The sequence below is a fragment of the Passer domesticus genome, chromosome 1 (assembly GCF_036417665.1).
Source record: "Passer domesticus isolate bPasDom1 chromosome 1, bPasDom1.hap1, whole genome shotgun sequence".
In the NCBI taxonomy this organism is placed as follows: domain Eukaryota; kingdom Metazoa; phylum Chordata; class Aves; order Passeriformes; family Passeridae; genus Passer; species Passer domesticus.
In genome coordinates this window covers 99,058,466-99,130,554 of record NC_087474.1, presented here as the reverse complement: position 1 = coordinate 99,130,554, position 72,089 = coordinate 99,058,466, and the positions used below count along the sequence as shown (strand labels likewise).

General features: G+C 36.4%; 1 long non-coding RNA gene across 2 annotated transcripts; it reads left to right on the top strand.

The window, feature by feature from the left end:
* Positions 1 to 34,114: 34,114 nt before the first annotated feature.
* LOC135306617 (uncharacterized) lies at positions 34,115 to 51,850 on the top strand. Of its 2 annotated transcripts, none has more exons than XR_010367413.1 (3): positions 34,115 to 34,381; positions 46,063 to 46,193; positions 50,802 to 51,850. It is a non-coding gene; the product is annotated as an uncharacterized LOC135306617 (long non-coding RNA). The 2 variants fall into 2 exon arrangements; XR_010367406.1 differs by having other exon boundaries at positions 34,116 to 34,381; positions 46,063 to 46,142.
* The last annotated feature ends 20,239 nt before the right edge of the window (positions 51,851 to 72,089 follow it).

Genomic DNA, 72,089 nt, shown 5'->3' with positions numbered 1-72,089 from the left:
AAAAAAAACAGCATGGAGGACATGGCTCAGAAAAAGTATTCTGTCTGTAAAGGAACAACATTTTATTCACAGACATATTTACAGTTCCACAAGTTGTAAGATATGTGACTTTTGTTTTATATATAACAGTTGGCTAAGCAGCCGTGTCTTACCTGAACGCATCACCATGCCTGGTGTCCCTTATCCCTGTCTTACTAGGGTGAGACATGTCAACACACAGCTCCTCTGTTGAAATGTCTTGAGCTATTCTGCATGCCACATGTAGGAAGGGGTGGGATGTATCCATTTGTTGTGGCTGGCTTTTGGTAGTGGAAATGGGCTACAGGAGTGGCCTCTGTGAGAAGCATATATTTTATGTGTCTAAATAGTAATGAGAAAACAAATTTAAAGTTTTGAGCCATCTGAATCTGCTTTCCTGTGCGGGTTATCCAGTTATAACTTTCTCTGGGAACTGCAGAATTAGTCAAATGCCATACAGCGTGTACCAAAGAATGAGGCCAATTTTTGTAAACAGATTTTTAATTATTTTTAATTGGGTGATGTCTTAGATTTTATTGGAATTTAATAAAGCTTGTCAAATACTTGAAAAGGGTTTTTCTCAAATAAATTATTCAGCAAATATTGCTATTATACATTAATTAATTTATTCAATGAATAATATTTAGCCAGCTGCCCAATTGGTCAAATGCTGCTAAAGGCTGTTTGCCAAAGAACAGTTCTGATGAGTAACAGCAGTACTCTTTGAATAACACATATGGCAAAGACTACCTGCCCAGATCTATTTTTATTAAAGACTTTGAAGACTTTCAGCTGACTGGCCATGGAATCTCTAGTTACACAAGACCAGTTTAAAACCCAGTTATTTAATATGTCTTGATAATACATTGAATTCAGGAATGCTGAATATTTTGCAGTGGTTCACATAATATTAATATTTTCTGAAAGTTGAGTTTGCAGGACAGCCAAATCCATAGATAATTGGTTGTTTTGGCTATTTAGTTTAATGCTTAGTAGACATTTTGTTCTCTAATCTTTTTTCTGTGATAACCTGGCTATATCCTTCAGGAGATTGAGGACTTCTGTCATCTATCCAGCAGCCCCAAGAAGACAGTGGAAGTTGCATTCTTAATGACTTTTGAAAACCAAGGGCAGCTCTAGTTGTTCAGATCCACACTAATCATGGGACTAACTTCAAGCTCTTAAAAAAACAGTGTTATGGTTGTGGAAGAGTTAGATCATGCTGCAAAAAAAAAGTGAGAAAGGAAGTATCACGAGATTTAGAGGGACTGAAATTGTGTGAATGAGCAGGTTTAGCACTGGCCTTGTTGAGTGGCCTTGTTTGAGCTTCATTCATTCTAAAACATCAGGGCATTAGGTAAATTAGTACTTGCAGAGCAGCACCAGTTTTAGTTAATCCAAACCAGCTCAGATTGTGATTGCTTGACTTTTCAGTCCTGTGCTTTTATTCAATTCAGAAGTCCAGGGCTTGTTTTACTTCCTACTCTGGACATTCATCCTGCCCAATACTTGACTGACTGCATGTGATGTGTCCAAGCAACCCTGCACAGTCCATTTGAGCTACAGTCAGAGATTATGAACGTGACTGAGGAAACTAGATCTAAACTATAACATAAAATAAACATAATAAAACACATTTGGAAAGTAGGGTACTTGGGCATGCATCTGTGCATTGCTGGGCTCCATTAGCCCCGGCTGTCCTGTTGTTATGTACAACATTCTATTGCTTTAACCTTATGAAACTATACAGTGAAGCTGAAGCATGTCAGTATGATCCGTTCTCAGAAGTTGGGCCTACAGGCACAGCATCACAGGCTATGTCAATATTAAGAAGTAAATCAGTCCAGCATAACAACAACATCCTTCTAGGGCTAGAGGATCTGACATCCCTACTGTATCTGTTTCCATGGGGTTTAATTTTGGCTGGTTCTAGTATGATTCTGTGGTCTGAATGCCCAATTTCGTCTGGTATGCATTAGGTGTGCTGCTGGGGAGCGAGCACTTTCTAGTTTAATTTCACCCAAATAGAGTCTCTGAGACTGCTGCACAACACAAATGGAAACACAGTTACTTGGGTGCATACCTCAGTGGAACAAAACACTAACAGACATGCTTCTTAGTGCTCATGGTTTTAGGTTTGCAGTGTGTTCGATTTTAGATAATTATGGAACCAAATTGGAGTTTTATTATGCTTTCTCATTAAAAAGGGCAGGGAGAAAAGCAGTCACATTTTACTGAATTATACCCTTCAGATTTCTTTAAATGAGCTTGCACTGGTGAGTGGGTTGAGCAGAGAAATGAAGTGAGGTGTTGAGGATTTGAAAAATATATTTATTTCACAAATTAATTAAGTTTGGAATTACAAATGTGTTAGTGTTTGTCAAAGCCCCACAGCATTGCATAAAGTGTTAACCATGAAAATGTTACAAATCAGTGTCTCTTCTGAGCTGCAAAACAATATTGTTAGGCTCAGTTATGATGCCAAAATGAATATATAATTTAAATCCTCATTCCTACAAGTTTTGATCTCTGTTTTTTTATTAACTGAGAAAATACCAAATGGTATGACAAGCAAAGACCTTTAAATCTGCATGCCCTCTGGACTATAATAGTTTTACCATCTGCATCCATGAGTTTAGAAATATTATGGGTCAAAGGCAGGCCTAGGAGGCCTTAAAGACTGACCTAATTATCTACAATACCCTTCCACTTTTCTGTATCTGGAGGCCAATTAGTTTTCACACTATGTACAGTGGAGCATATTTTTGTGTCTCTTGTAGTCACTTGAGCCTTAAGAATACTGTAATAATTCAATATAATAATGGAACATAATTGAGATCTGTGATTTAGTATTAGAATAAAGAGCTCAGCATCAGAGATAACTACTATATGAACCACACCAGAAACATACAACTACATGCCTAACATTTTAGACAGAATTTGGGGTGAGGAATAATAAGGGCCAAGCCTTTTCATCTCAAATCTACTTTTCTCCACTTTGGATGTGTTCTATGGTCATACTGCAGTGGTATGGTCATGACAATGGTCATACTGCAGTGTACTATCATTATACCCAATGACTCAATCTAACAATCTAATCTAAATGCCTTAGAAAACCATTAACTGCTCTTTTTTGTTGTTGTTTGGTGGGTTTTTTTGTGGTGTTTTTTTTTTTTTTTTTTTTTTTTTTTTTTTTTTTTTTTTTGTTATTATGCTGTGTAAATTGGAGTAATTGAAACCTTATTTCCTGGTGATGACGTTCAGTTCTGATTTTGCACTTCTTTGACATAACATTATGGATTATTTCAATGTAGAAGAGCTAAAACTTCCTAGTAAATTATCCTAGGTTTTGCTCTCTGTATTAAAAATATGAATCCTTCTAAGTAAGTGCATCCTCCTCTAATATGAAGCTGTTTCCTCTCCTTTGTAGAGAGAGTTAAGAGGGCATGAACAGTACTACTGCTCACCAGGAATGGGCAGCACCTCTTCTGTGTTTGGGGCATGTGAGAGCTGAGAGCCAGAAAAAATGTGGTACCCAGAAAGCGGTGGAGATATTAAAAAAGTCCCCCAAACCAAAACAAAATCCCCACCTCACCAAAAACAAAAAAAAACCAAACCAAACCCAAAGCCACAACCAAACAACAAAAACACAAGAAAGAAGAGGACAACAATAAATTAAGTTGTGAACCAGGGCAACCACATTAAAAGAAACAGCTGAAAAAATATGATGACACACAAATAAAGGATAGAAGGTGGAATTTCTAAAGCACTGCATATTGGACTGATGCTATTCCATCAATGGCTACTTCCCAAAGCCCCATGTAAAATTCATTCAAGTGTACTTTATATTAGCTGTTGTCTGCTTTGTCCACTGGGGTGACCTAATGCTCTCCAAAGTATAACACAAGAGTGTCTTAATGTTCATCCCACAAAGGTTGTCTGTCTGTACACACACTTTGACCTGGAATCACACTTGCTCAGCATTATTTTAGAATTCAGCAAAGAACAGTGTGATGAACGGTTGAAATATTTCTTTTGCTCACTGAATACACACCATGTGCTCTGTTCTGTTAACACGCCTGTGGCTGAGCAGCCCATTCTGTTCAGGATCAGGCAAACTCTCCAGACAGAGGAGAGGTTGTGTATTTCCTTGTGAACAATCTCGTTGTGCAGCTGGGAGAGGCATCTGGGCTATGGGGTGACACACATCGGGATGGCTGGAGGTGAGGTGCATTTTAGTAATGTGGGATTTGTGTGAAAAGAAATGCAGCTGAGCTTCAGGTAATGGAGATGAAAAGACATTGCTGTAGAATTTCAGAGGGTACTGTGAGGTTGGTGCATGTTAGGAGTTCAGGATTAAAGGGAAGGGCATCCCTGCAAGGAATGGTAGATAATGGTCTCCACACTTCTAGTTTCAATCTGCTTTATTCAGCAGTCCTGAGTGTTATCTTACAGCTTTTGCTGTATTAACGCTACATTCAGAATGTGGGTTCCTTAGTTCTGCATCCTTGCTCTGGGAAGGAGGATTGTCTTCTGAGTGCTGCATTGGGTCCTGGTATAGGTGGGTCTAATTCTGTGTCTGGTTCTTGTGGTGACATTGTGAGATCTTTTTTAGTAGGGGACAACTTCCTTATTTTAATGCTGACTAGGCTAGGCTTTTTACTTCTCTTAAATAAAACTGCTATTGATTCCTTTACCATAGCTATTTCTGTTTACTGTATACTTGCTATTGATTCCTTTACCATAGCTATTTCTGTTTACTGTATACTTGCTGAAAGAAACAAAATAGTGAGTGAATGTTATTGGGTAAGTGCTCTGATTAATTTCTTCATCCTAGCTCTGTAGATACCAATATTATAGAGAGGGATTTTAATGTTTCTTTTTCCTTTCAACTTCTGAGTGCCCATCAGAATAGTCATTGGTAAAGAATTAAAACTAAACAAGTGAGCATATAGAAAATTACACTTTTTTTTCTATAGGAGAAAAAAGAATGGAGTATTAGTGGCAAAAGCCCCAAAGGAGATGGCTGCTGAGCTGAGGCAAGCACTGCCTAGAAAGTAGGAGACTAGAAACATGTAGGTGACAGACCTTCACCTAGCAAGCTTTATTTCAGTTGTTCAAATCTAGTGAAAAAGAACAATAAAATTGGTGACAGATGAGAAAATAGTGACCAATGTTGTGCTGTCAGAGATTTGGTGAAATATAGGTAATACTAAGGACCTGGGGACTGAATAAGAACTTCGTGATGCCTAAAGCAGTGTATCAGCACTGCTGGTGAGTTTGAGGTGCTGCATTCCAGGGATGATGACTTCACCACTTTCCTGGGCAGCCTATTCCAGTGCTTCCAAATCACCCTTTCTGTAATGAATTTTTGCCTCATATACAACCAAAACCTCCATGGGTGCAACTTTAGGCTGTTTTCTCTTGTTCTGATAAATGCAAGCTTCTAGTCAGGCCAGAGCATATCTGAGTAAAATGTAATACTTTATGTTAGACTGACCCTTTTTCTGGTTCTTTCTGATTTTAATATATGTAGATTCTGATATTTTTAACTGTACCAGGTGCAGGTGCCCAGATGCTACAGGAGCCTCTCTGAGGAGTGGCTGGACACGGCCCATTCCAGGTAGTCCCAATGGCTCCACCATAGGGTATGACTGGGCCCTTCAGCCAAGGTGGTGGCACCTTGGGCAAAACCCAGATAAGAAAAAATGCCATGCAGGCAGGTTCCTGAAGGACTGCAGTCCATGATGGGAGCAGGGGAACAGTGTGAGGGGGAAGCAGGGGCAAAGAGGAACTGCTGTGTACTGAATGCACACTTCTCCCATTCCCTCTGCTGCTGCTCCAGGGGACTCAGTAGAGGAGTCTGGAGTGCTGGACTTTATGCAATGCAGGGGAAAAGGGGGAGGATGTGTGAAGTCTTTGTTTCTTGCTATCTGAATCTATTTCTAACTTTCTTTATGCAGTGTGTATTTGTATCTCTTCCAAAGAGAGGTATATTTTCAGGAAAATTTCTGATTCTATTTTCTTATGTTTCCCAACTGAGCAGGTGTGTGTTGGCTGTTGGGCATATCAGACCCACACATTGACATTCAGAAGTGAAAGTCTGAGTATGCTACATCAATCTAGACTATACTTGTGTCTCATAATATTTTATGGGGTTTGATGCAAAAACAATATGCATATGTTTCCTTTGGTCAGATTTGAAACACTCATATATCGCATATTGAATTAAATAGGATAGAATATGATGTTGGAATCTTAGGTTCAAGGAGAAATAATGTTGATAGAGATCCTAATAGAGGACCTGCATAATTCTGAAGCTAGCCCAAAACAGGAAAAGTTCTCTATAAGATTATGCCAGAAAAAATATTTTACTATAATAAAAGTGGCTGGAGAACACAGTACTGCAGGTCAGTGCATGTCTATTTCCATATAGGTAGATGAGTATAACTAGAATCTATAAAAAAGGTGGATGAATTTGTTTGAGAAATTGGAATGAAAACTGAGAAACTGTCCTACCTCCATGATGTGGAGACAATGACTTAAATTTGAGCATGTGTGGGTTTGGTCTCTCCACTGTCTCTTTGGAAGAGGTATAAATACACATTGCTATTGTGTTTTATCCAAGTAGTACCAAAACAGTAATGCACCATGGGCAATTCAGATAAGGAAACCTAATCAGAATGCAGTCTAATTGGTAAAGTAGTGATCTTACAGACACTCGAAGGAAAACCAGCCCAAAACACTGAGAAATATTTGAATGGGGTTTTAGTTGGTTAAATTTAAGGTTAAAATTTGTTGGTTAAGTCTATATGGCTTTCCTGATAAGTGGCTACAAAAGTGTTTGTGACATGATGTGTTCTGCACTCTGTCCACCTCCTGGGCATTGCAAGCAGCTGAGGAAAACCTTGCCTGGGTATGCCTGGCAGCATATTAACCATACAAAGCTTTCCAGAGTCCTTAGGGAAATAGGCTTCTGCATGTTTTAGAGCGTGGCCTTCTGCTTCGCCTAGGGCTTCATGTCTGGGGTTGCTACCTAGATAGATGGTGACTGTGGAATTGAGCAGAGAGCTTCTTTCAAATGACAGATTGCATGTACTTGTGGGCACTAGATTTTCATCTGGCCGGACTAGACCTGGGAAGTTTGCAGTAGTTTTGAATAATAAGCAGTGCTGGGCATATGACACTGAAAGTTCTGGACCTAAGATAGAGCATATTTTGTTGCAGTCACAGCCATTTATTTTACTTTTAACACATGAGGCCATGTAAGGTGTATTTTGTGCTCAGTGGCTACTCTAAAGTTACTTTGAGTTCCTCCCCTTAAAAGATAACAGTAATATGTTGGCCATCTGATATGCATATGCTGTAGGAGCTGTAGCAAAAGACATTAATGGATATTGGAAAAGGCAGGGAAAATGGAAGGTGGGTTCCAGGTGCTGGAAACAATATTAAATATAAAAATATAATTATTGTGGACTCGTGGCAATTTTGTCACCAGAGATGCATCTATATGGTATGCTTCTAGAGCATATACTCAGTCTCCAACTTTCATGAGTCCTAAAATCCAGCAAATTTTTGATATTATCTCTGTCAGACCTCAGTAGTCTTTGAGGAAGAAAATTCTTTTTAGCATTGTAGCTGTTAGAAAAGGGATAAAGAAGAAATGTTCAAACACCTTTAAGTACCTGTCTCAAGAGGGTTGAGCTTAAACCATCATTTAATCTCTTCTATGCTGAGACTAGAGGTCTGAGGAAGAATTTTTGTTTAAAGCAAAATCAGTGAATTTGGACTTCTGTTTTCTGTGAGCACAAAATCCTACAACAGACTTGTGTTTCCAATGACATTGTGGAAAATAACTTGCATATTTTGAGAGAAAAAAAAATTCAGGATGGTTGAAAATACAAAATTTAGTTGAAATAAAACCAATCTGTTCTTGTAACTATAAAAGGAATAATTTAAAAGGCAATATCTCAGGATTCAGGCACAAATGCAGTCTTCGTGACCCTTGTCTTTGTTAACAAAGATTTTCTCTTCCCTTCTCCTTCAAATATTATAGCTTTGTGTCTTACCACTTTCTTTTTTTTTTATATAAGTGACTTTCAGTATAGTTGGACCCTGGAGTCAGGTATCATTGAACTAACCTGAGTCACAGGAAGGTGGATTTTATCTGCCATACTAACCAGAACCCAGCTTCCTAGGGACAACTTTTCTGTTGCAACTTCTCTCTTTTTTTTTTTTTTTTTTTTTTTTTTTTTTTTTTTTTTTTTTTTCCCCTTGAGGAATTTTTCCAGCTTTCATAAAGTAAAGGAGTTTAGCCATTATTAAAACTCCTTCATATAGGCACTGCATCAGTATTAGTGTGCTGAACCTCTTTGATAATAATGGTAACAGATATGTAGATTTCCTGATCTGTACCTAAAGACCACAGACTGTGCAAATCTCTCGTACTTTGTGGCAGAGAGCTGCTTGGGTGTGTTCTTTAATTACTCCAAGAGAGGAGCAGTACCAGATAATGTCATACAGCGAAGCAATTGTCAGGTACTGAATGGCAATAGTGGCACAATTGTGGTTGGTGCTTGGGAAGCTTTACAGCCCTTGTCTGATGGATGGCTCCTGGCTCACTGTAAACCTGGCTGGCAGAAGTTCACATGTGAGAAGGCAGCCAGCTCGCAGTGTGGCAGCAGCCCAAAGGTGGCTCCACTGTCAGTGTAGGTAGGACTAGGAAACATGAGTGTGTATCACAGATGAGATGATTGTCAACAGCAGAATATGAAAGGGGCTAAAGATTAAAAGATAGAGGGGGCTGAGAGACTGGCAAGTCAGCAAGACATACACTTGCTGAAGTGCCCCAAATCGCAATTTCCTCCCTAACCATCTCTATAGCCAGGTCTCGTATTTATGGCAGATAATTTGGGGAAGTGCATTTAAGTTGTCTCATTTCTTCTGCCTATTTTGTGGGCATCAACTTCTAAAAACACGGTTGTGGCTAAACAGACTTTAAATCCATCTGGTAGCAGTGACAGCCTGTCTGCCACAGAGGAGGCTTTTTAAAGCTCTGTTCACACTGCACGCATTGCAGGCATGCTGGAGTACAGAACATCGTGCTTTGTGACCCCTTTAGTCTCTGTGAGAACACGGATGCAGAACTGTGTGGTGCAGAATTGCCACAACATAGTTGAACCAGATGGACTGTCCTTGTACTCCTCAGGCTCCTTTCTTCCTAACCTGCTTTTAATTTGAAGCTCTTGATGGCTCATTCACCCTCAGTGACCCTCAGTGACCAAGTATGGGAGTTGTCACAAAACCAGATCCTCCTCTGTAGGATTTTTAGAGCTCTGCAGAGCCTCTGCAGTGTGTTTGTGCTAGTGTGTGGACACAGCCGCCCGTGCTGGCATGCAATGTGCTAGTCAATTAACATGTGTTTTAACAAAAAGTGAGAAAATGTGGTTTACTCTTAAGTGTAGCAGCCTCTGAATTGTGAAAACGATTTCTTCTAAAATTAGTATTTAAATGCTCTGCTTCTATTTGAAAGAGAATATAAGTAAGGCACATACTAGGAAATTCTAATTGTTAGTGGTTATTATTGAACTCTTTTTAACTGAAATATTGAGAACATATTTGAGAGGACTATTTCAGCAAATTTTAGTTAAGTAAAGCTTAATATTTTAGCTTTCTTTCTTTCTTTCTTTCTTTCTTTCTTTCTTTCTTTCTTTCTTTCTTTCTTTCTTTCTTTCTTTCTTTCTGAAAGCTTTTCAGGCTTTCCTAGTGTATTCTTTTCTTTGATCTTCTTTTGTAATAACATTATAGTCTCACATTTCAATAGAAAAACTGGAACTAAAGTATACATGAAAAAGTCCATAACAGCTCTCTTGCTGTTTATTTCAACAATCTTAATTAAAGAAAAACCTAATCCTACAACAGACTTGTGATTTGCCTTTTCTTTGAAGCACAATTAGTTTTCATTCATATCCCTTGATGTCAGTGAGGAAAAACTATTGGTGGCACATCAGTGCTGATGGGGTTCAATTAATTTTTTTTTTTTTGCCTGAAACGTATCTCACAATAAAACCATGCACACAACACACATGAACACACACACATAGGAAAGTAACCTCTGTATTCATGCTGCCTGCAAAGCCATGTCTAAGTCTCTTTTGGCTGCTAGCCAAAGTCTCTAAAAACCCATTAAGGCTATTACAGAAATTATTTCTCTTCCTTTGTGAGCTGGGTAAATTTCACAGTTATCATTGCAGAAGGAAATGAATTGGGAATATATCTGTCTGGGGATGCTTGTCCCTTCAGTGGGAATTAAGCCAACTCAATGTAGAACAGCAGCTGTGTGTCAGTGCATGTACTTGCAGGAGAGAGTCAGTGGATGGCACTGTAATATAACTATTGTGCCAGAAATATCCAAAAATTTTAAGTGCTGTCTGGTATTTGTGAATAAATTTATATCTTTGCAATTACAGTCTTTATTGGAAATCAGCTTTTGCTTTAAAATTATATGTAAACCAATATTTCCCGTGAGGTGTGCTTTCCAGATGCAGGAGAAGTAAGCAATTCATTCCCAAAATGGTGCAGCAGCATCACGTATGGCATTCAATGGTGACCTTGTCGGATCATGCTAACAATGTAAGAACAAACAATACAAATTCAGGAGATTTAAAAAGATGGAAGGATTTGGCCTGTGTATTCTCTTATACTTCACAATATTTGCAGTTGGAATTACCAGTTCAGGGAAGGTTTTTGATCGGCATGGAAGTTGGAAGCAGCAAAATTTCCTTTTGATTTGTGAGCTTAGGTAAGTACAACTTATACAGTCTGCCATTTCAAAGTGTGCAGAGAATATAACTGTTTTTTCTTTTTTTATTAAAAAAAGTCCACTTTTCCAATACTGTGAAACTTCAAGTTTCCAGAACCCACGAATAAAATATATGTTGGAACAAGTACAGTAATAGAAGATAAACCTTTAACTTTGCACTTAGTCACACAAAACATTTTTATTTATTTACTGAAACAAGTGAGGTATATTTCCCAATTTCTTGCTAGTATTTTTATTAGTAATTTTACAAAGGAACCATATTTCCTTCTCCACATCATATACTCTTTCAGAAAGGCTTTTTCTATTTACCTTCTTTTAACTCCTTGAAGTCATGGTTTACTTTCCTCATCAGTTTTTCTCCCCAGTTGCCAGCAACTAGCAGTGGTCCATACAGAAGTTTTTTGCTACTTCTTGTAGGTGCCACAGGAAACAAAATTATGCTGACCATCTCAAATTATATCCTGCTGATCCTCTGAGTTTTTCAAATCTTAGGTATGACAATTTCTTAGAGGGACTTGCATGTTCTTCAAGCTTCTCTCACAGACCCTCAACTACACAGGACTCAAAGGAATAGAACATTGGAACTGAGCACAAGTGAAACCCTCACAATTTACATTTTAAAACATGATACCCATGCGTTTTTTTCAAAGAGTGGATAGTGGTATGTGGAGTGGAGGCTGGTATGAAACCTCTTTTCTTCCAAAGGATAGATATAATAGCTGGAGGAAATAAAATGATATGTTTAAGGCACTTAAAAAAAAGCGAAAGTAGCCATAGGTATGACTTTTGCAATTGCCAAGGTAATCCTTAGTATGATATTTGCCCTGACTATCTTGTCCTTTTTGCCCTGTCTCTATTTTGTCTGAGCTTTTACTCTTTGTGTTTAGAGCTCACTGTTGAAGTAATTAAAAAAAAGTCTCTTATACAATTCATGTATCCTTTAGAACAGAATATCTGATTATTTACACTTATTTTCTCTTAGTGTTTCATTGATTTGTTAAAGTGGAGGCTGTTTTTTGAACCTATAGTTTTAAGTTGTAGTAAACCGGTAAAATTTTCCAAATAAGTGACCATGTCCAAATGGTATATGTCCAAGAGTTTTCAAGGTGTTTTAAGTATGACTCAGCTGAATTTCTAGGAAAACCAAGTTGCTTAAACTGGGCTCACTGATCAGATGATGACAAGGTAGAAATTCTGACCATATCTTTTAGAAAAGTTCCAGAGGAGCTCTGTGGGACTATTTGCTGATAAATCTCAGCTGGAGTAACTCTGGGATAGAAAGAAGAGTTGCAAGGTAATAATCCATAGCTAATCAAAGCAAATTTTGTCTGGCTACTGTCTTACAATTCTTTGTGAATGCTAGCAAATGAATAGAGGGAATGTTAAGTGCATCTTTCACAAGATGTCTGATAGGGTGTCAGAAGAGATACTGTTCAGCATTTCTAGCTCTTGAGGGTTTTTACGAAGGTCCATATTACCTGATTTTGTTTCTTTAAAATTCTTCATTACAGTAGTCAAGAAATGGGATGAGAAATTTTTGTTAAAAAGAAATTTTCTAGAAGTTTGGGAGTTAAAGTTCATGATCATGAATCAGTTTAGCTCAGAAATCGGACACTGATAGAAACAAAATTGTTATTATGTCTCAATATGTCATGATTTGTAAACTATCATGTGATTTTGAGGCTAGTCATGCATGGGTTTTTGAAGGCTGTGCATTGATAGTATCTCCTCTAAAAGAAACCAAGTAGCCGTGAGGCAATGTAATATTGTGGATCAAAAAGTAGCTGAGAGGCAGGAGACAAAGCAGGAGCAAAAGGTCCATTTTCATCACAGCAAAAGGTTAATAGCCACAAGTTTCTGTACTAGGTCTGCTGTTGTGTAATGTATTTATTACTTATCTGGAAAGAGGAAGGAGAAATGAGGCAGCAACACCACGTTAGTGGTAGATAACCTCTTTGTGAGTTACTTGTTAATCAAGTCCAGGGGAGCCTTAAGGAATTTCATGGACTCAGGCTTGGTAACTGTGAGGTACATTCCTTTTGAAGAAATAAAATTAAAGTTATCACATACAAAGTCATTGTATCAGCCAAGAGTGTGGTGTTCTATAAAATTTATTGGGTATTAGAAAGTCCATCCAGGAAAAAGTATTGCAGAATTGGATAGGCCCAGATAAAAGCAGAGAATAAAGCCAGTGACATAAATGTATCTGACGTGACTGTTTACCTGAGGACTCAGATGAGAGTGGAAATGATAAAGTATGTGGTTGAAAGAGAAAAAAAGAAAAAACAGAGGCAAAGAAGAAAGATCATGAGACTACAGTTTCTCCCATCTCTTAAGAATAAAGAAACACTTCCCAAAAGGTTCCTATATAAACTGTAGAACTCATTTACTCTGGATGAAGATGAAATCAAGAATTTTGTAAGCATCAAAGAGGGAAAGGGCATTTGTATGGATAACAAGAATATCCAGAGTTATGTTAGTAATGCTAAAAAAGAGTATTTGAAGGGATAAAAAACCTCATGCATCAGGATTTAAGGGAATCTATAACTAAAGGGATTAGGATGAGACCTTCAAGGGAGACAGATTATCCTGAATCTGTGGGAATCTTGTATCTTTCACCAAAGCATCTGGTGCTGGCTGCTGCTAGAGACACTGTGTTAGGCCCAGTGGGTGTCAAGTTTGAGGCAGAATGGCAAGTCCTTTGGTCAGATCTGGATTTATCATTCATTGCTTCTGTCTGGGTCTTATTTCCACTACAGTTGGTTGTGTCTTCTGTTTATTTGCCTCCTGACTTTGTACTAGGTCAGGCTTATGTTTCTGATGGTGCAATGCATGTTTGAAATCATTGCAATGAAGAAGTTGTGTGAGATAATGGGCACCACTCAGCTTGTGAGAAACCACTAATGTGGGATCCAAACAGAGAGGAGTTCCTCAGTCTTTTCCTCTATTTCTCCAGCTGTAAAATGGAAAACTTTGTTATCTAAGTAGTGTCTGTGTCCAGCCTAGGCACTTAGAAGAATTTAGCTTTGAGTATTTTCCAGTTTTTCAATTTCTTCTCAGTATCTTAGAGGCAGACAAGTACAACTTCAAAACCCAGTATCAAGAGAGTGGTCTAAAAAATTTCCCATCTATCTTTATATTGGATTAATTTGGTTGTTCTAACTATAGAATATATCTGTCAGAATTTTTTGTCTATGGCCCTAATTCTATCATAAAATTAATTTAATTTTTATTGCTAACTCGTTTGCCAGCAGTCGTTTACTTCTGTGTCTTCTCTTTTAAAGAGTATTTTGCAGTAATTCCTGATTAGTTTTTTTTTTTTTAACTGACCTTTAAGTTCAGTGTTTATTCCCAAATATTAGGACTCCTTTATTTCAAGGGCCTGAGTTGGCCCACGTGTCAGTAAGACTGGAGCATGATTTTGGCTGCAGAATCACAAGAAATTTTTGAAATTCCACTGAAGAGTTAAGCAATGGTGCAACCATTGTTTTGCATCACATTTTTTGTTCAACCATACAGCAAAATAAGTTACTATTGACCAGGTAAGTTTTATGTTTCCTGGAATTCATAAGACTTTGGAGTGTTGACATCCGCTGCATGATGTGAATTAATTGTAAAGGTATCACACCTAGTGCAGAAGATAATTGTGCTAATTAGGCTTTTCATGAAGGGCAGATAACAACACATCACTATCACATAAGATCCTCAGATACTGTAACATTCTGTGTATTCTGAAGCAGGTGTATATATCTAAACTGTCTGAGTCTTCAGTCTGCTTTTTTAGTCTCGTCTGCTTTAAGATTTTATGGCTCAGAAACTCAGCATTAACCATTGTTAACAATTAGTCCTATTTTATTTTTAATTTGTTTCTTCCCAAAGCCACAGTGATTCTAATTTAAGCATAAATATGATGTCTTCTTTTAATTTTAATCAAACTGATTAATGTACATAATGTATTTTTATCAATTTGCCTAAGTGCTTTTACAGATGCTATTTGTGAATGAATTTGTATATTGACAAGGCTTGTCTATTTTAGAGTGGAAGAATTAGTAAAATTTCAGTTAGTTTCACTTTTAAATCCATTTCAGCTCAGTGGTAAATTCAGGCATTGCAGCTTGCCTGGCAGAAATTTCTGTCGGTTCCCAGTTTCACTGGGGTATATGACCTTATGCACTATTATAACTGAGTAGAATACTCAGTTAGTAGGTGATGGTAAAATTTTAGGATTATGCAGACTGACTTTCAGCCTCTTCTGCTATGTCTTAAATAGTAAGTATTGTATTGTTGATATAAATAGTGTTTGGAAATATTTCATGGCTTTTGAGAAAGCCTGTTCAAACTTGTCTTCTCTTCCTAAGTCTTTCAGCTATTTGATGAAGCCAGATAACCTCTCAGTAGATTTTGTTGAAAACTGGCAGAATAATTTTACAAAAATAGAAGCAACTTCACAATTTTTTCCTTTAACTTGATATATGGCAGAGCAACATTTACCTGATTTTTTTTTTTTTCCATTTGTGGAAAGCACTGTATATTGATGAAATAGCCATGTCAAAATGATGTGGGCCTAACATGCTTTTTTCTCATCCATATATTTCTCTATGCATTGAAACTGATAATACCTGTGGTTCCTTTTATTAATCTGCAATTTCAGAACCTCTTGCAGTTTTAGGAAGTTGAAGAATAACAGTTAAGAAAATGAGTAAAACTACACAATTTTCTTTGGTTTTTTTTTTTTTTTTAATTTATTTTGAATAGGACAAAAAATGAGTGTGGTAGAAGAATGCCAAACTTTTTTTTAACTCCTGTCTGTGACATAATTTCAATTTGAAGCTTTGTTAACAGCTTGCTTAATTTACTGTTTGAAAAGTTGAGACATTTATTGCATTTGTCAGAGTAATAATAACAAAAATATTAAACACTACTTCTGCAGAGAAGTTTTGGAGCCATCCCAACAGTGGGCTTCATTGGATGACAGATGTTGTGCAATAGATATAGGTATTCCATATTTCCCTTGAAAACTCTCAGTGCTATGTGAATTCTCTCTTGTATCCTCTGTATGGCAGAGAGTAAATCTCTCATGTAATTCCTGTAAAAATTTCTCCCCTTGCTGTGAAGTCATAATCATCTCAAAGAGTAGTTCTTTGACTGCTAGTCAACACTGCTGTAGTTGAAGTGAAGTTGATTTTAACCCCTTCTCTGGAAGCAAAATAAAATAACTTTTTTGCAACATCTTTTCTTAATTATTTTTATACATCATTGGACTAATACCTAAACTGATATCTCTGAGAACCAAAGGGAAAATAATATGGAACCACTTCCTGAAAACCAAAGGTTAGATAAGGATTGACAGCTCTTTTGAACTTAAAATATGTAGGAGGATGGGGATGTAGAAAGTGACATATGGTGTGTAGAAGTTAAAATGTGTGTCTGACAGTAAACAGCAGCTAGCTACTGTTTAATGCTACTCATACCCTGGTTTGTAAAGATAGTGTTTGAAGGGGCCTAGAGTACCTTGCTATCATTGTCTTTGCTGGGACCATGTTGTGGCTCATGGAGCAACCTTGTGATAACAGGGACTGGCTTATTTTAATAAGATGTGCGTCTCTGTCTTCCCTCAGAGAGGCCAGCTCACCTGTCGGCCACAAAAACATCAGCTTCACTACACAACAGCTTTGAGCATACTCCAACAGCTTGGAAAAAGCACAGCTACTTGGGAAAATGCAGGTCAGAAATGCCCCCCAGGATGCCAATATAATAGCACTTCTTTTGGCAAACACTTGTTTTGAATATAACCTTCCAACAGCTCTGTGATCCTGGCCCTTGTGTAGTCCAGGAGCTCTGGGCATCCTGAAAGAACAGGGAGTCCTTTAACCTCACTTCATTGTTCACACTGCTGTTCTCATGCCTGGTTTGCCCATGCTGACAGATGATGGTTTTTGGCACATACGGTAATCCTAACTACTGTTCTACACTTCAGTCCTGTCCTTATTGCTCCTGATGTAAGTGCCAGATTGTCTGTGCACCACTTTGCTGTTTCTACCTCAAGTTTCCCGTCCCTTATTTTTCTCAAAGTGGTAGGAAAAATTCCTGTATTTCCACTTTCTTCTTCCTTGGGATACTATATAATCTTCTCTGTGACTAATGAAAAGACTAATGACATTTTCTGTGTGTTCTTTTAATCAGCCTTGTGTGTTTAGGTGGACAATAGTCTAGTCTTTTTCCCATTTTAAAATAGCATTAATGACTCACAATAGAAAGAACAAACACACACTTCTGCTTCAGATATTACTAAAAACTAAAACATGTTATTCAGAACAAACCCAAGCTTTTTCTGTATGGGATGAGTATAACTTTCTCAGCTGAGGGGCCCTGTTCATATTTCCTTGCAGCAAGAAGACAAACTGGCTACATCCCACTAGTGAAAGCCAACAAATATAGAGCTCTCCAAAGTCAACACAAAGATCTAACCTTTGTGAAAATGCTCAAGCTAAGGGAAACTCTATTTTAAATCTGGAGCAATGTTTGCTGTGATGAGCACGCTTAAATCATGTCATGGGGCATGGCATGGATTACCCATGGCTGGTGTCAAATGAGTTGGCTGCAGACAACCCTGTCAGTAGGACAAAACAGCTTGCACAGTGAGGCATGCTAATTCTTCTCATATGTTTATGGAGCAGTGCTTCCTTTTATTGCACCAGATACAAAGAAATTTGGAGCTTGCTCAATGCTCTCTATCATGTTCCCAGTTGTGCTGTGTGGTCATGCTTTTTATCACCCTAGAAATGTGAACCTTTTTGAACATGTCCTTTTTTCTATATAAATGTCTTTTCTGTTACTGCCTATTGCCCCTTCTGCTATATGCAGAATTTCTCTGGTTTTCCTGTGAAGTGGAAAAGAACCTGTGACTTTTCTTGAGGGGTGGCGCTTCAATTATAAAATCATAAAATAAATGAGAGCCTTAATTATAATGGAAAACAGATTAGAATATTGTCATCTGCCTTGCTGGGGAGCCAAGGGGAGATTAAAAAGCCAATGGCCTAAATTTATGTTATTTGTATTTCTGTGAGTCAAACCTCAATCGTGTAAAACAGCCAGTAGGCCTTTATTAATGGAAGAGGCCAAGAGAACTGAATCTCAAAGGGCTGGTGCCCTTAGGACATGGTACATTATGATAATGTGATGAAGAATAATTACCAAATGTGAAATATATATTGTCAAACATGAGAGCAAGCTATTCCTAACTGAAAATGAGGATGTGAGAAGGATAGTGAATGCCAAGCAGCCGGGGCTTGGTTTCTAAAGCCACCTCCACTAAATATGGCTGTTGAGGCATTGAATTGTCCTTCAGTTCCTGCAGGCTGAGGTAGATCAGTGGGATGGAGTAAGCTTGTCTGGTTTGCATTGAAGCCAGACCTTAACATGTACTGCAGAAATCATGCTGATGACCATTGTTATGATAAAGCCTACTGAATGACAGTGATTGCAAAAGTGTAAGACTTCACTAAATGATATTAAAACATGATGTGAAATTGGAATGGAAGAATTTATATATGTATGAGCTATTTATTGGTTATTTCTGACAAAATACATCAGTGCTTCCTTTCTCTTCTTTCTAAGTGTGGCAGGATTTTTTTCAACAGCTCTCTTTGTGGCTGTTGTGCATGATGTTTTCTTCATTAATATTGTGTTTGTCACATGGAGGGTGCAACACAGAACATCAGCAGTCCTTTGGCTGTTTCTCATTTTGTATTTGTGTGGAGCCAGGCAGCAGTGTAGTATCCATGCCCTCCTTTCCCTGCCGTTTTTCTTCAGGCAAACCATGCTGTGTGTCCTGAAAGATTTGTTCTTGGCTCTTCAGTCATTAGAGTAACTTCTCCATGATGTGGTGTAAATTCATGGCAGCACAGGATAACTTTGCAAATTTGTGACTTTGTTTGACAGGCCATAGGTGCCCACATGGGTGTAACCATAATTACCTGGCCAGCTGGACTGAATTCAGTGACATTATTTTCATGTTTCAAGTTATGCATGAATTAAATGTTTTGCTGGACCAAACTTTTATTAGATATTTTTACAAATTCTGAGTGAAATCTGTCCATAAAAAACTCAGGTAAGAGTATAACTCAAAATAGAAACATCTCCAGCTAATGAGGCAAAATGAATTTTTAATGAATTTTCTGTCCCTGGAGAGAAGACTGATTTAGCAACTGGATATAATCAACTATAGACCAGAACTCTTAGCAAATTTGTAACATGTGTTTTACTTCTTTTTTTCCAAATAGAATACTTATGAAATAAGTCTTCCTCTTGAGATACTATCTGGTTTAGGTATTATATTTTTGGTAATTTCATAAGGCTGCTAGCTGTGTGTCTCATTTTATATAATATCATACCTACACACTACTAGTGCTTTGTAGGATGGAATTGTTGGCCCATTGTACAGATGGGGAGATGGTGTTCAGGATAGCTCAGTCCAGATCAAGTAGGAATTTCTGAAGACTCCTGACTCTGCTTCAGAATACCACTCAAAACACTGCTGTTTTTACTTCATTGCCTATCAGGGTAATAAACATCAATAAATCACTGGAAAGAGCTTCTTTCTGTTATTAAACTGTATAGCTTCCAATTGCTCCTTATGCAAATTTGCCATCTTAAAAGTGGTTTCACAAGTCACTGAAGGAAGAATTTTAATAGTTTGGGAATTTTACACCTAAAGAAAAATACACCAATACATATCAGTATTTGGTGATCACTAATCTTGGGTTGCCCAAATGTATGGATCACAGGCTAGACATGTAAAATAATGGCACAGTCAAAGTAAATGGGCACTTCTGAAAAATACTGCCTTTTTAAAAGCAAGAAACAGAAATGTTTAGGGTAAAGAAATACAAATAAGGCTTAAATTTGCACATCATATTCTGTATACTATAGGCAAACACAATAAACAAATAAACAAATGAGATTTTTCAAGACTGTATCAGGTATATCTCTTTTGTCTCCACCCATTTTATGTATTTCATTTATAAATCATAACTGTGTGACTTGCAGCTAAAAGGTTAAACAGTAAACATTAAAAGGTTTTTCCTCTGTTTCTCTTTAATTTTGTAATGGTTTAAAGATGAGGGAGGGGTAAATAATTGCCTGGATCTAGTCTTCACTAACTTCTGGGATATAGATCAGTTCCTAGAGTTGTGTTTTAGAGATGGTATTAGTTTTGTTTTTCCTGAGGTGGATGGAAATACAGATTTTCTGTTTCTAAGTCTTACAAACGTTACCATACAAATGAGAGAGGTAGATGTTGAATAAACACATCACGACTCATGAAATTCTGTCCACAAACCTCTGTAAGGAAGTGTGCTAAAGCAACAGTTGTAGTATATGCTTTGGTCTGAAACCATCTCCCTCACTCAGTTTGCCCTTAGGCCAATGTTAATTGCTGAAAAGCCAAATGGTATGAACAGGTTTTCAGAGTACAGAACTGCTGAAAAATAAATGTAATAAGAAAACAAGATAAATACCCAGTGCTAAGAAATGATGATTCTCTAGATTTCCTCAGTCAAGCAATATTTATCAGGTGCATTGATTTAACTAGCGGCTATTGGCAGTTACAAATGGATGATGACAGGAAACAAAAAACCACCTTCATTTGCCATAAGGGGGCTTTTCATTTTAATGTAATGCCTCTTGGAATTACCAGTGTCCTGACTACATTTCAAAGATTAATGAACATCATCCTGTCAGGTTTAATATATCATACTTCTGTAGTATGCTTGGACAGGAGACTGTTCTCATAGATTCCCAGAGTTCTCAATGACACTTAGGAGATTTTTTTTTTTAAACATAAGTTCTGAAAGGAACTAAATGTTTAGGGTTTAAAAAGAGATCTTTCATTCCAGTCTGGATACACAGTAAATACTGATAAATTAATTAATGTCTGTGGAAAACAAAAGTAACTTAAAACGTTGTGGGATCATGCAGAAAGTTGCATATAGCTATGTCCTATTATCATGTAAGTAGTACTATATCTTGTAAATGTAAGGAAGCAAAAAAAATTGCTCTTAGACATCAGGAATCATGCAATAACCTCATGTAGTCTCATGGGTCTCTTCCAAAAGTGGGACTGAAACAGGAAAATGTGTTCTTCATTTTTTGTAATTTGAATACAGTACAATGGATTAAAAAATTGATAGTAAAGATGACATCAATAAACAAATCAAGTTGAAACATTAGTAATTCAAAATTATAATGATTTAGGCTTAAATTTATTTTGTTTCAATGAGTTTACTTCATTAAGCTCAGAAAATACACAACCACAATTTTTGTATAAACCACACTATGCTGTTATGATGAAATAACATCATAGAAAAAAAAAATAATAATTTTCTTTTTCTTGAAAAAAGCTTTGAATTGTAGTCTAGATGCCATTAACCATTACTTATTTTTTGACACACATGAATAATATTCCAAAATTAGAAAAACAAAATAATTTTATTTATCATATATTTGGTCCATTATTCAGTATATATTATACTCCATGAGCAAACTTTCTTCTTTTACACTAGGGAAAATTTTAATTTCTGAGGTAAATGAGATTTTCCTGACTTGTTATGTATAATGGGTTTCATTCATAAATTGTTTTACCAGTGGAGCACCTCACAGTGTAATTTGATCTTAGAAAAACATTTTCCAGTGGATGGATAGCTTTCCATAATTATTGTAATAAATATAAAATTGATTGTGTTATATATGTGTTAATTTAATTCATCTGTGATTTATCTATTTCATATAGAATGTTCCATTATCTTCCTGTAACCCATAAACAAAATAACCTATGGAAAAGAGGAAATGCATATGCTACTTGACATTAAAATTAGTCTTCATCTCAATGTTAAGATTTTGTTTCAGGGTGCATTTTCATGTCAAAGATGTACAGAGCACCTTTGATGCTGTCTTCTTTTGATTTGTATCAATATATTCCTACTGGTCTTTTAAAATTCTTAGACAAAATTGTAACAAATTCCAAAAGGTAGGACAGTGCATAGGGCAAGGACAGCAATGGAAACTACATACATAATTTTAAGTAAAATGGTATACCAACAAATACAAGTAACTGTGGTGGAATATTCATTATTTGTTTCTTAGATTAAGGTCAGATATATTATTATTACTACAAGTTACCAGTCTTGCCTCAGAAATTATTCTGTGACATTGTACAGCTTCTCTTATACAAGAAGTTGAAATACAGGATCATTGTGACTCCTGATTTTAAATCTCTGAGCAATTCCTTTACTCTGATCGACAGAATATAAATGTCCAGATGTACTAACAGTTTTAACTAGCCTTTCTAGTTTTCTTATGGTAGTCTTGGGACAGCTGAAAAATAGTGACATACTTGGGCTGATTTTTTAATTTTGACATCTAAAATTTTTGTGCAAAATAAATTGGAAAACCTCTTTATGGGTCTTCTGTGACCAGAACATCTAATGCAGCTGAAACAAAATAGTCTGCTGTGTTTCACTTCAAACTCTTGAAATTGCAACTTTGCTCTAGACTTCTGAAATTGCTAAGGAAATGCTACAGTTAACAAAAATGCCTGACAAAGAATTCTCAACCTGAACAAAGTGTTTTGTGAGCTGTATGAGAAATAAACTTTGTGAATTTTGGCTGCAACATCTTGCCTTAAATAAGCAGCAATGCAAAGTGAAGTAAGACTGAACAGAGCTGTGCAGTGTGGGAAGCACACAGCACTACTCAGCTTTTTGGGTGGAAAACTACTTGGTCATTATTCCTTTTTACATGCACTGATTTTTAAGAAGACTCCTTAGAATTTTCACATTAGCTGTTGGAAATGTAATGGGTTAAATGGATGAGAAAAGGAATCTAGTAGTGACTACTCATAAATCTGATTTCTTTAGATTAGGAAAAATCCTAATACATTAAAATGGATTATCATTTTTGCAGTCAATTTTGAAAAACAGCCTATATCTTTGTAGAAGCACAGCTTTTAGTCAGACATATTGTGATGTCTGGAATAATTTTGGGGTGTCTCAGAACCTTCATAAATTCCTGGAAATAGCTCTTAAGTGTCATTTATTGCTTCTGCTGTGTAAGGCTTGCTTTGCTGGGTGGAAATATCAATTATTTATTCCATTCCATAGTTGTCCAGGAGATTTCCCCCAGTCACCTCAGGCCTTCATCCTTAGCCATACCTCATTCACCTCTAGTCTGCACATGTAGTGTTATTAGCTGTGATATCAGCGAGGAGCCCCTTTCTGACACTGCGATGCTGTGGCGTTTCTCGGGCTTGCATTACTTATCATCCCAGCTGCAGGAATCTCTGCATGCTGTGACTGGGTAACATTGCCTCCGGGAGGTTTAAGTCCTGCTCTCAGTCCTTCCTTAGTTTTCCTTCATTTGCCACAGGCAAATCTTGATCTGATCCCTCTGAGGTGTAAAAAAGGGGTTAAACTTTAGATGTCTGTCAACTCATAAACAAAATGAAGCAGAGGACACAATTGAGTCTTAGACTCGTTCCACCATTTCCTTCTCTCTTGCTAGAAAGTATTTGTTCCTTTTACCCAGAAAACTGAGTTTATCTGCTCACATGTCTCAACTAAATTGTAAAAAATGTTTTATGGAGGTGACTGTTTCTAAATTTTATGCCTCGATCTAGTGTAAATTCTTCTAGTGTCTTATTGAGCCCATTACAGCTTTAGTCATTATTTGCAACCCTCTCAGTGGTGTGCTGAGATGCTGAAGAACTAATTTTGTCAAACTAATTTATCAGACTTTATTAAGTCTTATTTAAGAAAAAAATATTTAAAAAATATTAGGCTACATCTGTGGTTTTTTTCCTGGACCGATTTTGAAGCTGTCATTCTCTTCTGCAGAGCTCTTTGAGATTTCAAATTTGGCCTACAGTAACACCTTCATAGTTTTATGTTTGGCTTTTTAAAGCTGAGAGATTTTTTTGAATGCTGGTAGAACCAATAGAGTGGCCCAGAGGAGGCCCATTTTCAATTTTTTTTCTTGATATTGCCATACTTAGCTGTGGTAATAAAAATTACCTGTTTGAGTTGTGTGTTTGTTAGAACAGTTGCACTGTGTCTATGCCATTAAACAGTGTTTAGAACAAGGACTTTCATTGGATGATCAATGGTGGGAAGACAAGAGGCAACAAGCCTAAGCTGAAACATGAGAGAGTCCAAGCATGTGTAAGGGCAATCTTTTTCCCCTTAGTTCAGTCAAATATTGGAACAAGTTGCTTAGGGAGGGTGGACAAACTATCCTTTGCATTTCCAAAATTCAGCTGTATAATGTCCTGAGTAACCTGTTCTGACCTTAGAGCTGACCCTGCTTTGAGCAGAAGATTGAGCTATAGACCTCCTTAAGTTCCTTTTGAATATTGGATAAGCAGTTTTTCAGTCCATTTATACATACATTTCTTACAGAAGCAGGAAGTGTTAACAGTTCTCTAAGTTTTCACTCTAAGGTGTCGTCATCTGTTTGCTAATTCAAACATTTAAATTCCTCACTCAGAATTTCTACAGAGTTTTGAAAAAATACTAATCAAAATGCCTTTTCCTTTGAACCCTTTTATGCAGAAAGTTGTATTAAAAACCAAACCAGAACTACACATATCAGGAAATACTTTGTTTGGGGTCCTGGCCCCTATAAGCCAAACAAAATGTTCCCAGATTTAGCTTGGAATAGACAAGAATATTTTTATGCAATCTCAGACACTGCAGTATATAATCTGTGTTGAAGAGTTAAATATATAAATTGCTTTTATCTATGCTGTGTACATTGCTGTGAGCCTGATATTAATAGTGATTGGAGTGAATACGCATGTGTATATGTAAGTACCCCAAATTAGTTTAGAATATGTGTCTGTATCACTGCAGTAAGGTGGTGCATTTGGCTGCTGTATGATTGTTCAGTGAGCAGCCTCATTTGCTCATGGAATTGACATTGTAGCATTTTGCTTTCAAATGCATTATCCATCCTGAGCAGAACACAAACAACATAAAAAGCTAAGAAAATGATTCTTCCCTGAAAGATAATGCCACATAATTGAGTGTCTGTATAGGTTGTTTGGAGACAGTAAGAAAGAAATGTAAAACAGGATCCCTGAAACTGGTACAGCTTGTAAAATCTTGTTAAGCCATGTTAAAAAAAAATACATTAATGCCCCCATTAGAAGCTGCAGTTTATTTATTGCATCCTATTCTTTAGCTCTGGTAGACATAGGCTCTTTTTTTAATCTTCAATCCGTCCTTCCCCCTCCCTTTTGAAAGTGCACTCATTGAACTCTTGGCAATTAGTGTAATTGAAATTTATTGACAATGTGGCCGTCTGCTGAAGCTTCATTGTTCCGAGTGCTTAGTGCACAGTGCTATTGAGCAATGCCATGGCAGTGTCAGACAGCTCATACCTTGCTCAATTATATCAATGGACCAGTGACTGCCAAAGGTTCCTTTGGGGGTACGAATGTTACTTAGTGATAAGAGCCTTTCGAAACAGAATCCCTGGGCCCCATCTCTAGTGGGAGATAGAAATGAAATATGTATTTCTCTGCTGTGGAAAATTAATGTAATTGGCTCCCTTAAAAAGCTTTGACAAGTTGACCTGTTTGAAATCTGAGGAGGGCTTATACTGCAGTATCATATTATCTCCAACATAAAACCCCTCCTTTGGTGGCAGTGACAGTGGGATAAAATGGAATTTGGATAGTAATATTAAACTTCAGCTCTATTGAAGATGTTCATATGTTTTTCCATTTATAGCTGCAAAACGGGGTCTTATAGAAATCCTACCTTTTTTTTGTATTACCATCTAATATTTTGTTTTGATTTGATTTATAATAGTGCTGGAGAGAAAACAGTGTGTGAGTAAGATCACTATACTTAGGTTTATTTCTAAAACATCTATTGATGGAAATTTAAATATGTCAAAAGAGAATATTTGATTCAGGCTAATTCTGAAATAATATTTAAGCTAACAGAAAAAAATTTGATATATTCTTTTCATGCATAAAATTTTATACACAAAAAATAAATTACAGGTTTGCACAGGAGTCAAAGAAAAAAAATGGAATATCCAAATATGCATTTTATCTTGTGTTTGAATATAGATGCATACAACAGTTTTGTCTTATTGGAATTAAATTATTGTGATGGAACAGGAGACATTTTCAATGGACCGTACTCTGCTCAGGCTTAAGCATCATGCATTTCTACTAAATTCACTGTAAAAATGTGTTTAAAAATTAGTCAAAGTTCAAATAATGGGGTTTTAATTTTTTTTTCCTGAATATTTTGATATCCGGATATTTTCTGGATATTATTGATATTTTATTTAAAAGAATATTATAAAAGACATTTGAAACAGAAATCTCTATATATAAGTACAAAATTTTATTAAATAATTATTTATTTTCCTTCTTTTCAAAACCAAAGCAAATTCTATTTTTACTAAGAGATGAGGGAGTAATTATTCACATTGTAAATTTTTTCATTATAGTTGTCTTTACCCTTCAGCACACGATGAAAATCTCTTATTCATGAGAGCTCAGGGAATACAGAATTTTGGTTCTCATATATGGGGGTTTTGGGCTGTAAAATCCTCTTTTGTCACCTATAAAGATTCTCCAGAAATGAGAAGAAGCATTTCTGGAAGACTCAGGCACCTGAAGTCTTGGGTGACAGAAATGTAAGACAGAAGGAAAGCAGGAATTTAATTGAGATAAAGAAAAATTGCAGCAGAGATAATGTGGTAAATAATTTGGTTCTGCTCTTTTAAAAAAAGAAGAAAAAACACCCCAACAAGGAAAAGTCAGATTAAAAATAAAAAAGATTGAACAAGTCACCTTTGATTCTTGAGGAGACAGAACTTGGTGCTTACCTTGTGATTTGAAATGTTTCACCTGACTATATGCCTGCGTCTTTGCTAGTCATTGCTTCCCCCATTGGAAAAGCACCTTTCCTGGTTTCAGTGTGGATGCTGTCAAAATTTCTTCAGGGTATCTTTCAAGATGTAGAATACTGTTAAATCAGGAATAAAACCTCTAGCCAGGATTTGGTCTCAGACCTACGATAATTCTACTTTTCTTCCAAAATTACTACTTCTCGGATTGTGGCTCTTCAGAACCTAGTAACAGTTGAACTCCTTGAAATGTTTCTTCTAGTGTTAAAAATGTTAGAAAGAATTCTAGAGCTAAGTAACGTAAAATTTATCCCACCAGATATAAAATATTTCAATACTGCAACAGTGCCCCTAGTCAGACAACACTTTAGTCAGCCCAATAATTCAAAAATGTCCAGAGTCAATTATCCCTCATTTCTGGAAAAAAAATTATGGGGAAGGAATGCAAGTGTTTAAGAATTAATGTATCAATATTTGAATGCGTATACTTTAAGTGAATTTGTTTAAATAAGGAAACAATTACTTTAATGTTTTCAAATTATTATTGTTTAGTACTACCAGTATTATTAGGATTTAGTATTATCACAAAATACTTTTGTATTTACTTAAATGGATGTCTACTTTGATAAACTAGAGTTTTGTATGGAATGTATCTTACATGGAGTGACTTCTTTGTATAATTATGACCCCTTGATTGCTGGATTACTAGTTTGTAAAAGACTAATCCTTTACATCTCAGACAAAGATGACACAATCAAAGCTCAATCATCAAATCCATCCTATAGATCTTCCAACCATGATCAGCTTTCTTATATTTCTCTAGAACAGAATTGTGCAGAAGATAAATATATATAACACTGGATTATTTATATAACTTTAAATAATTTCTTTTAATTGCATTAAACTTCAGTGAATGTTGTACATGTGATGAATTTAAAGCTTTCATCCTAACTTCATAAAAGTTCCTTCTGAGCCTGTACTAGAGAACGATCATTCTGAATTGCTACTAACTAATGAAGGCATGCAATTATTTTAAATGTTCCTCCAAGGGATTCTCTTGGTAAAGTATTTTAAATTCATATATAAAAAATTAATGACAATGTGATTTTAACTTGCTCTGCATCTGGGCTGACTGCAGTCATTACATAGAGAAAATTATTCAGATATCTTTATTAAAAGTATAGTATTGAGCTGCACCCTTCTTTGTACATCATTAATTTCTCCTCTGGACTTCATAATATTGCCATACAGTGAAATACACATTACCTAATAGTTGTTTAAATAGTCTGTATTTAGTTTTAGGAACATAAATTACTGCTTTCTTTTCATGCATTCTGCATACTGGTAGATGTTAAGGTATGCAATTTGCTAGAACCTTTAGGGGATAACTATGGTCTGAAACAATATACAGTAGGCCTGAAAGTACTTTAAAGTACTATTATTTTTTTTAAGTCCCTCACTGCTGAAGACATATTAAATTATTTTAGGCATTTTGTGGATTAATTAAAATGTCTGTGGCATTATTAGCTCAATAAATGGATAGGTGGTAGGGGGGGCAGGGGGGAGAGGGGGTAAAGGAGAGAGAAAGATGAAACTAAATATGAAACTCTTGTACATGAGTACATGTACATCTGGAGGAAGAAAAGGATCCCCATAGCTCTAAACCTGGTTACATCTGTTCTAAAACCTCATAAATTTCTGCTTAGCCATCCAGCTGGGCAGAATCTTAAAAGAACATCAAATAGATACTCATCTTGATAAAACAATTATGTTGTCAGCTCCCTTGATCAGCACAAGCTTGACAAAGCATGCTCCAAACTTGTAATTTTAGCCTAGAGCTCACAAAACTTGAAGAGGTGATCTATGGAAAGGAATGAATTATCTGAAGATATGGGTTTTTATGAACAGTTCCTTAAGCACCAAATCTTGGCCTGCAGTTATTTGAAAGCTGGGCAGTACCAGCCCTGGGGTGGAGAGGGAGAATAATATTTAGGCAGTGAATGTATTTTTGCTCCAGCTGACAGCTCCATACCATAACTGTCAGCCGTGACATCTATCTTAAGAGCGTAGCACTTTTCAAGTTCTTTTGTGTCTGTCATTCAGCTGTGGACATGCTGTGTGAAATCGTGGCCTGGCAGACAAAACTCTTGCTGACTGCCCGGATTTCATGCCCTCCATGTGGAGTGGGGGAGAGGCTCTTTCTACTGTGTGTATTCCTTTCTGCCAGGAAAGGAATCACACTCCAGGCCTGAAAGGTTGGTCTCCAGAACCAAGATGAAAGGGGACATGAGTGAAGAACTTGCACAGTAAAGAGGAGAAGAAAATTTTGTTTGAATCTTTTCTTTTCTGCTTGGACTGGGCTGGGACAGGAAACTATGTAGTGCTCAATGAAAGAGAAAGGGAAACTAGGAAACACTGTGCCTGACGTGTGTGTAACACAGCAAGAATTTGGGGGGAGTATCCACATAAGTATGATATAGTGCTTAGGCTTGGTTATGCATCTCAAAATATGACTGTTTTAATTATGGAGATTCTGTTGTATTCTTTTTTTGTCTTACTCCTGGAAACAGAAAATTAATTCCTAACAGATATCAAGTTAAAAAAAAAGTCAATGTTGCTAAAATTTTATTTTCTAAACTGACATAATTGAAATATAATGATCTAATTTTTACTTAAGTCTTATTTAAATATCATGAAGATGAAATATTTATAGAGCCAATGCAGTATGTTGTGGATTTTGAGATGCATAATGTGGTGGTGTTGCACCAATGAAAGATGGCAGCTTGACAGAGATACATGTATCAGATTGGAGCAGTGCTGAGTGTTTTCCTGACGTTTTGCTAGTTCACTGCCTGGTGCTTTTTAATTCATGCTCACACAAAAATTTGACACATTGAAGTATTGAGTATTCAGCATTAGGTTTCTAATAGAGCAAGTGCAGTCCCTTGGCTGTCCAAGAGTATAAGTGGTTTGAAACATGATCACAAGGCCTGGGAGAAATCCTTCTAATAGGCACTAGAGAGAGTCGACGTTTTTAAAGGATAAAAGCATATGGTAGTCATACAAGAAGGTGCTCCTCTGAGACAGAATTAACATGAGATATTGATAGTAGTTCTTTCAGATTAACGTGTTGCATAGTCATTACTAGTTTCGTTTGCGTTTACTTAATGCATTTCTTCCCAGGTACTTACTTACTCAATAGGGACTGTCTTCTGAAAAACACAGTGATGTGTGCTGTTAGATATGTTCCAGCATATTCTCTGAAAAACATGCTGGGAGGGCTGGAATATCATTGGCTGAAATGAAAGAGCAGAAATAACCCGCTGAAAGATTTAGAAAGGGTTCTTTGCTGAGGCATATTGAAAAGCCTACAGTAAAGCAGCATAGATTTGTAAGAGATCTTATCTTTTGGCCTCCCATCACTGGAGTAGTTTTTGCATGTTTGCCTGTGCCTTTGCAAGCTCCCTTAGAGCATGCCATTAGAGTGCTCTTTGGCAGTGGAAAATGAGAGATACAAGAAACACCTTGCAATTTTTACAACATAATAAATGATTTGTTTCATAAAATGTTAGTAGCATTTGTTAAGCAATGAGTTTTGCCTTCATGCAGGAACTTGAGAAATATTTCTTTGGCCTCAAAAACAGCCTGGTGGCTTTATGACAAAAATTGAAATGGAAAAGTTGTGTACAGATGAGTTTAAAGAATGTATTGGTGTAGAAATAAAAATGCTACTGTAGTTCTGGGCAATATTTCAAACAATTATCAAAACATTAAGTTATTTTTTAGGAACTATTTACAGTTTAAAAACATGTCCAAGAAGCTAAAAAAAAGTGTGCTATATTTAACAGGCTAATTTTGAAATTATTCTATAACTTTCTCCTAGTGAGAAGAGTTTATTTGTTTCTTTTTTGCCTTATGCTACAGGTCCTTTGGAGTTCTATCCTGGGTTCCTCTCGCCTACCCTATTTTGGACAATCAGTCATAAAAACCTGCTAGCACACAATCCTTAACCTTTGTTTGTTTTCACAGGGAAAAAGGAGCAGGAATGTCTTCAGACAGGGTGTATCACGTAGTATGTGGGGTAATGTGGTTTATGGACTGGCAATATTAATAACTGGAAAAGCAAACAAACAAGCAACTCCCCCTAATATTCATAAATCCTCCTAACACTAAGCAGAAGAAAACAATCCTCAAATCAGCCAAATAAAATAATAATAATAATTAAAAAAAAAAGAGAAAACAGTTTTGACAAAAAGTGATTACATGTTTCCTTTTTAGGATGTGCAGGGACATCCTATTGTGTAATAACTGAAATTTTGGTCAATCACCATCTGTGCTAAACCACTGCTGTGTGAAAAGCAAATGTAATGGTATTTATTTTTTCTTATGAGTTCTTGTCTTTTGTTTAGCTAACTCTCATAGACCCTGAAATAGTTTTCTTTCCAATTTTGTGCTGAGAACAAGAAAGCTGTTCAGGTTTTCCAGACAGCTACATCATGACTTTCTCTATAACTTTGTGCCATAATTTGAAGAATCTACAGGGTGTGTTTCTTGCCATATTGTAAGTAATAAAATTCAATGTTTATTTAGTATGTGCCTGTATTTGCTATTATGGAGGTGTTGGCAGCATAAAGAATATTGTATGTTTTCTAGTATATGAGGAAATTAATGCTGTTTGCTGATGTTCCTTTTTTTTTTTTAGGAGGATAGATTTTGTTGAGAAAGTCAGAGAAAATGTTAACTGATTAGTCTTGATTTGTAAATTACATCCACTTAGAAAGGTTTTATGTAGTCCTACTCTCACTAAAGCAAGTCACAATGATAATTGCTTTGAGGGGAGGAGAAATAGACCTTTATATTTTCAGTGTGTTTTCTCTTCAGAGTCACTAGAGAAACAGCAATAATTTTTAAAGAGGCAGGTGAATTTAGAAATCCCAAAGAGAATATTTATAGACATTTCTTCAAATCATACAAGATTTTTTATATGAATTAGTATAAACAGTGCTGGCTTGCTGGGACATGGATTACAGTACATTTACTGATTTTATATGTAAGCAGACTCAGTTATGTAGGAAAACAAATGCATATCAATGTGACTAACCTACTCTGAAATTTTTCCATGTCTTTCTATAGGAACTATAAATACAAAGCAGAATGACATTAACCTGATTTTTTTAATACCAAAGACAGCAAGTGGAAAAATGTCATAAAATCAGATTTTGTATGACTGTCACAACTTGTCACCTACGTAATTTATGCTGTAAAAATATGAATAGAGCAGGATGCTATACATGATTTATAAAGATATAAATAGTAAACAGTGCTTGAAATGTATATATTTTTTATTGCTAGCTATTCTCTACCCCTATTGTGTAATGTTGAGAATTGAACTTGTTTCTCAATTTTTAACTTTTTTTCTTCAGCAAATCAGACACACTGGAGAGGGGCACGCTGAATTGGCAAGCAATTGTGAGACCAGCTACATTTCTGTAACCTAACAATCAGGATAAATTAAAGAATCATGTAAATACAGCCTCAGACTATTAATAGATGGCATTATTGTCATATTTCAAACCATAAAAAATATAGAAAATGTGGGAGCTTTTTGACAGGTGATATTTTGTCTGTGTTGAAGAACTCTCTGGCTGTACTTTCAAACAGTGTGAATTTCCTAAGTCTTGAGATGAAATAGAAAAAGGTATGCTTTGAGGGTGAGAGGCTGGGGAAGAAAAATACCGTAATTTTTAGGGGGTACAAAGATTTATTTGCTACCTATGAAGGTCATCAGTGAGTTGTGAGTGTGCTTTTTTGGTTATTAATTGAGAATGCATTGGTATTTATAATGTGAGATGGGGTCTCTGTAGACTGATATACAGCTACTGATAGAGTATTGACCGTGAGCTCTTTCATAGCAGGGATGTGTAGGCATGTCAGTAAGTGAAGTTCATTCAGTGTGGTTCCCGTGTGAGTCTCATTACTGATTTCATTTACCCAATCCTTAAATGGCTTTGTTAGGCATTAAGAGAAGATCTTGCTCTTAGACATAGGGTCATTTCACTAGCTTTACTTAACCAGATTTTCTGTGCTGCCCCACAAGCCAGCCTGACTTTTATGATTATTATTATTATTATTTTATTTTTATTATTATTTGGGAGTAGGTTTCTTGAGCTAGGGTATCAAATGTTCTATTTCTTGGGGAATATTTTAATGTCACATTATTTCCATCTCTGGGTAATCATCTGTCACTTTAAATACCAGTGTCAAGTAAAGACTCCAAGTCCCTGAGGCCAAAAAGCTCATGCTTTTCTCCACTATAAATTAGGGCACATTAGGACTCACCTTTCTTACAGTTTCTATTTTATCCCATTCTTGCTGCTGATGACCACCTGGGCAGAAGGTCTTCCTTAAGATAGCTGATACTTAGATGCTGTCTAATATCTGGAGGAGGCAAAAGAGGCTTGGATGGTGCCATGGAATTTGGAAGAGCTGTTAAGAAGACCTGCTCTTATCTGTCCCACTGCTGCTTCTAAAGGCTCAAACTGCTTCATTACTACATTTTCTACATTGCTTTTTCATTACTACATTGCTTTTTCATTTCTAAGGAACTTCCTTTCTAATGTAGCTGGAATTATTGCCAGGTGTCAGGAGAGGGGTGATACTACTAAGGGGATTGCTCACCTGAGGAGAGGACAGTTGCAGTATGAGGGGAGATCCCAAGGGTCTCTCTCGTTTGCATATTTTGCATTGAGAAACCATTCAAGAGTCATTGTGAAGACAAGCTGGAGCTGTTACTGAATAATCAGTGTCAGGGTTGATTGGATATTGCAGATTAGCGGAAGTACTAAAATTGTGTCAAGTGTGTAGGCAGTGAAAGTTGTAAACTTGTTCAAAGCTTCTTAAAAAGGAGACTTTTTTTTTTGCCACATGAGAGCAAATCTGTGCCAGCAAAATTCAGGTGAGCTGAAAACAAGAATTTACATGGCTGTGTAGAATCTTAGGACCATTAAGATTGGAAAACACCTCTTAAGATTATGATGTCCAGCCACCACCATCATCATGTTCACCACTAAACCATGTTCTCAGTGCTATATGCACATGTGTTCTGAGCACACCCAGGGATTGGCACTCTGCCACTTCCCTGGGCAGCTCCTTTCAATGCTTGAACAACACTTTCCCTGGAGAATTTTTTCCTAATATCCAATCTAAACCTCTCCTGGCACAACCAAGGCTATTTCCTCTCATCTGTCACTTGTTAGCTGTGAGGAGAGACTGACACCCACCTGGCTACACCCTCTTTCAGGTGGTTGTGGAGAGCAGTAAGGTCTCCCCTGAACTTCCTTTTCTCCAGGCTAAACAACCCCAGTTCCTGCAGCTGCTCCTCATAAGACTGCTTCTCCTTCAAAGGCAGACTCTGTGTTTGCTAACATAATGTCTCTCTCAGCAGGTAGGATCTCTGTCAGAGTTGACATGTTGCATAACTGATTTTGAACTCTGCTTTGGGTACCATCAGAAGAGAGAAGTGGCAGCCTCTATGCCTGGAAAGACCCTTCATCTTACATCCAGTGCCTCAGTTTTTGTGGAAGGGACAGGGAGTGCAGGTCACTGCACAAAGCAAATGTAGGTCATCTTTTCTTTCTTTCCTATTAGTGCCAAGTCAAGTGGGGGGAGGAAAAGAGGATAATGGGGAACCCCTGAAAATGAAGGAGCAGTGAATATATTGCTCAAAGATGGGTGCAAAGCCATTAGGAACTATGAAGGTTGTATTAATTATGGATCTTTGATGTGTAGATGAAGACCCAAGAAGCTTCATGCAGCTAGTAATTAGCTAATTAGTTCAGATTTGATAAGAAGTTGTAAGTTCTGTGTTCAACATGTTAGTCAGCAGGAGCTTCTAAAGTAGGGGCCGGGTTTATCTTTGTATGTCAGTCAGAGCTGGCACAGTGAGTTGCACACACCTTCCTTAATGGGAGGTCGGAAAGCTTGCCAAATGTGTAATAGAAATACAGTTTTTTTGTTTTTTTCAGTGGTATTTTGGCATCAAGGTTATTATTTCTTGGTGGGTTTTTTTGGTTTTTTTTTGACTCACCTAAATGCCTAAGACTGCTAAGACTTAGTATCAAGAGGCCAGTGCTAAGGTCTCAAAATTTAAGAGATCTCCTCACATCTCAAAAGGAGCTAAAGCATTACGCTGTTTATGCAAAAGATATTCTTTTGCTAAACATCTCATTTTATACAACAACAGACAGTAAGTAAATACAATTGGAAGGACTGAAACATGAACTAAAACATCTGGTTGTTTTTTCAGGTTTCCAGCAGTTCAAGTGTAGTGTGGATTATATTTTGTGGCCAGGGTTCTTTCTTTTACGAATCTATATGGTGAGAGGTCTCTCTGGCTGTATTTTTCTGGTTGGATATTTAAAGTACCAACATTAGTTTTAGGCTTTGTGGCATACTTCTGTCCTGAAGCAAAATGAACTGCTCTAATAAATATGGCTGAGAGCTTCACAGTAGATTAAGTCAAACAACTGGTTATGGGGAATCTTAAGAGCTGAATTCATCCCTGCTTATTTCCCTGCTTTCCTTTTGGCTGCTCTATAGAAAGAAGAATGCTGTGACTGGAGCTCCTGATGAGTTGGCTGTGTATATGCACAGGATGTGATGTAAATATCAACACTGTTGCAGTAAATTATTTATGCTATTGGCCAAAATTATTTGTTGGTGTTTAAGAGGAATTTTGTATCAGAGTATTAAGAGCGAAGGCTACTTCTGTGGTGACTGATACAGTGCACAGTATATAACCCACCCTCCCACACAATTACACAGTAACATTCTGCACGTGCATGAATGAGTTTGTTGTTGCATGAATATGCTAATATGTTTGTCTTGAAGTGCCACAATTTTCTCAGCATGGTGCTGAGTACATTGTGCCTTTCTTTCATGCTGTCTTATACCTGATCTGTGACTTTTCCATGGAACTTCTCACAGGATCTCAGACATCTAGGGCTTTCAATAATGCTGCCAGAAGACAAGTCAAGACAAATAGGGAGATAACATACTTTTATTGTCTCCAATATATTGTTAATATTCTATTTCTGGGGTCTGGAGAGATGTACTTTCAAAAGTACTGCGGGTATCGAAGGCGAGTTGTCCAAGTTGTTAGCTGTTCTTCTGATGTTTCCAACTAAGTCATTGGAACGGATTGATAAAAATGTCTCACGTCAACCATGAATTTGTTTTCTGACTCCTCAAACCACTGAAGCACTGTTCAAATCTTAGAACCACCATCTAAAAACAGATTAGCATGTCAGAGATGCATACTGGAGGCAGTACTGGAAGCACTGCAGCTACAATGAGGAGGTCCTGGATCGGTATGGTTCTAGTCCCTTAGCGAGAAGTTACTTTCTCCACTGATGGAGAATTTTGGTTTGTATAGTAAGGAACACAAAATTAGCAATTCCAAATTATCTGATAATCAAGAATTTTGTCTGGATCCAAATTTTTAGCTATCAGTAGACAGATTAGTTCTGTGGTCCATGATTTACCTGGACAGCCCAGCTGGCTGAGGTGCAAACTTGCTTCCAGCTAGGCAAGGTGTGTCCATAAAGACAAGTTCAAGTCTGATGTGTTTAGAGCATGAGGACAGGAGGCACTATACATGCATATGATTGTACTTTTGTGCATTGCCTCTTTTAGGGCTTGTAATACAGTCCACTAATACTACAATAAAATTCAGCTTTGTCTTCTAGAATGAACCTAAGTTTGGGAAACCACAAATTCAGCATTTAGTTTTTCTATGACTATCTGTACCTAACTAGTACAGTAGTGCTGTGGAGCTCCAATTTCCATGTACATTTGACCCACATTTTGGCCAATTATGTAAACAGCATACTAGTTATCAAATTTTTAGTATAGATTAAGCACAGAAGATATTTTGAGCTCTTCTGGAGTTAAGATTTAAATATATATTTAAATTATTTTCCCCTCAAGATCTGTGTGTGTTTTAGAGAGTTGGTTTTCTTTAGGAGATAATTATAAGTCAGTTTGAATTTTTCCCTTAGGCATTTTAAAAAAGCTAACACCTACTGAAACTGTATTAAGACCCATTGTCTTCATTGTCTGAATATTTTGTAATCTGTCTGAGCCAATCTTAAATTTAAAGGTTTTTTATTTTGTATATCTAATGTCAAAAGAGGTTTCTTTGGTAATGTTTAAAATACATGTTTTGCCTTTTTTTTTCTTTCCAACTGGCACAGTGTTTCGTATGCTAAAATTATTTCAAGGGAAGATATCAGATTTAGAAACTCACTCTACATACATATGCCTGAAGTCAAGGAAAGCATACTACTGTTTGTTCCATGAGATCACACAGACAATTAATCAAGATTTGAATGAGTATCAAGATGTAGCCTTCATTCTGTCTGCTTATTAACTTTCATTATGTGTAAATCTAAGTTGTAATTGTTAACAGGATAGATTATGCTCCAAAGTTTTTTTTCCTATAACAGCATTCCTTCACAGTTCTCCTTATTAAACCGTACCCAGGGTGATATATTATGTTAAGAAGGTTTAAAACATAAGGTGACAATGACCTTCCCTTTAATTAACTATGATGGAAATAAAGGTGAGAACAATGATGATGAAGCTCTGCTGGAGACCATAAATCATGTGCTGTACTGGTTGGACAGGACACAGCTACAAAAATAACCTTGCAATTCACAGGTTAAATTTCTCTTCCATTGTGCTATGTTCACTATTGTTTTTATTTAAATACATACAGATAACTTTATGTCAGTGTAAAAATTGTCCTATACTAAAAAATGAGTTATTTTCTGAATATGTTTGAAAAAATTTGAATATATGTTTTTAAAGTATTAGTCAATATCCTAGCTTTTAAACAGCAAAGTGGCATATGTGCCAATGAAAAGTTGGGATATTCTGTGTTTTCCTCTATAAACTTGTGCTGTAAAGGACTGAAGATGGTCCAATGTTTTGTTGTAAAATAGTTTGTTTCTCCTAAAGATTCTGGACTTTCACCATGTGAGATGAGCTTGCCAATTACATTCACCAAGATCTTAAACCATTTTCTAAATTAAGTAGGCTTCAGAAGATATTACATGCTCTTAGCAATAAGACTGCTTCTTTTTCTAAATACATCCCCTTATCTGTGAGTTATAGTCCTCTAACATTTAGTATACAAACAGAGTTTGCAATATAATGGGAACAATTAAATTTGAATTGCAGTTCCACAGAAGTCATAAATACATTGACTAGGGTCAACTACTGCACGATAAATTAAGCAAGACTTCTGTCACCTTGACTATCAACACTGCTGTAAGGATATTAAGGACTTCCTAGTCAAATGCTGTTGGGTAATCCTCTAAGATTAGAATATATTAAGAAGCTGCCCTTAAAAAAAATTTAAAAAGGAAAAAAAAATCCTAGTGAAAGTTCACAGACTATTTTGAGCTTCTTTTATATTTTATATCTCCTTATTTCTCCATGAAGATGTGTTGTCAGTCTTTGAAACTGGTAAATCTAAATATGGAAAACAAAGTCTGGTGGAAAAAAAATGATACCAGGATTCAAAATGGATGTTAACAGGCATTAAGCAAGAATTTTGTAATAATTGGCAGCTGATAACAAAGAGGTAGGTCTTCTAGAATGGAAAATATCTGAAAGAAATGAGTATAACAACACAAGTCCAAAATTAGCTGGCCATTCTTTTCTGTGTTGTAATGCCAGCAGTCATTGCTGGGTAAGTTTTGTGTGGCAACTATTTTTTTAATAAATTTCAAGATAAGCACGTAGAGTTTTATCTTATGCTCATTCCCAAGTACTCCAATTTAGCATTTTAAGATAAATCATCAAAGAAGTTTTGGCTTTTTGAAGTGCAGAAACACAGATGAAGGGATCATGGATGGAGAGCTAGGTGTCTGGGAATTACTTTTGAGTAGATTAACTCCCTAGGGCAGTGAAATGTTTTATAGTTAAGTGACATTGGTTTAGTTGATTGTCCCTTTATGTGATTAAACAGAGTACCTAAGAAGGGGAATAATAATAATAATTCTTACTGCTTCAGTGTGTGTTGTACATAACACTTCAGAAGAACACTTTTTTTTTTTAAGTATGCAATCTGCATAGTCCTTCCTTTATGCTGGGATGTGGGTGGCAATGTGCACAGTTTTTGAGGCACAGAAATTATTACTGAGTTTGGAATCAAGTTTCTTTGTGTGCTGGGAAATCTGCAAGTGATGCACTCAGAATTCTGCATTTTTCCCTGGGTATCCAGTCCATAACATGGTGGGCACATTGCTACAATATTTGTTTCTCTGGTGCCTTCCTTCTATGTTGAGCAAGAGTGACTGGGTATCATCAGTTCCAAATGTATCAGCAATATTAGGGAACTGATGAGTCAAGATACCTCCAAATGATCATGGCATTATTCTGTAGTGGGTAGTCCTGTAAGTCAGATGATAATGGTGATAATTCCTTCCCTACAAACCCTTAATGCTGGTTGTGATGCTTGCTGTTGATCAAGAAATATTACACTGTTGTGGGAAATGATGTTCAGCATTCACCACTGTTGTCATCTTATTGCAAAAGTTCCATACTGTTGTCTCTTTATCACAAACATTTCGTACTTTCTTGGTGTATTCTAGTGGATAGCTCCTCAGAGCATTGACTCTTTCTTCTTCACAAAGTAGCCAACTGACTCCAGTTCCTTCTCAGCCAGCCAACCCACTCCCTTATAGCACTCTTCTTCTTATTGGTCACAGCTGTGGCCTGTTAAAGTCAGGCCTGTTCCTAATCTTTGGTAATTGGCCCAGCTGCAGCTCCTTGGGGGTGAGATTACTTTCTGCACTATCTTTGTTTTCTTATATTCTATCCCCCCCACACACTACAACTCACAAGAAGCTTCACACTTCTCCATACCCTGACTTCAGAAGTAGATGGTGCCTGATGGTCCTAACCTGTCCTGACCTCAACACAGACAATGAAGAGGGAAAAAACTCTCTTCCAATTCTACAGGTTATTGACCCAGAAACAGAAGACTTACTTTCATACTTTAGTGTAGCATAGAACAATAAATACTCAGAGCATCTTCTGGACAGGGAAAATACAAGAGTATTTATTTAGGTTAGGTAGAAAGGTCAAAACGTTGCCCAGTCCCCAACGGACTAACCTCATTCCAACATTTCACACTTAATGAATCCCAACCCTTTTGGTTGCTATTGATCTCCTCAAAATTCTGATTTTCTTTTTTTTTTTTTTTTCCCCAAACAAGCTACTTCAGTATTTCTGGAAGAACTTCTATCCCAATCTGCTTTTCATTCTTTGGATCTTATTTTCTCTCTGAACAAATATTTCTAATGGAGAATATTTTTGCCATACCAAGATATATACCAAGATTTGTAAAGAATAATATTCTGGTATCAGTGCAACACACTCACATTTTACCAAAAGGGCATTTTCTGAGTCACTGGACATGAATGCTAATGTCAGGGTATTGGAGACTTGTGATGGGCTAAAATGCTGTAATAGTACAGCAGAAGTGTCAAGCATTGAAGGCAGAGCTGGTAATAGCCAGAGACAGACCTTTGCTTGGCTTCTTCCTGCTAGAATGGCAACAAATTCCACAGTTTCAGGCCAAAATGCAATATCAATTTCCTTAGTTTGATTTTCTGTGAAGTAGCTGTCAATAGCTGGTAAACCTTCCATAAACAATAGGAGGAAGTTTTTGAAGGAAAATGAGAAATTACTTTGCTGCTTCTCTCGGTCTGAAAAGCTTTTGGCTTTTGCAATGATTCTAGGAAATAAAGAATTTTTTACTGTTAGTATTAATTCATAAGATTGCTTAGGTGAGATTCTCTCCTCCTCCTTTATTGCCTTTTTGGTTGACCTTTCTATTAGAAGAGATAATTAGGTTAGGGCATGAAAGCAAGATTATGGAAAACAGGTAATTAAAGTATCTTGTAGAAAGTTAAGTGGAGAAATTCCAAAATATTTACTTGGTGTTTCATAGGCCTCCCACAATTCCCTGCTAATTTTTTTCTTGTCTGTACATTGTCTTCACCTGGCCCCCAAGCTTTTCTCTGTATTTCATTTTTTTCTTTCTTATTAGAATAAGAAGTGCCTATTATTATAATAAGCTTTTTTCACACCCATATTGGAGCCAAAAGTCATTTGTGATTAATGTGCTGAAGCTGAAAAGTGAGTTTTATTCTTAGCACTTCTTCTGACTTCCATATTTTTAGTACAAAGGCAGAAGTTTTTAACTTTTGTATTGCAAAGTAGGAAGACAAATGCATAGTACTGAACACCTTATAAATAAAGTAAAGCGACATAAACAAAGGACAAAGATCAGAAGTGACCCTACTTCTAAAAGTATCAGATCAGCTTATTCATGACAAGGAAAGGGTAAGGAAAGAGAGAAGGAATTGCTGCAGGTTTACTTGTTTAATGATTATCAGGCACTTAGGAAAAGTTCCCATGAAAATGCATATAGGTGTACATTTAAGGAATGTGGTTGGACATGCTAAATCTAAAATAAATGTTGCTTATTTATTCTCTGTCAAGACAGAAATGTTTCTTTTTGGTGACTAGGGTTTTTTTTAATTTGGCTTCTGAATTTTTTTAATGCAGTTGAATTGAATTCTCTTGTCTTACACTGGAATTCCAACTAGTTTTAGTTTTGGGCAACCAAAGAGAATATTTAAGGGCACATTTAATGTCCAGAAGTTTTTTTAAGGAAAAAACTTGGCTGAGAATCTAATTTGCATCATGCCATAATTTCTTCCCTTGGAAACTGTGAAAGAGCATGACCTGCATATAGAGTTCAGTGACAGGAGTCTGTTTCTGTAGTAATTTTAATGAAATCACCTTTTGCATTTTCAGGAGGGTGTAGAAATAGAAAACAAACTTTTCAATGCTAATTATTGGGCAGGCACAAAATGTTATCGAGCAAATCTCAATTTGTTGAGATCCCTTTATAAAAGGGGGTGCCAGCCAGTCACATATGTTGTGTACTTGGTCTACACATCTGCAGGGGACTGTGCACTGCACACCAATTATGAGCAGATTCTTGGTACATGGCATGCATATATGGTATCTGCATCCTCCTGATTAATTAAGATGAATTAGATACAACCACTATTTTAATATTGGACTAGGTTCAAACACTTTTTTTTTCATATAGAATGTCACTGTCTCATAAAGGCTGTTCTCCTTACAGAATTATATATTGGAGGCACATATTTAGGATTCACAATAAAATGAAAAATTGTTTCTAATATTGTAGAAGAAGGGAGATTACTGTGCAAGTTTGATGCTGGGTTTTTCTGGCTTCTGTTGAGTCCTATTTAGGACAGAGAGCAAGAGAAGTTGATTTCACAGTTTAAAGTCCAGATATCACTGTAAGAAATTTTATGAGTAAAGAGTGATGTTTTAGCACAATTAGTTTTAGATTGCATTTAATAATAAAAAAGTTGACGGTTAGTATATAAGTCAACCGGTACACCTTATCCCTATGAGCTTTTTCAAATATGATTGACTTTGACTGTAACTTTTATTTTGATCCACACTAGGACGGGAAGAAAAATTTATGGATTGTTAATAAAGGGGAAAGTTACAAAACCAATGACTTTTGATAAATTTCAGATTTCAAAATCAGGAATTTTGGGGAATTGTTAATAAAGCTTCTTTAGTTAAGGAAGCAGGGAAAAGGGAAAGCCCCACTGACTATTATAGTCTAGAAAAAGATTACCTTTATAGGAAATCTAGTGTCAAAGTTTCATATAGTTTCCTGACTGGGCTGAAAAATGTTCTTTTAGACTCTCTAGAAGAGATTGCAAGCCTTAGAGGTATTTAAAGGAAATGTTGAGATTTAGTTAGTAAGCCTACCTAGCTTAATTGCTGACAATTTTGGTTTATATGCTCTTTTTTTTTCCAGTGAAGAGTTGGTAAGAAAATCATTCAAGTGGTTTAGAATGAGAAATAACAGCATGATTAGAAAGCCCAGTAAATCAAAACCTCCCACGCAAATACTCGGTAAAATTAGCTGCACTGTATTATTAATATCTGTCATGGTACCTGTGGGTTGATAGGAAATTGTATTCTGAATCCTAATTACAAAAAGTCTACAAAAGAAAACAAAGCTCTGAGCAACTCGAATTTGCATTTGAACAAGTGAAAGTCAAATCAATTTGACTGGATCTTTTTAAAAACAGATTTTACTTGGTTTGTTACCATTTTAATTTTTTCCCATACTTGGTGCTAATCAGGCATGACAAATAGGCTCACCTTTGAACACGCTTTGCACTAATAATGTCATAAAGTAACTCCCTTTAATTGGTACCTCAGGCTACTCTCATCAAACAAGCTCATAAAAAGAAACTAGTGACAGCTTTCACTTCTGCTAGATTTATGAAATACTTCTCATCTATTTCCAGACTGTGTGTGTTTGCATTGCTACTCTAGGCCTGACCTTTGATCAAAGAAGCAATATATTTTTTTTGTTACATAACAAACTTGCACCATCGCTTCCATTCAGACATTTATTATTCTCGCAGTGCATGGCTATTGTGAAAATTTTGCACTTAGAAATTCAAAGGGCAGTGCCTTTACAGTCAGGGTTACAGTTCACTATAATGTAGCAAATATGTTTTAAAGACAGATACATAATTTTAATTCTATAATTTATTCCACAATTGATATTTTTTTCTTCACAGATTGTACAAGCAAAGACTCTCATATGAGCTCATTATTCGAAACTATTCACCCGATAACTTGTGTGGATAATTCTTGTCTTGGTCTGTAGCTCATTCTCAAGGATCTCATTGTGAATATTTGATCATCGAAATTCCAGCTCAGTGACTCATCACCTAAATCATATGGTATGCTTCTGCCAGGGTGGAGGAACACAGCCCTTAATTTTCTACTTAATGATTCAGAAAGTGGCAAGCACTTGTCCTCTGAAAGTCAAGGCGCTTTATCAAATACCAGAACTCGAGGTCTTATCTTAGTCATTGGTTTTAGCAGATGTTGGAGGCAATAGCCTGGAAATGCAGATTCAGAATTTGGGGGTTTTTTAACTATTGAATTATAGATTGGATACTTTGATGGATGCACTTATTTTATGTTCTTCTTTTCTGGCAAGTATTCAAGGCATCTAACAGATAAGAGTGAAATTATTAAAAGTTTCTGCAAAACATAGGATCTGTGGTAGCAGAAATTCCTGCTAATGTCCAATAATACATGCTCAGGAATTGAATTATGAAAATAATTTTTTTTAAAGTGTATTTTCAGCTTTTTATTACATAACTGTACAGTCTATACTGTAACTGTTGCAGGGTTATCTATAATTGGGGTAGTTCACAGTGGAATTACTAATCTTGATTAGTATCAAATTACAGAGAATATCTAGATTTTACTTTCTGGATTTTATATGATCACTCTTGTCATCATTAAAGAAGACTGATTCTTCCAATGATAATTTGTTTTATGATGTAATTTTTTGTGAACTGCCTTTTTGCCTTTTGCCTGCAAAAGTATTTTCTCTTAGTAATGAAAATTGTTAAGCTAAACATAGATTTATTACTTTTAAATGAAGATGTTTTATTTGATCTGTCCATAATGCCTTGATATTAGATTAATTTCCCTTTTCCTTGCCAATTTATGGCAGAGGTTTTTTCATTGCAGCATAGAATTTAGAACAAATGAATTCAGCAATCATGATGCTTACAGTTCACAGAAATGTGCATTAAGAATGTGTTTGGAGTATAACTATGCGTCCATTTATAATTTGCCCAGGTCCTTTTAGGTGACTTTCCTGTATTTCAGGCTCTCTGGATTGATAGGGACCTAAGTTAATACACTATGAACGGTATCAGAAGGGAGTTAATGATTCCCAGAGTCCTAGTTCTTCCTCTTTTCCCTCATTATTATAGCAGCAAGAAAGTTATTTTAGTATTTTCTAATTTACCCATCCATCTGCTCTTCTCCTGACAGTCTGTATAGATCAGTTCAACTTCGGTGATACATAAATGTGACTCTATTAACCTCTTTAGGAAAAGACAGTCCCTGTCAAATGCATAAATGTACTATCAAAATGACAGGTCAGAAACCGTTCTGAATGTTGTTTATAGCATTTTATTTACCACTCATGACTTCTATTTTATAAACTACCTGGTGCTGCTATACTCTTATTTACTAGGTGGATAAACTGTACATCCATCAAATTTAGACCTAGTTTTAAGCAGAATACATGTCTATAGTCAAATTATGCTATGAACTGAGGAATTTTGGACAGTCTGCAGTCATGTAAAAAGCATTTATTAACTCTTTGTGAGGAACATGTATATTGGAATAGATACTTTTGTAATGCTCGAAAGGCCACAGTGTTCAGAAAGCACAAGATTAAAATATTTTGCTTAAATTTGAAACATATCTAGTTGAATTTTAATCGTATTTGGATAAAAGGTGACATAGTAGCTTTAATATAATATAAAAATATCTTCTAAGCTACTCGCTATTCAGCATTAATATAGATTTTATTATTCTTCCTTTCCCTTTTACGTAAAATGCTGCCACTTTCCTAGTTTATACCTGATAAAAATTTCAAGCAATACTTATCCATTTTTGGACTATGTGCAAAAATTTGCAAACCAGTCAGGTACCTGATACCTGATATGGCAGTAGACACATTGGGGAAAAAATCCTCTCAATAATCCCACAAAATATTATTTCCTAATGTGCTCTGAGGTTTCAAAATTCAGCCATCCAAATATGTGAAAAGTCAGTGTGGAATAGAAATATCTAGTTTTTCATACTGAAAAATTCAAAATATGCAGTTAAATAACAGTTGCCCTTAGCTAGATGAATTCATTTGAATAAGTTCTTTCTCAGATCTAGTAATTCCCAAGTGGGGTTTTTTGTCTGTTTGATTTATGATAGATTTAATGAAAAGAGTGGAATAACTTAACAAATTATTTCTTCCTTTTTCTAATCATTTCCTTGCTCAGTGTTATATGACATTGCCTATTTTCCATTGATCAGCACTATTTTCACACATGGGGCCTGTCCTCACCTTCTAGCGAATGGATGAGAGCCACTGAGGGGAGAATGGTGAAGAGCTTCTGCTTTGGTTCAGGGGAAAGGAAGATTAGAATGAACAAATTTCAGGTTTAAATTCTCATCACAGGAAGTAGTGCCTGTACCTATCAGTAGAGAAGGTGTATGGCAAGCAGCTTGAAAGTGACCTAAGTGGTTACTTCCATTTACAAATGTCATTTGCCTCCCAGGGCTGCTTTCTAAAGAGAGGACGGGAAGGGACTGCTAAACATGAAGAAACTTCCTGCAAAGCCACCAGACTGGAAAAGAGGTATTTTTGCCTGAATCTATCCTGCTTCACTAAGCCAAATGGTTTGAAAAGGTACATTGTACTCTGACGTTTTCCTGTTCTAATTTATTCAGTTGACATCGGAAATGTGATAAAGAAACCAGTCAAGGATGCATCGCTTTGTAAACAATGCAATAGCCAAGTGCCATTAAAGATTTAGAATTAGAAGGTAATGCACCAATTTCTTGTCTCAATTAACAGGCACTGTTCCTACAGTGAAATATCAGTCTTACATATACAAAGAACTAAATTTATGCTAATTTAAAGTATTTCTCTAAATTGCTCCAGGTGAAAACGGATATTCTAAAATTAATATACTAAAGACCTGTTTTTCAGATATGATTCAGTAGACAATTATTATGGAAGTAGGATATTTAGAATGTGAAATTAACTCAAGGTAAAATCTTTCCCATTTCCTCCTCTAATTGAATCTTTCCAGAGTCAGTTTTTCTGCTAGGGCAGAGGTTCCTTAACTGCAGGGCTGATACTGCTTCTGATCACAGGGGAAATGGTTTTTGGAGTAAAAAAACCACCAAACAGATGGTGAACATGAAAAAAGAGATGTTTTCAAACATTTTGATGTGTCTGCAGGACAGCGACAGAGAAAGAAGTTGGTATGGTTGGGGCTGACCTAATGCCTCTGACTGGGCAGGAAGGATTTGATAGAAACGTTCACCGATTTCCATCTTTCCCTCTTTTATGGCAGTGTGCAACTACAGGTGTGGCTTCTGCATCTTAGTAGCTGCAAAAACTACCTGAAGGAGAAATTCCTTTCTTCCAAAGCTAATGTGATCTAGTTTTCAGGTGGTGTCCAGAAACAGCATGTTTCCTCTTTGATGTTTTTTAATTATATGCACTTTGAGTAATGCTTTCAAACTTCTTAATTGTAAGAATTGTCACCTTAAGTATCTAAAAATTGTTTGGCTTTGATGAATGCAAATGTGATAAAAACCTTAAGAGCTTTCAGAACTGCCATAACCTTACTTAAATGCTGTTTGCAGTGAATATGAATAATTTTAATACATCTAAATGTATAGTATGCTGTTAAAAAGGTGGTCTTCATATAGTTTCACATAATAATTTCAGCCCATGCTGCATCCCCACACTTTCCACACAAGTGACAGAATTTGCACAATTAAATCCATTTTTTCCAGTGCAGTAGTGTGAAAGTTCTGTATCAAAACTACTCTTTGTATCCATTATTTGTAACTACTTTTTGTCTTTTCTGTATTTGTGCTGTGTCCTAAGGAAACTCAAAATACAGCTCTGTGTGTATCTAATTAAACAGGGAAACAAAATCTTATTGTTAAAAATATTTTGTTTTTTCTTTTTTTGCTCCTCCTGCTAATGGCTGATACTTTTAATTGTTTTTCTTGTTTTCCATCTCTGGTTGCCTGCCAAAGTTGCGGGAAGTGCCTTTGCCCAAAATTAAACTATTTATGGATGTGTTTTTAGGTTTACGAAAAAGACATGTTAAAAATACCCCAAGACACACAAAACCTCTCAGACTAAGAAAAATAATTGCTGTTAACTTGTCAGAATGATTTTTTTTTTTAATGTGCAATCCCAATAATAGTGTGAAGGAACGGGTTTTAGTGGGTTTAGTATTTTTTGCTCAAAGCTTGTAGAAATTAATACCTTTGTCTCCTCAAGTGTCAAAACATTAATTTGTGTCAAGAACATATGCTTTCAGTACTTAAAACAAGCTTGGTTTTGTGCTGTTGCTCTGCCTTGTTAGCTCTTACACTTCGATTGTCTGGAAAGGTTGCCCCTCTCTACTCTACAGAAAAAGGGCCAGGCATAATTTTGCCATGGATTGAATGTGTGTAGCGAGCAGTCATTCCTGGTGGAGAAAGGCTGAGACTCCTGCCATTGTTCTCTTGACAAATAGTGAGTGTCCTCCCTTTCCACTGTCTGACCTTGACTAATTGTGGAGAATTGGTGCAGCTGTCCCTGGCTTATTCTGAGCTGCAACACAGGGGCATGTAAGAAACTTTAAGCTGCCATCATAAAACTCCAGTTTGAGGACTTCATCACAATGCATAGTGCTCACTTGTTTTGTTGTGTGCTGTTTAGTTTGTTGCTGTTTTCTTCCTCTGATAGTATGTTTTAGAGTAATGCTGTGTTTTCTTCTAACTTGCCCTTGTATGTATTTCAGAAATCTGTACTAAGAGATTAGGGTAAGAGGGGTTTTCTAAAACAGCTGGATAAAGTCACATGGAAAAAATACTTATAAAGCCATCAATTAAAAAATTATATGGAAAATGAAGCTTATCTAGAAAGTGAGTGAAACGACATGTTTGTACTTTTCTTTTTCATTATTACCATCACAATCTATTGTTGCAAATTCTTTTGCTAGAAAGCTTCAGTATATTAACTTGGAAACTGAAGAATGTAATCACAAAAAGTACCATGTGCTTGTTAATACAGGGATAAAGTTTTCTGGTGCTGCTTTTAAATATTAAGCCTGACTGAATATTTTAATTAGTGTGTATACCATAGCAAGCAAAGTATTTTTCCTGTACAGGTAATTTTCCATAATACAGAAAATGGTTAAGCATATATTGATAAGAATATAATATGCAGTTAATGTACCTTGAAAATTTTACTAGAAATCTTCTGCAATTTTTTATTGTTTTATTTACTTAATTAGGGTGAAAAATTGTTTTGTGAAGAGGCAAAATTCAGTGTACCTGCACCATTTTATAGTCACACTCAGCTTTTAGTATTAAGGGTAGATGGACTCATGTTTGAATAGTAAATGGGTCATTTATTTAGGCAAATTTAATTCACATAGAAAGAACTACTGGCTTGATTTATTTAAAGCTGAACCTAGTTCAATAAATTTCAGTTTTCAGCTACTGTGCCTTTTCAGTGACACAGCTTCTCAGTGACAGATTCTTTTTATAGAATAAGCAGATTTCTACTAAAAAAAATATCATACAGAAGTGAGGGGCCTTATTTGTCTGCCCAACATATAAGTCTCTCCAGAATAAAGAGAACTTCTGGGTCCTTGGATTGTGTTGCTGCCAACAGGATTACTGTTCAAGGTAGGCTCATGAAAAAGATTAAGAAAAACAAATGAAACCTCCACTAGAAGATCTATAGAAACACAAATTTCAGGTTAGATGGCAAAATACTTATGGAAGGAATGCAAGTAGTAGATGAATTTTCAGCAGTGATGAGTTTTTGGTGGCTCACATCACCCTGGACATGTCTAAGTCAGAAAAAGGCTGACAGTATTAACACCTTACCCCATGGACTGGTTTCCTGGATCTGCTCCATAGAGTGTGATTTACCACAGAGGATGGGAAGACTGACAAAATTTTGGTCATGAGATCTTTCTTCCACAAATACTCTGCCATTGTTACCCGTGATGACAGGCAAAGCAAGTATTCTGCTTGGTATGTTGCTTACTGCAAGGAGAGAGTGGCAACACATGGCCTAAAGTACTGCAAGGAGACATTTCAAACATGATTGTTTCAGGTTCCCAGTAATGTGCTAGAAAACAGGATTCCCTTTACCTTCCCTTATGTCTCAGCTACTCACACCTGTGCTGGGACAGCCTTTAGTACCACCTTGTGACCTGCTTAAAACATTTTCAGTGAAAATAAAATTTAGGAAATATCCAGCCTGAATTAAGCTTGGTAGTCTCACAGCAGTGTGGCACAACTGTGATGAGCAAGTCTTTCCTTGGTTTATACTGAAGGCATGATGGTAATTTTTCTCCTCACCCTTCATAAGAGCTTTCTGATGAACTTGATTCCTCCCTAACTTTCTGTGTAATGGATGTAACAACCTCGTATTACCTGACAGCCTATTTTTGACCTCTGAAAATTATTAGGCCTTGAAATCTGAAGCAAGTCATCTTGAGAAATACATTGCCAGATGTTGAAGGTGATAGAGTCACATTTTAATAGCCCATACGTAGAAAATAAAGCTTGTTTTAAATCCTATAACATCAACAAAATAAAAATAAAATATGTATAAATAAAATTGCTGCTACTGGTGACTATCCCTCAGGAGCAGTCATATACCAGGGCTCTGGTGTAGCCATGCTGCTGGAGGTGAACTGACAGCCTAGGGCCATTCTGAGGTGTGGAACCCCCAAGTTCTCAAACTCCAACCCAGTAGGCAGATAAACCCTGTGGCCCTGGTTGTAGGTCCCAGCTACAAAGTCCTTCATCAACAATGCCAGTTTAAGTCCTGCTTGAAGCTGCAGGGTGTAGGTTTTGCATGGCAGCATTCTGCCTTCCTGCTTGTGTCCGCACAGATGTTGCTGGAAGTGACTGGCTCAGGCACATATTAGAAGCTCAGTGAGCTATTCTCCTCCCATTTTATATAGAGTAAAAAAAGATAAAAGGCTGCAATATGTTCAAAGACAAGGGATATTTTCAATCCTGTTCACACTGACAGTCTAGCAGTTGCAAAGGCACTGCTGGGGCGTGTGGGTGTGTTGCACATGGATGGTTATTGGAAGGTGTTCTGAAGAAGGAATCTTTAATCTGATGTAGTGGCCAAACAATTTATTCTGTGGAATGCACACACTGGATGGTTTTAACTGTTAGTGTTTTAGATTTTCTTTTGTGTTTAAATTAGAATATGAGTAGTAAGATGCCATTGTTGTGCTTCTGTCTTCAGGTACTGCGTGGATCTTGATTTCAAGCACAGAGAAACAAGCTGACTCTGAAGAAAGTGTGCAAGGACAAAACAGACCAGTGTGCCCATTTTTTTTCCTTTTTCACTTCTTTCAGGCCAGCAGAGAACTAACATGAGGGAGAAACAAAGAACAGAGTGGTAGTATTTTGGTGTTGTGTTTAGGTATGTCCTTGCACGCTTCTCAGCTGTGCCCAGCACTGTAGTACTCGCTGACTGGGGTCTGATTCAGGCTCTCCTGAATGTTGTTTCCCAGCAGTCTTAGACATGTAAATCATCAAATGGGGCCTGCTGGCTTGTGTCTGGAAAATGGGAGTCCTTGGGATACTTATAGCTTTTTATTTCTTCATAGAGGATATGGAAGCTTAAGAGAAGCAGTGGTCTAAAATACGTGTCACTTCTGCTCCTTTTCCCCTGGGTATCTACTCACTAGTTCTTTTCATTCCTCCATTTTCTAATATTCCCTCTCTGCTCCAGTCAGAGGGATCAGCAGGTATTTTTTCAGCTTTTCTGAACTCTCACTTCCATAGGAAGGAAAATAGAATCATTGGAGACCTAAACCAGAGCAGCAGTTAGTGCAGGTTGTGGACAATGTTGGAACAGCTAATGGGTTTTCCAATTTGACACAATAGAAATAAAAAGGCTTTTTAAAAATGAACCCAATTTAAATACAGGTTTTCTGTGCCCTGACTCATAAAAGATTGTTTAATATAGTAGTAAGTTCCCTGCTTCTGTTCTGAGTGCTTGGCTTCACTCGTAAGGAGTATGGAGCAGGACTACAATCTTTGCAGACTTCAGACAGCCTCCCCAAATACTCTAGATATATTGGGAAGTACTGGTGGATAATATTCTGTGGCTGAATTCTGTGTTTTGTGTTGATAATAAATAATAATAATAAAAAAATAATAATCCTGAAGTCTGTACCTTATGCATGTGTTCTTTATGTCTGGAAACACAGCCAGAATGGCTTTCAGAATACGGCACAGAAGTTGAAAACTGAAGAGCTTAATTTTTTATTTAGGGATGAACACTAGCATTAATTAGTTAGGCATTGAATAAAAAACCAGGTTTTATGAGCTTATCATGCAGCTGGGCACATCTAAACGCTCCTATCCTAAGTGTTTTGGAGCAGCTTTATTTATTTATCAAGCAGAAGTGAGAATCAGGAATGTCACATCTTTTCTTGGCGTTACACTGCCTGCAGTGTTTATGGCATCCCATGCACAAAGACAGATATGCATACAAAAGTAGGGATAACATGCAAAGGATTACAGAAGAGCTAGCTAAACTATTTGATTGTTGTATGTACAGGCGCATGACATGACATGACTTTAGCACAATGAATCTATTTCTTAAAATCCTATGCACCGTATTCACTAGAAATTCAAATAAAGCATTGCCTTTGCTTTCAAATAGAAGAGGGATTGGCATATTTAGATTTTATGCTTCTAAGTTCTCTTCAGGAAAACAAAGCATCAAACGGAGTTGGAGTGCAATTTTTCTGAGTGGAGGACAGTGCTGCTCAGAGATAGAAGACAAATTATTATGTGTCTGGTTTCTGCAAATCTTGCTTTACGGGAATTGTAAAAGCCAAGTGCTGTGGAAGACATGCAAGGGTTAATATAATTTCCATTCCAGCGAGTTTTGCTTGCCATTATTTTCTTTTTCTTTTCTCCCTTTTAACTGATTCATAGCATAAAATCTTCCTGGACACCTAATTATCAAGCCAGCTCACAGTCACAGCTGTCTGCTTGGAGAACCCATTAGATGCAGCAGTTGAAGCCTCCATAATTCCCCAAACTTCCCGGTTGTGAATATTAAGAAAAGATTTTTACATGTCATATGCAATTCGGAGGTGGTGTGAATGGCGTTGGAAATGACGAGCTCTGAATGCTTGTCCATCACTCCATTCACTGGTTACAGGTGGTCTCATTTTCCACTTTCAGATATCGGCTAGCTATGACAGCAGGCACTTAATTTGCATGTTCGACAGACAACAAACGGCCCTGTGCATGTCAAAATAGGTGGTGATGCGTGACAGTTCCTACACAATACTGTCTCCTCTTTGCTTGACCTTCGACCTCCCTGCATGTCTTCTTTCACAATCAGAAAAAAATGCACTTTTCGGCTTTGGAATAAATTTGATACCAAATTGATTATTTTCCTTTCTTCTTTTTATTCTTCTTTTTCCTCCTCCTCCACTTTTCAAGTATGCATGCATCCAGGCTTTCATCTTAACGGCTACAAAACTCTGCCAGAAGAGTCTCATAAAATTTAAAAATACGCAAGCAGTCAGAACAGGAAGCGCCTTGTTAAAATTCATTGTAGTTAAATTGCTTGAAAGTTCTTTGTAAATGCAAATGTAACCTTTAAAAGAGACCTTAAGTTGGGTTAATATTTGTTAAAAATAAGATTTTTTAAAAAATCACAGAAGTGTTTTATATTCATTTTTCCCCAGGCTGTATATCCATCTTTCTATGTGTAAGTTGAGTAGTTTAGTATGCACTTCATCAAAATATTCCTTCAGTGTTTTTATGGGTGCTGTGACTTGTACTATTGCTAAGTAACAAGAACTAGCCTTCTAGCATCATTAGAAGCACACTTAGAGTTTAGAGTTTTATTTAAGCTAAAATGCTAAGAAGTGATTAAAGTGCAAAACTATTGGAATGATGGCAGCACTGTGCACTTTTTTGCGTTATTCGGTGTTTGCATCCTGGAAGTTGCAGCTTTTGGGGTGTGCTCCCTCCTGGTTAAATCATATTAAAAGGAAAACTAAGAAGAGGTAGATTCAAGCACGGCTCATCATTACAGAGTTCACCCAAGCACCTGAATTTTAATTCCAAAGATACATGTCCCCCCTTGTCTAACCAAGAATGACCATAATCCTCTCACAGATCTTATCTGAGCTGCAGCTCTTGTTTTAATTAAGAATTAAAGCATGACAGCAGATAATCACACCTCTGGGGTGTTACAAGACTTGAGATGTGGTTGTGTACCCAATACCCAAGGGTGTGATTATTCTGTGATAACCCCACCCCTAATGAGTCATCCTGTCCAGGCCTCAGCACTGTTGCTGTTGGCTTTAAACATCAAGCTGGATCAGCAGTGCACAGTGGGCTGATCATAGGTGATAATGGACTAGTGTGTCTTTTCTGTTGTTTTGTAATGTCTCACCTTCTGAAGAGAGTCTTCTCATGGTAAGACATGAGAAGACTTAGCAAGTTGTAGGCATTCCTTCCCCCACCAGAGTAAAATCTCTTTCATGAAGCAGCACCTGGAGAAATTTGATGGATATGGAAATTTAGTGTTAATTTGAGATATGAGATGGTTGCTTTGATGTGTAGCTGAAGTGCTTACAGCATTACCTTAGTGAGCTTGTTCTGTCTTTCTTGTTGTTCCATAACAACTTTGCTGTCAGTTTGGATGGTAGCTGAAGCCACCAGACCAGCTAATGCTTCTCTGGATACTTGAACATAGTCAATCAGTTAAGAGCTTAGGCCATAAATACAATTTACATGTGAAGTTAGTTATAGGATAGAGCAGGGCAATTCTTTCACTAAAATGTATTTCTATGAGCAGTGTTAATCATTACATTGACAGGTGGGTTCAGAACCATGTTTTAGGTATTGACTCCTCTAAACCCTGTGTGGGAAATAATGCTGAGACATGAGGCAGTTCCAGATTTTAGCTCCAAGTGGTGCTGTGACAGAGCTGCATCACAGCACCTGCTCTGTGTGGTTCAGTTGGTGTGTGCAAACACTGATTCCCTTTCAATGGGAAAGTTTGTCAGGAAGATAAAAATGAAAGGGAAGGAAGGATGGCCATGTTTCCTGTCAGTCAGATTGTCTGTTGATAACTCAGGAAGGCATTTTAGTCTTTACCTTTAGTCTTTACCTCTATCCACTGGCATCAGCAAAGACACCAACTGAGGAAACAACTGTTTTGCTTAGAGGGAAACAGTTGTTCAAGCTGGGCTGCTCTTCGATGACATTAACTAGTTGACTGAACTGCCAGCTCTGCTCTAGTCCAGGAAGAGACTTATTTCTGAGGCTAGATCATAGACTTTAATTTCTAATGACCAGTGAGGCTGCAGCAGTTTATGATGCAGGAAGTTTTGTGGAGGAATGGGGTCCGAGTCACCTGGAGTAGCTTGTTCTGGCCACTGTAAAAATAGAAAAGCTTGAATTACAGTAGGGTCACTGTCAAATATTTTATTAAAAAAATTATTTTTCATATATCAAAGCACTGCTAAACAGTAAGATGATTGATCTGATCATGGATTTCTCAACAGACATGTCATAGGTGCCAATATCAGCTTAACAGGCTGTCTGAGAGCAGCTGATGCACAGGACATTGTAGACTGAGGTGGAGCTGAAGCATCTGCCCAGGTGGACATAAGCCAGGAGTCCAGTTTCTCATGGGACTTACAAAGTGAGGCTCAGGGCTCTGCTAATGGATCGAGTTTCTGCATCTGACTTCTTGTGTCCAGTCAGCTCAGAGCACAGGCAAAGGAGGGAGACAAGCACATGTTGTGCAGTATCTATTTAAAGTGGATAGATTAGAGAATTATATCTTTCGAGAGGGCAAGGTATATTCAGAGAAATCCAGAAAGGAAGAGGGATGCAGCCAGCTTTGAAATCATGAAAGAGACTTAATTTTTCTCCCCTCTCTCCTCCCATCCTATAGTAACCTAGCCAAAGTTGAACTATGTGCACCATTAGTGATGAAATAAAACCAAGAGGAATGTGCAACAGCTCATGCTCTGTCAGTTGTGTTTTCTTATGCATTTGTTTTTGGCATGAATCCTGGCATGCTCTGGATGGATACTCAGCTTTCCCATTAGAAATTCACACCTCTATTTGTCAGAATTGGTAATTAAAAATTGGAGCCTGAGTGAAGTCTCAAAGAAGAGAGGAATTACTTTTCCAGGAATTGCTTTTCCAGAAATTGCTTCCAACATGGTTTGATGACTAACTTATTTATTTATGAAATTGTATTTCTTCCTTGATTTTTGTGAAGAAATAGACCCAACGCTCATCTGTCCAACTCTTACTTGGGTGACTGTTGCTCGGAGATCTGCCTTTACATATAATTTCCTGGCTTGTCATTTCTCATCCTTGCTTGGGAATATGTCACTCAGTAATGAAGGCACAGGTTTTTTAGGATTTTAGCATTGGAGCTGATGAGTTGTGCAAATGTTTCTGGATGTCTGAGGCTGTAAGGTAATTAATTTTTCAAAACTATGGGTAACTCAGACCTTATAACTTTAAATTGTAAAAGAACGGAGAAGAAAAGCTTACTGTTGTTAATTCAGTTAGTAGAAAGTGATATAGTAAAGCAATAGGAGCCAAGAGTAGTCTAGTTTATTTTCTCAGATCTCAGGAGGGTGGACAGAAGGCTTGAAAGTTATTGGTAATCTTTCTGTTGCAAAAAGACACCTTTATAGCACTGCTGCATTTGTTACCACCTAGTGCACTGAAATATAACATTTAATAGCATTACATTGCTCCTGAATATATTTGTATGTGATTTCTTTTCATTGTGCAGTTTTCGTGCTCATTAAAAGAGGGTAAATTTTATGATCTGCTTACTACAATTTTTATTTTTCTTTCTAATGTAACTTCTCTGGCTAAAATAAAGAGGAAAAGAAAACAGTGTGACAATTGTTCTTGGATCCATGGTTGACAAAGTTCCATCTACCTGTCTTCATCCTTTCAATTCAAGGATGAATTTCAATTAATGATTGATTGCTAAAGGTCATTAAAATGTCTTTTGCTGTAAGTTTGTCTTATTTATTTTTTATTTCTTTTTAATTGTAATTGAATTTAAATTAACTAAATTTAAATTAACAAATAGGAAACTTACAGTCTGCTTACATACTAAATACAGTGCACATTCTTCAAAATGGAAGAGGACAAATACAAGAGAGGAAACAACTATAACATACAGAAAGAATGCAAAGCAAGGTTTTGTTTTCATTCTGTTTTGTGAGAGCTGGTATAGCAGAAGTGCAACACAGATGCACCTTGTTTGAGGTTAGATTTTATGTTCCTCTTTCAGATATCTGGAGTAGGCATTGTCTGATCAGCCTCTACCTCACTGGAACATTTTATAGATCTTGAAAAGCTTTTTGTCAGTGATTACAATCTCAAAAATTTCAACTTGCCTAAAGCTTATTTCTGTATCAAAAGGAAAGATTGGGTTTTTTTTTAGTTGCTAGCATAGTTGAGGTTTGTTCTCACTTGTTAAAATGATAAGATCATCTACCATTGTCTTTATTTGTATCTATGGTGTGAATGAAGGAAGTACTTCTGTTCCTCTTTCTTCTCTCCTCAAAGAATTTGACATAGAAGCCCTGGAGCATCATGCTCAGGATACCAAATCTACTGTGCAACAACCTCGGAAAACTGAATAAGATCCAGACTTTGAGTAAGAAAACTAAACCATGCATAGGTGGGACTTACCTAACACACTTTAGATTCCTTTGTCAACTTTAAGTTCATTAAGCTCCTTCTGTAGTCAGGAGATAGAGTGTGATTTGTTTCAGGAAAGGATCAAAGAGACCTGGGAGAAATCTACCACTGTAATGTGAGAGAGTGTAGAACACTGTCTCCAACTAGATGCCAGACATTCAGATGAAAGTTAGGTCAGACAAGTTCTCTTGCATTTATCTATTTTCAGCATACACGGATAGTACTCCTCTGTAACAAGAAAGTCCTGAACAGAGTACATGAGAGATGGAATCACATGTGATCATGGAATTGCAGTAATATGTTTGCTTTGGTTGGAGATTCACATGCAGGCCATGGGAGATGCAATCACAACATGGTTAGTAAAGAGCAAGCAACAGATGGTTGTAAGTTGCATTGTTACAATACGTCTAGGGTTGTTATAATGTGAGAAAGATTGATGATGTCATGATTATAGTTTCCAGCATACACAGAGACAAAGGACTTTACCCCTTTCGGTATGCTCCTTCATGAAGGGAAAAAGTGTTGCAGGTTGCTCTTTCCAGCTTGACACTGTTCTGTCTGAAACTTGGTGCCCAGCTGAATTAGCATATGCAATTATAAGAGCCTTTCACCAGGGCGATGGTTCATATGCATGAACAATGAAGTCAGCTGCCAGAGCAGCACACTTCAGTGGAGCATTTCTGAACCTTCAAGCACCTTGAGTTTCACCTATAGCCTTGTCATTTTGGGATTTCTCTTTGTTTGCCTGCTTTTTGAAGTAAGGTCTCCCTCTTAATTTTGACAGTATATTTAGATTACCGCAGCCCTAGAGCTAGCCTAAACTTAAGTGAAGATATTCTGTTTTTCCTTTGTTTACTGTTTTTTGACTGTTGATGTTTCAGCTGTCAGCATACACATAGCATGAATATATTTTTTCTTTCCGAGTTTTGAAAAGGAGATAGAAACCTACTTCTAGTTTCATTTTTTTTTTAAGTATGATATGGGATGACAAGTAGACCATGTAAAAGTCAATCTGTGGTCAGCCACATCTAAAACTGAAAACCTTATGGCTTCACTTTGTAGGTGGCCATGATAATCCTACTGAAATAAACTTTAATTGTTCTGTACTACTAGTAGAGACTATACTATTGCTATTTCTATACTACTAGGGATGGTATTAATGACATGAATATGGTAACTCCACTCTCCAAGTCTGGTAACCTGTTCGATAAATATTTCAGGAAGACTGTGAGCATGTACAAAAAATTTAGAAAAGGTCTATTTCTCATATTAGTACTCTAAACTGTACAACTGTAAATTCCCATCAGTTTTAATTTTGACATTACTGTCTTGCCTGATACATTTCATTGTGGGGTGTCATTCAGTGAGTGTAGTAGGTCTTTCATTTAAACTTATGAATGCTATCTAAAATGAGAAAGTGATTTTTATACAAATTATTTCCTGAATTTCTAAAATTAAAAAAAAAGAAAAAAGAAGTGTACACTTTTCCCAATGTTTCAGTAAAATAAAATGGAGAAATTGTGACATTTTAAGTTTTTTCTTTGCTTGTTTCTCTTTGTTTTGCAATTTTTAGAGACATCTTTTTGCATATTTATGAACAACTTGGAATAAACTAAAGCCTATTTTCTTATTGACTTTAGTAGAGCAAAACCTTATTTCATATGCTTTACTTCACATTTTCAGTCTAGCCCAGAATCAGTGAGAGCAATCATGAACAGTCTAAAAATTGTTTATCCTCTAGCTTCTAATAGACAACAACACAAGTGGAGAATTTTCCAAAATGAACAGGTTTATATAAACTCTACAACCTTATTTGCAAACCTGATCAGATAGAGAAAAGGTATTGATGAGATTTTTTTTTTCCCAGAGGTCATTCCTAACCACTTCCTTTAATGTTGGATTCAGACAGAAATCCAGCGTTTCAGAGTTAATTTCTAGCTCAGTGATTTCAGGTAATCACCCAACCTTTTGACTTCAAACTTGCCTGTGGTATAGTTTGTCATAGCTGAGTCCTGCTTTTAGTTTTTGTGATTAGTCCCAAGATGCTGAAAATTGGTGAGCTCTGATTTCAACTTTGCCACCTCAAAGACTGTTAAAAGTCAATTCCCCTTTTCACAGGTAGTGTTATATGATTGACTTCTTTATACCAAGACATGAAAGGTTACCTATGGGAAAGGCTTTTTTTTTTCTGCTCACCATTTTACATTGGTGTAAATTTTAATATGATTTAGAAGTTCCCTCCTTTCCTTACATCAACCAAGTTGTGAATTTCCATTTTTCCATGACATGTCAGACCTTATATATATGACCCAGGGCAGAATTTGAGCATCTGAGATGGGATCCATACACAAACTGTCTGTGGCACCATGTCACCTCAGATTTAGATTTCCTCTGCTACGTGTCCACTTCTGTTCAGAGTGGAGTTCTTGACATTACCAGTAAACTCTTACTGGCACACAAGGGGCCTAAACTATATTCCTAAATCTCTGAGGTGACCATATGGCTGATGAAAAAATAATTTACTATTTAGTGATCTTGGTCATGTAGCAAACAGCTGTAGGAAATATGAGAAGGAAAAAATAATCAAAATAATTGTTTAAGAGTCAAACAAATATCAGAGGAGAAAAAAAAATCCTACAACTCTCCTCTAGGACTTTTATTGATTTTTTAGAAATCAAGAAAACTTGATTTCTTGCTGTTCTCTTGAGCAGTGAAACTGTGTCACTAACAATTAATAGTTCTCCCATACCTGTTTCCATCTACTTCTGCAATTCCAGGATTAGTTTTAACCCCCAGAGGCTATTGTGAAACAAAATTATTAATTGTATTTAATTTTAAAAAGTGTAAATAATTTCCAAGGGGAAAGTTGAAATCTCTTTACATAAATAGAAAATAAAACAGAGATCTTAAAGCATCAGATATTTCATACTGCTGATAGATAACTCGTGTATCATGTTTGAAGCAAAAAGAAACAGTTTTCTTGATTCTCAGTTTTATTTATTTTTGTCTTTTTAATTTTCATATGAAGTGCTGCTTTTCCTATAAGAAATTTGCTGTCTTGTCTTTTGGAATGAATGCAGTTAATTCCTATCACTGTATCTCCCTTCACCCCTGTCTCTAGCCTCCTTTCTCCAAAGCTAAAGTACGCACTTTTATTGGAAAATATCAGTTGCAAATTCTGATATTAAAGTAATAAAGATAATTGTCTAATTTCCACTGAAAGTATTAATAAAATATCCAGAAGCTCAAAGTAGGGTTACAGTTTTCAGGGCATTTTTAATAATTAATGGCTTATAGTGATAACACAGACAGTAGTGTTGCAGACATCTCCATGATCTCAGCTTATAAAAGTGTTTTCTGTAGCAATCCTGAAGCACTGTTATGTTGAACTGTGGGACAGAAATTTTTATTACATACCAAACATAAAAAAAGAAAGATGGATGAAAAATTTAAAGGCATCATGAAATTGGTCCAGACACAATTTTGACCAATTATATGTTGGTGTGTTCAACACAAAAAACCTCCAAAAAACAAATAAAACATATGGCAAGCTGTTAAACTACTCAAAATATCATAAACATTAGTAGGTTACAGGTGCTATGCCTCTGTATCTCATACATACTATAGGATAACTTTGTAGCCATGCTTTTGTTTGTTTGTTTTAATTTGTGCTTTTTGCCTCTAATTTTTGTCAGACCAAGCTGGGCCTTTTGTGCCTCTTATAAGCATAATTCAGACTTAGAATACATTGAATTTTTTTTTTTTAATCTTGATTTAGGCACAGGTGAAAATTTAGACCACTTGAATCACTTCCTTGAAATGAGAATGCCAAAAAGCAGAAAGGGGAAAACTCAGCTGCTTTTGTTTTGCTACAACACAAATTGAAAAAAGTATCTTTGAAATAGAAGAATTCATATCTGGAGAAAGGAGGTGGGCCAGATAAAATTCCAAACCATTTCAATAATTAGATTTTGATGAAAATAATAATGAAAACCTTTGTTTTTTCCTTTTCTTTTCTGTCCTTACCATCTGCATCTTTTTCAGTCTTAGTTTAGGTCTTATACTTCAGACTGAGATTGTGCTGATTGCAATTAAAAGAATAATTTAAAGCAAGACCATAAACTTAGCTAATTGCAGTCCTTAATTTACTGTTAGTCTATAAAAATATTGTAAGGACAGACTTTTTGTTCAGTGCTAATTTTCATAAGCCTTAATTGTACCTACAAAATATACAAAATGGAAGAAAATTGAAGTACATGCACTTAAAGCCATGAAATTATTCCAGAATGTTTTTTTACTAAATCAGCTATATAAATGGCAGCATTATTATTTTTTACATATGTTTAAAATTAATTTAGTTCTTCTTCTGTTACTCAGATTATAATATTTGAATTGAATGGTATTTATTATATTATCATTAAAATAATTCTTAATTTGGTTTTGTCTGGAAGCTAAGCAGTTATAAGTTTTTGAAAAGCTCTGTTAAAGAATGAAACTCAAAATTAGCATGTTGGACCTCAAAGCAGATAGATGAACATGATCCTAAATATGTGTGTAAAATAAATTGAAAGAGTTTGTTATAAAACCATGCAAAAAGATCACTTAACAGCTAGAACAACTTCATCTGAGATCACTAAAAATATTAGGAATTGCCAACTGAATCAATCTGCACTTGGGAATATATGTAAATTTTAACTATAACATTTTGTACTGTTATGGGGAAATACAGTGGTGTTCTTAAACCCATAGTGCATGAAGTAGTGGGAGTAAGTGTAGAATTCAGCACACACTGGGGTCTTTTCAGCAGTACTCTTGACCAGTAACTGGGGAGATAGGCTGAAGGGGTTTTATCCTGGAAAAAAATTTCATTTTTCAGATAAGTAGAGCATCACCTGCAGAGTGGGTCAGTGTGGAATGCCAGTGTGGGGTGGAGAGGAGTTCAAGTAGTAAGAGTGTTGTGAAAACAAGAAATTACCAACTATTTGCAGCCTTGAATCCAGCAGGTACTTCCAGACACCTGGTGGGAGCCTGATTTGTCTTGTTCACTCCTGGAGTGAAAGGAGGCCAGGTAAGTTCTGGAGGCCAAATAGTTCTCAGCAATTTACATGGCAACTCCCTGTCTTACATGAAAATAACTTCAAGCTTGCTTTCTGTGTCATGTTGTTACCTGCATTTTGATTATAGTTTACCATGACAAGGCTGAAATCTGGATTATCAAAAGGTACAATACTTCAAGGCTTTGCTCTTTCCAATCCCTTTTTGTCAAGCAGTCTGTATCATCTTTCTCATCTCCTGAACCACTCCCTTGCTGGAGCTGGTTACCTGCTGCTGTTTCTTTATTGTAGTTGTGGTTTTCACTACCATTTGTTGGATATGTCAAAACTACATGAACTTAATTTGTTTGTGCATCTCACCTCTTTATATGCCCTTTCATAAACCCAGTTAAACAGATATAATTTCAGCCTTTTGATCTCTTATCTTGTCTAATCCTAAATACTTTGTCTTCACATAAATTTGTTAGATTTCTTTCAGTGGAGATTTCTTTAATTCTTAGTCTTGAATATTCCACTCCTTTGCTGCTGCTGTCATTCACTGTGATCTCTTTTTTAAAAATTTCATTGAAGGTTGTTACATGGCCACCCTGTTATTTTCTCCTATTTGTAGTTTTTTGTGCACAAATAATATGTTCTGAGATAGCACTGCCTTTTAGAAACTTGCTTTTCACATTGTGCTGTTCTCTCTGCACTTGAAACTCTGCAGTGCTGCACCCTTAAGAACAGATTGTTTGTCTTGTTTGCCCAGGCTCAGTGGTATGCTTTTAATGGAGAACATGCAATATTATATAAGAAACACATTTATTTCCCATATCTTGTATGGGTCTGGGGTGGCAGGTAGCAAATGTGTACATAGTGTACATAGTCTCTCCAGTCTGCTCCAATCTGCTATTCCCTATTTGTTGTGAATTGTCGGAATGTGTTACCTCCATACTAAATGAATGCTGAAGTTAATACTTATAAGATTGGTTACAGAAACAGAAGAAGAAGGTTCTTTTAAAGTTCTAGTGATTATCACTTAATTGGCAATATTTGGCTAGATGCACTTAGCGATTCTCACTTGTGGCTGCCAAAGATACAAGGCTGGTTTTGCACCAGTTCACATGATTTCAGTACAGAGGGTTTATCCAACAAGACTTGTTGGTTTTGCACTAAAACTTCAAACTGTGAACGTGGACTTTCCTGTGTAAGGGGATGAGATGTGTGGCCCCTAGAGCAAGGCTGCCCTGATATTGAACTGAGAAGCCTCCCTGAGTACCTCAGCAATTTGCATCTCTGTAACTCTTTCAACTGTGTCTGCATAAACCTTTACTTCTATCAGTATGTGGTTGCTACCAAAGAAAAGGAAAGTAGAGGTATTTCAGATACCTCCTTGGCATTGCTAATGAAACAACACTTGGCTATGGCTTCTTCCTCCCAGTTGACTTAAAGACTGTCAGCACTGCCTGTCAGCATTGCAGGAGCAGTGGCTGTGTTTCAGCTTTGGCAGGTGTGTTGTTGTGACGTAGCGTCCAGCCAAACTGTCTGTCCCACTCTGAGTCTGTTGTGGCTGCAGTTTGCCAGTCCTTGGACACAGCCACATGCCCAGCTAGGCTCTCTGGGTAGCCAGGGCTGATGGGTGGGTGATTTTGGCTTGGCTGCACTTTAGCACAGCTGTAGGTAAGAGGTGCATGAAGCAGACTGCTGCTGTAGGTTTGTAATTTCTTCCACTGCACTCTCAGCTTCAGGACTGACTCTTACATGTCAGCAGTGGCTGAGAGACTACTTCATAATTTTGCTTCAGAGCATATTGTTCTGTTTTGTTTTGTTTTATTTTGTGAGATGCATCTAGGCAACATTTAACAAAAAGACCCCAAACTTAAAGACTTGTTGCTTATAAATGTTTCTTATTATACCTTATCTATTCAGTACAGAAAGATTTTTGTTTCAATGCAAAGGGATTTTTGTTTCATGGATGAGGCACATGTTTTTCTGCTTATCTGCATTGAATCAGAGTGGTGAAGAATTTTGTTCTAATAATATTTTTGTGCTCTGGAGTCTGATATGAAAAAAGTATCAGGTGATCAGGCAGCTGTTTTCAGATGTCCTGCAGCACAAAATCTTGACTTACCCATTCTTCACCTTTGTTACTAATTAAGATGTTGCTGAAGAAATTCTAGAGAAATAACTCTCTTCAATAGTTTATATTCCCAGTTAAACCATTCTGAACCAAAAGTTTTTTACATACATTGTATTTGCAGAAAGGAGCAATGAATAGAGGGTGTGCCATCTAAAACAAGTGTGGGAAACCAAGAAAAGTATATAAAGGAAAAAAGGCTAGGTAAAACTTACTTTTCCAAGAGAAAAGAATCTTAAAAAGAAAGAGAGGTAAATGAGAAACTGTAAAATGTTGTATTGTAAAATGAGATTTTGTGACAACTAACACAACCACCATTGTTTCTGCAGATAAGAAGAATTTCAGAGGGTTATTCTGTAGATTGGTTAGGAAGCTAGCATAAGAACTAGCTTTTTCAATTTGTTTTTTCTTCAAAAATATGCTTTTTTTCATATTCCATCAGGAAAGCAATGTAAGTGTAGTGCCAAATGTCAGAGGCATGTTTCAGGGAAAAATAAACAGTATAGGGATGTGTTTCTAATAGTTACAATTTTAAGAGGAAAAAATTAGCTTAAACATTTGTTGTTGACAGCTAAAATATTGTTGTCTGCTTCCTACCCAGTTGTGCTGAAAATGAATATAAAAAGATGAAATGCTATCATAAAGCTATGAAATGAGAAAATCTCCCCCCTACCCCCCATTTCAAAGGGAACACTGTGTTACCATAAATCAAAGCTGGTATAAGGAAATTATGGTTGAAGATAAGGTCTTTGGAGTTCATTTGCTTGAAAATCACGAGTGCCTCCTGTTGATCTCACTTTTTTTTTATATTGATGTTGCACTATGAGTCATGTTTTACACTTTGGTAGTTGTTGCTCTGCACAAGAAAATTATTTGATCCTCATTTGCCATTAATGAACAGTTGTGCGTATATTCCTTGAAAATATAATTTTGTATTAATGTATATTTTATGTCTTTTCATTCTTTGATATTTTATAGAACGTCAGTCTTCATTTTATTTAGCCTTAGTAGTTGCTTAGTGATGGAATTTTAGTTTTTAAAGCCTCTTCTAAGAGTGGATTACTTTGCCACATGTTTTAATGCCTTCCCTTAAGTGTTTACTCTTCTAAAAATAATTTGGAAGCAACTCCAGATATCCTTCTAGAAAATGGTTAAAACACTATTCAAATGCATTTATTTCTTTGTGTTCATTACAGGCCTGTGTGTGTGTATAACAGGTATGCTTGTTAAAGTTTGGCTGCTTTCATTTGCAGACCTGAAGAAGGGTTTGTGTGCTTGAAAACCAGTCTGCTTTTTCAAGGGCATCAGGCAATGTAATAAAAGTTGCTGAAACACAGCTTGTGGGGATGGTATCCTTTACTGCAAATGATACAAAAGAGGTGAAAACTACATAGTAATGTTTTTAAAAGCAAAGCAATAAAGCAAAAGTACTGAATATAGTTCCAGCTTATTTTCATAGTGGGCAACAGTGAGAACAATGAAGAAGTCAGAGTGATGTGAACATAGAATATCAGCAATTACTTCTATTATGAAGCCAAACATTAAGGGATTTTCCTTACTAAGTTCATTATAAAGTTTGAGACTTTTAAACTTTACCATCTTTTTGCAGTAGATGGCCTCCTGAACTATCTGTACATGACATCTGTTTTCTACATGCATTAGCCACTGAATTAACATTTTTTAAGCAAAACAGACAACAAAAATAACTAGTGAGTTCTCTTTGGATATAAGTTCTCACTCATCTTTATCAAGTGTGTTTTCCTTATGAATTCCTGTAAATATGATGTCTATCTATATCTGTCTATATCTATATCTATATCATCTATCTATATCATCTATCTCTATCCATATCTATCTATATCTATATCTATATCTATATCTATATCTATATCTATATCTATATCTATATCTATCTATATCTATATATATCTATATATATCTATATCTATATCTATATCTATATCTATATCTATATCTATATCTATATCTATATCTATATCTATATCTATATCTATATCTATATCTATATCTATCTATCTGTCTTATGGCATCAAATTTTCATCAGGTACATCCACATGTGTAAACAGGACGTAACAAGTGAATCAGAAGTAGCATAAATTAACAAATTAGGTGATTCAGAACTGTTCTTGAAAACAAAGTACTCAGAACTTTTTAAAGTCTCAAGGCAAGTGATTTTGCCTGGCTCTGTATGGACAACTTCCCGGTCTCAAGGTTTCTCAGGGGTTCAAAGGGACAAAAAATATTCATAATCTCTCAAAGAAAGATGTAGATTCCACCTTGAAAATATATGCAGTGGGTTATAGATGTTACAGAAAAACAGATTTTCTGCAGCTTCTAGTGTACAGAAGTCTGGATTTTATTTTTCAATGAACTAGACCCTTAGCTAGTAAAGAAAAGCTGTTTAAAATGTACTTTGGCAGCTTTAGTATGCTCAAAATGTACACTTATTGCCATATCGTATCAAACACATTTGTAGCCTCTTTCACGCTAAACTTTTCTTAATGTGCTTTTCAGAAACAGATCAACATATTAAAGGGACACTGTCAAGGCTGTTAGTCCTAAAAATTGACCTACTTTGACACTGGTCCCATACTGAAGCTCTTACTTCTGAGGTTTGTTCTGTGTCCTTCTTCCTGGATAACTCTTCTACACAAAGGCTAGACATAAAAACATACAGTCAAATAAATTTTGTTTCAAAAAAGGGAATTTTAGAAAATATGGTGTCTTGGGAAAATTCTAATTTTGTTATCTTTAGCAGTGTTTTTTTAAGGTGCAGTCGTAATTGCTGTCAATGTCACGAGGAGATCCCAGTGCTAATATAATATGTGACTCAAAGGGCTGAATGTTTATGTCTTAGCGGGTTGATAGATACAGAAGTGATGAAGACCTATTGAAGTGCTGCGTGGAATAAGAAGTCCATTCAGTCCAAAAGTTTGTTCTGGCTCCTCAAACTTAATAGCTATCTTCCAAAAGATGGCTTGCATTTTTCTGGAGCAAGTATTCCCTGCTTTCCCACAGATTAGGTAGTATATTAAAATGAGTTATTACTAATTAACCATTTAAAGTTTTGGTAATGCCAGGAGCTTAGCTGTATTGGTTCAGTAAAACTATAATGCAACTCATTGTATTCCAGGCTGGTAAAATAACATCACAACTACTGAATTTATTGCCATTATTATCTTGATAGAATTCATACTTTTCTCTACTCATTTCTATTCTCTTGGGAAACAATAATTAAAAAAACCCCATAACTTTGATAAAAATTTCTGGAAAGAAATTTTGTAAGTCAGGTGGTACCCCAGCAATTCTGGGTTACACATGAATACCTAGCTCATGCTGTTTGCTAATTGACAGTTATTTCATAATGACAGGCATTCTGATGTACAGAGCAGAGATAGTTTTAAATACAACATGTACTGATCCAAGATGTGGACATGCATTTCAAAATCCAAAATTTATATTTCCATTCTGGGGAATTTGGTTACACAAATCCAATTCTGAGTACATGCCTGTACATGATTGACATCTCATCCCCTCTCTATTTGTATTGGCTAGTAATATTAAGAAAGGAAATAACTCATAACTGATGTTTTCATGACAACAGACCTGATGTTTTTACAGGAATGCTGACATTTGTAAAGTCTTGTGCCAAATTCCGTGCCAAGTCCCACATTTCCCAGGAGGTGTGGTCTGGCAGTGGTTTTGTTGGATCTATACCAAAAAGAGAATTTAACATCCTCTTGCAAATAATTTGCAAGCCAATGCTACTGGGAAGTAAGCAAGCAGTACGCATTCATCTGCATTAACAGCTTTAATGTATTTGATGGAGAAACATTTTACTTTGTTATTTAGTCATACTGCTTCTCTGTCACACCTGTGTAGCTTACAGAAAGACACACTTTGTTTCAAAAATCAAATTCAAAGAAATAGAACAGCATTGCTATTTATTCTGCTGCAGTATTTCTTCAGTGGTTCAATATCTAATAATGCTTCATGGTACTAATATTTGGGGATTTGGCTGTCATCAGAAATGAAGTTCTTACTTTAACAGAGATAGCATATTGAGAAGGTTATAGACTTGCACTTCATTTTGTAATGTCAGAAAAATTTGCTAGGTTTGATTTTTTTCCTTTGCTCTCTTCTTTGGGGAATTAATTTCTACAACAAATGGACATTACTGTTGGATTTCAGAACTGATTCTGTGCAGTTCTCATGGACGCCTCTGGCTAGCTGAAGGCTGCCATCGTATAAGTGATGCTACCGGGCACGCTGCTTGGTTGGTCTTAACTCCCATTTTCCCCCTTCCCCTCAGGAAAATTCACCGAAGTTTGTATCCCTCCTGGCTAACCCCGTAGCTGTCTTAATAACCTGAAGCCTGTCCCCAGGCTACCTGTCTTGGTGCTTTCTCATCCTCTGTGTTGCAAACCCAAAAGTAGTTAATGTGACTTCAGCAGAGGGTCAGGATTACCCGCTGTCGGCTCTCTTCAGTGTTTCTGAGCTGCTTTTGGTCCTAACAGAGGCCTCTAGCAAAAGATGTGCCTGCTCTTTGCATGCCACTTCTGACAGTACTTCTGTGTCCACCTGGAGTGTTGCTTATCACAGGGAAAGGGGAAAGCGATCAATACAGGTTCAGATATAGTTACACAACAAATATTTAATGCAAACCCAGCACTTAGTTTATCTCAGCATGAATAGAGTTGTGTGGCTGTTTATGGCATAAATGTATCAATGTATTATTTAGCTCTTTTAGCACTTCTTTGAAAACCCTGGTGTATAGTCTCCATAATTTCAGCACTTTATAATAAACTGGTATGTGAACAATTATTTGAAACTCAAATAACTGAAGGGCAATTTTTGGAGATCTGTTTCCAGTTCTTTACATTTATTATCTTTCATTTTTGTAATTCTCTGTAAGTACTATAGCTATTATCATTTCTGTCTATACTCTAATTTCTCCTGCTTTTTTCAAGATTTTCCAGAAAAACACTCTTTCTTCTTCCACATGTCTGTAAACTGTTTTGTACCCCCAATACTCTGCATATGAACTTTTAGGTATGTGTCATTTATATTGCATTTCTCAAGAGCTTAACCTCATGTCTGCAATTTAACTTTTTTTTTCCTATCCTTTCGGATTATTTTGTTCTACAGTGATTGCAAAAGTTAATCATTATATCTAAGAAACCTGTTGTTGGGCAGAGGAGAGCAAGCTGTTTGGATTTAAGCATTGGTTGGTTGGGAAAATCATTGCTGCCATCAGCCCCACAACTGTAAGATCATGTGGGACCCTGTCACACCAAATTCCCTCAGCTGGGAGGTTCTCAAAACTGGTTCTCAAAACTGATCTCTACTGGGGAACCACAAGGTGCTTCACAAGGCAAGATATTTGCTCGTAGATTATAAAAAAACCGAAAACAAACTCACCTTAAAACCAGGCAATAGTTAGTGTTGAAGGGAACTTTGGAAATTGCCTGGTGTAATGTCCTGCTTAGGGTGTATATAACTTCAAGGTTAGGTCATGTTACTTCTCATGTTCTTCATATTTCTTGATTATATAGTGTTTATATGTATAGTGTTTTACATATATATATTGTTTATCATACAGGTCTATTCCAGAAAGACATAAGAATGCAACCGTACATTTCTAACGTGCATGCATATATTGATACATCTTTCAAACTGTGGTGCATGAAACTATAAAATATAATTTAATATAATATAAATAAAATGATCGGTTTACTCAGACTGTGAAAAAATATTACAATAATCCTGGATGTTACTGCTTTAACTAAGACTTTTCAGCTTATTTAGGCAGTTTCCCTGCTCATCTCATGGCCTGAAGTCAATGTTCTTTGCCTAAAGGATTTACAAAATATGGGGAACTGCATTTAATTACTTGCTTGTTACTTTTTCCTAATGTTTTCTGAGATTCATCAGTTAGTAATGATATTTCTCTTCTCTTCTGTTTATTAATTTCTTATTTTAACTTTTTTCAGTTCCAGGTTGACCTCTGCCTTGCTGCTAGAAACTGTTGCTTTTGAAACTAGAACATAAGATATCATTTGCCTCTGTTATTTTTGGCTTATGGAATGTCTGATCTTCCTCTGTAGTTTTGTCTTAAGGTAGAACACTTTGCCAATTTAGTTGCATTTCTCTATCCTATTTATTTTATTGTCTCAGTTTTAATGCCCTTCTTCCAGATAGACTGAAATTTTTTGTTCTCTTGAAGTGGTCAGGGTGCTGTGTCTCTGCTACAAGCATATTTGGAAGGATTCCTAAGGAAAGATAAAATATTCTCAGGAGTAGGAGCGAAAGAAATGGCAATATATTTGCAGTGATTCTAGCTGAGGTATGCTTGCTTCTCTTCATGTACTTCCAGTAGAGAGAACGTCTGTTGATTTTCCAGTGGAAGGAGAATGTGTTGTTCCAAGCATGCCATTTAAAGACAGGTGTTTCTCATTCAGTAAAAGGTGGCCCTCTGTGACAGAAATTATATAAAAATGCTATTTACTTGATTTTTAATGAAAGCATCAAGTACTTATTTCACATCCACTCAAAAAGAAGAGCTGTCGTACTTTTTCTGTCCTGTGTGTTTACAAGGAGATACAACTGCATTGTTCTGAGGTCTGACTCTGCACTTTTGCCTAATCAGAGCAATTTTCCTGCTTGTCATGCATAACATTACTACAGCTTCAAGCAATTAATTGGATAGTTCTGTACTAAGATATCCACAAACTAGAGACTTGTGGAGCATAATAGATGAGCTGTCTGCATCAGAACTGCAGCTCTAAAGATGACAACCTGCAACGTCCAGCAAAATTTCTTTCTTGAGTGGCAGTCCTTATTACTGACATATATTTGATGTATGCTAAGCATATCCATTGCATGTCAGTTTACAGACCTTTAATTCTGCAGACTTTTCAAATTTGTTTTCAAATTCTCAGGACGAATTTTAGGATAAAGCCTCATAGACTGAGATTCTGCACAGCTCTGCTTGAGGATTACAACCTCATTATAAACCTCATTTGGTAAAAAAGTGGAGTCTGGGTGCCTTTGACAAAGTTTTCTTGACTTAGCATGAAATGTGTTAAGCACTGACTGGCTGTCATTCTCAGCTTGAAGGAGCTGATTTTGTTTAAAGCACAATGTAATGGTTTTGGTAGGGAGAGGTAACAGATAGCACATGAGTAATGACAAAGAATGTGATATAAAATTATCCAAAGTATAAGGTTTAATTTATCTAATAGCTAAGAGTTTCAATGTAAGAAGCTTATGGCAAAAATCTTTGTCTAGAGATTTCTACAGCTACTGAATTGAGAATGGTCTACCATTGTAGTACCTGCTTGTATATTATTGGCCTTTGAATAATGGACAAGAATGAAAACGTGTCAGAAAATAAGAGCAACTGAACCAAGCAAACTCAGTTGGTGCGTAGACCTCTTATTCCAAAAGTGCCAAAACCATTTGTGGGGCATGCTTAACCTGGATAAAAAAAGTTACTAATCCAGATTATGCACGATTGTTGTTATTTGAATAATCTTTTGTATTAAAACTTCTTCTTTGAAAGCCAGCTAGCCTTATAAAAAATTGATGAAAATACACATTCTGCAGA